At 42.9% G+C, this 71201-nt stretch overlaps 3 protein-coding genes across 16 annotated transcripts in view; 2 read left to right on the forward strand and 1 right to left on the reverse strand.

The window, feature by feature from the left end:
- Nucleotides 1-2075, forward strand: part of LOC120747037 (E3 SUMO-protein ligase ZBED1-like) — a 2252-nt gene extending 177 nt beyond the window's left edge. Inside the window, exons 1-2 of the mRNA XM_040052606.1 lie at nt 1-1386; nt 1585-2075. The exon at nt 1-1386 is cut by the window's left edge and continues 177 nt beyond it. Coding sequence (XP_039908540.1) covers nt 691-1386; nt 1585-2055 — 1167 coding nt within the window. The 5' untranslated portion in view covers nt 1-690 and the 3' untranslated portion in view covers nt 2056-2075. The remainder of the gene's footprint in view (nt 1387-1584) is intronic.
- A 22578-nt stretch (nt 2076-24653) lies between these two features.
- On the reverse strand, nt 24654-28783 carry LOC120747104 (interferon-induced protein 44-like). Of its 4 annotated transcripts, XM_040052761.1 has the most exons (9): nt 28538-28783; nt 27922-27967; nt 27457-27498; nt 27304-27337; nt 26913-27111; nt 26377-26523; nt 25551-25722; nt 25350-25450; nt 24654-25225 (listed from the first exon to the last, which is right to left on the reverse strand). In XM_040052761.1, exons 3-9 carry the CDS (start codon nt 27494-27496, stop codon nt 25064-25066), a joined length of 855 nt encoding a protein of 284 aa, XP_039908695.1. In that variant the 5' UTR covers nt 27497-27498; nt 27922-27967; nt 28538-28783; the 3' UTR covers nt 24654-25063. The 4 variants fall into 4 exon arrangements, with proteins under 4 accessions (XP_039908695.1, XP_039908703.1, XP_039908686.1 ...); XM_040052769.1 differs by lacking the exon at nt 28538-28783 and having other exon boundaries at nt 27922-28528; XM_040052752.1 differs by lacking the exon at nt 28538-28783 and having other exon boundaries at nt 27304-27498; nt 27922-28528.
- Nucleotides 28784-32596: 3813 nt separating this feature from the next.
- Nucleotides 32597-59462, forward strand: spag9a (sperm associated antigen 9a). Of its 11 annotated transcripts, none has more exons than XM_040052458.1 (32): nt 32597-33119; nt 36586-36706; nt 38668-38738; nt 38835-38923; nt 39045-39195; nt 41243-41329; nt 42331-42466; nt 42591-42684; nt 42782-42903; nt 43397-43408; nt 43893-43907; nt 44190-44247; nt 45783-45935; nt 46188-46239; nt 46340-46470; nt 46626-46682; nt 48274-48435; nt 48562-48691; nt 48948-49037; nt 49139-49255; nt 49365-49551; nt 49623-49793; nt 49918-50137; nt 50419-50535; nt 50773-50853; nt 50969-51036; nt 51219-51370; nt 51523-51694; nt 51954-52067; nt 55438-55620; nt 55908-56078; nt 57294-59462. In XM_040052458.1, exons 1-32 carry the CDS (start codon nt 32820-32822, stop codon nt 57410-57412), a joined length of 3903 nt encoding a protein of 1300 aa, XP_039908392.1. In that variant the 5' UTR covers nt 32597-32819; the 3' UTR covers nt 57413-59462. The 11 variants fall into 11 exon arrangements, with proteins under 11 accessions (XP_039908392.1, XP_039908340.1, XP_039908366.1 ...); XM_040052406.1 differs by having other exon boundaries at nt 32598-33119; nt 49623-49838; XM_040052417.1 differs by having other exon boundaries at nt 32599-33119; nt 49623-49838; nt 51222-51370.
- The last annotated feature ends 11739 nt before the right edge of the window (nt 59463-71201 follow it).

A 71201-nucleotide genomic window follows, 5' to 3' on the forward strand; every position in this document is an offset into this window, starting at 1 on the left:
TGTCTGGACGTACTTTGGATTTTTTAACAAGGATGGAACAAATGAGATGGATATGACACACGGGATTTGCAAGGTGTGTCGTATGAAAATAAAGTACTCTGGGAATACTACGAACATGAGGGCCCATCTTACACGGCACCATCCAAATATAGCATTAACCGCGGACGGGAAAGCTAGCTCTGAATCAGCTCCACTGAAAAATCAACCAACGCTGGACACTCTTAGCTTAGCAAAGCTATCTCCCAATTCAGAGCGAGCTAAGAAAATAACACAATCTATCACGTACTTCATCTGCAAAGACCTGCGTCCTTACAACATTGTGGAAAACGAGGGCTTTTCTTACATGATCAAGACGCTGGAACCCAGGTATGTGATACCATCACGACGTTTTTTCGCGGACACAGCCGTACCCAATCTCTACATAGATGTGAAGCGTAAAGTTGAGGAAAGTTTGAGCACAGCAGAAAGGGTTGCATTAAGTTGCGACGCATGGACCTCGCGGGCTGTGGATTCATATGTGACTATAACAGCTCATTATCTCACAGCGGACTGGCAACTGCTGTCTTACGTTCTCCAAACTCGAACATTACATGAAAGTCACACCGGAGCGAACATTGCAAATCTCCTGCAAAATGCAGCACAGGAATTGCCGACAAAAATCTGGTGGTTGTCACCGACAATGCTTCTAATATGACAATTGCCACTCAGCTAGCGGGATACCTGCATGTGAAGTGTTTCGCCCATACGCTCAATCTGGCATCACAACGAGCCTTAAACCTGCCTGCAGTAGCCAGGGTCTTGGGAAGAGTGCGGCGCATAACTGGGTTTTTCAATAGAAGCACAGTGGCAAACCACGCTCTGGAGCAAAAACAGAAAATGTTACAGCTCCCGACTCACAAGCTCAAGACCGACGTCTGCACGAGATGGAACAGTGCTTATGACATGCTCCAGCGTTTCCTTGAACAAAAACCTGCGATTTGTGCAGCGCTGCTGTCTCCCGAAGTCAGAAAGAGTAGCACAGATATCTTTACTCTAAACGAGACGGATATTGGGAACACTGAAGAAATTGTCCGGGCCTTGAAGTCAATGCAAGTCGCGACTACTGTGATGTCTGAGGAAAAGAATCCTACTCTGTCTCTCGTAGCACCGCTGCTAGCACAGCTGTTGCACGACACCCAAGACAACATTGGTGACACAGCGCTGGTCAGAAACATCAAGCAAAGTATCAGTCAAGATCTTAAGAAGAGATATGCCAGCACAGTCGAGAGGAACACCCTCTACACAGCATCAGCTCTCGACCCACGCTTTAAAACCCTGCCGTTCCTGTCACTGGAGGAAAGACAGGAAACCTATGCCAGAGTGGTTGCTGAGGCTATAAGCCTTCAGGTAAGCAAACATTCTGGTGTTATAATTTAAATTACTTACTTGCAATATTAGTAGATCGGTGATATTTTTGTCATATTGGTAATATTCTATTTAACAATTAAATACATTAATTATAATTTGCTAACATATTACTGCATACTAAAAGATATGAAATATTTATTTTCTCCCTCTCTCTGTATGTGTGTGGGTTTTCTACAGGAAGAAAAGAGGCAGCAGCCCATCTGTGAGCCAGAAGCCCATGAACATCATGAGAAACCTGACGAGACTGAACAAAATCCCAGACCCCCTCTCATACCAGCCAAGATGAGGAAGTCTTGTGGGTTAACAGACTTGCTTGGTCAGACTTATGGTGATGTTGGAGCCCCACCAAAATCATTATCTGCCACAGCTGAGGAGGAGGTGAAAAGATACCAGGAGGTCACGTCACTGGCACTCACAGAAGACCCACTAAGCTGGTGGAAATCCCATGAGGAAGTCTATCCTTTCCTGGCCACACTGGCAAAAAGATACCTTTGTATCCCAGGTACTAGTGTCTCGACTGAAAGAGTCTTCTCAACCGCTGGAGACATCGTCACAGCAAAACGGAGCACTCTGACTTCAGAGCATGTTGATCAGCTCCTTTTTCTGAGCAAGAATGCTGACATTGCTTCACTGTCCAAATGTGTTTAACTTTTTAGGGCAGCAACAAACAGGACAGTTTACTTATTTTAATTTAAGAAATGTTTTATTTTATTTAAATTTAAAACTTTTTTATTTAATGTAAAATTATATTTGGTTTTAAGCTATAATTGTACCAGATAGTTACGTTCAGTTAAGTTGGTTACTAGACTGTTATACAAACCGTTCACTTTGTCAGCAATAAAACTGACTGACATGAGAGAAAGACTGAGTGTGAGACTTTATTATTAGATAAAATGAATATTGATAAAGTTTACCTTTATGGACAAAATCTGCAGTAGAAAATATATGTGATAAATCACAAAATATCGTATTGCAATACCCAGAATATTGCAAAAATATATATATTAAAAAAAAAAATTGCAATAATATCGTTTCGTGAGTTAAGTATTGTGATAATATCGTATCGTGGGGTGTATGGTGATTCCCACCTCTAACAGACATGTGAGTGAAGTTGGCCCCCCCACCTTCTTCAAATCCAACAAAAGTGGTATCAAACGTTTGTGCTGGTTTGTGCTGCTAAAATTGTCATTTGTGCTGCTTCTGTTTTAAAGATATTAATGAAAATGTAAAGGTCAAAAAGTCAACCAGCCCCCCCACATTACCCAAATCAAACAAAACTGATGTCAAACGTTTGTGCTATGTTTGTGCTGGTTTGTGCTGCAAATATTTTCGTTTGTGCTGCTATCATTTTAAAGATATTAATAAAAATTTCTAGAAGTCATCAGAGGTCAACCAGCCCCCCCACATTAATGGAATCAAACAAAATTGATGTCAATCAACTGTGCTATGTTTGTGCTGGTTTGTGCTGCTAAAATTGTCATTTGTGCTGCTTCTGTTTTAAAGATATTAATGAAAATGCAAAGGTCAAAAGGTCAACCAGCCCCCCCACATTACCCAAATCAAACAAAATTGATGTTAAACGTTTGTGCTACATTTGTGCTGGTTTGTGCTTCAAAAGTTTTCGTGTGTGCCGCTATCATTTTAAAAATATTAATAAAATAACGTCTGGATGCGTGCTTAATCATCCAGGTAAGTAAATCCCAAAAGGTTGATTCTGTTCATCTGGACATTTTCAGTGGGAGAAACGTTTTGTCACTCATCCAAGTGACTTCTTCAGTCTCAGCTGACTGCAGGTTTCTCCAGCCTTATAAACAGTACATTTGCATAGTGAAGGAAACTAGCGCCCCTGAATGAACAATGTGCTGGGGGGTTAGTTCCATGATTGTTAGTATGCAAATTCTTATGACCATTGATCAATGACAACTAATCAAAGCCTACTGATCAATGGCCATGAGTACCATTCACAGAAAGTGGGGAATGGCTACAATCATAGCACTGTAAGATGGCGAAAGATGTACCCTTGGGCCCCCCTTCTCAATTCAGAGATGGTCAGCATCCTGACAGCCCAATGGACGAAGCTGTCTCTCAGTCTGCGGGTTCTGGCCCGGAGGCTCTTCAGCATCCTTCCTGATGGCAGCAAACTGAAGACGCTGTTGAAGGGATGAGTGGAGTCACCTGTAATAGAGAGGACCTTCCAGATGAGGCAGGTGCAGTAGATCTCCTGGGGAGGGAGGCAAGAGAGGTCCCCACAATACTCTCGGCTGCTCTCACTACCCGTTGTCATTTTTTCCTGCAGAACCCAGTGCAGGAGTCATACCACACAGTGATGCAGCTGGTGAGGAAACTCTTAACTGTGCCTCTGTAGAAGGTGCTCATAATGGGGGTTGAATCTCTTGTGCTTCTCAGTTTGCAGAGGAAGTAGAGTCGCTGTTGGTCTTCTCCACATTCAGGGACAGGTTGTTGTTGCTGTACCACTCTGCCAGATGGTTAACTTCACCCCTGTAGTAGATCTCGTCGTGGGTCAGCAGAGTAATGAGAAGGGGGCTCAACACACATCCTTGGGTAGCCCCCGTATTCAGTGTTCTTGGGCTGGAGGTGTTGCTGTTGACTCGTACTATCTGCTGTCTTCCTGTCAAGAAATCTAGCAGCCAGTTATACAGCAAGGTGCTGATCCCCAGCAGATCCAGTTTGTGAATGAGTTGCTGGGGAATGATAATGCTGAACGCTGAACTGAAGTCTATGAACAGCACTCTGACATATGAGTCTCTAGTGTTGAGATGTGTGAGGGCTGAGTGAGGGGCAGCTGAAATTCCATCATCAAGCAATAATTTGATTTGATGCATGACTAACCGTTCAAAGCACTTCATAATGATGGAGGTGAGTTTGACAGGACGGTAGTCCTTAAAGCAGGAGGTAGATGACTTCTTGGGTACAGTAATGATGGTGGAGGCTTTGAGGCATGTGGGAACGGCGGTTCTGATTTTGGCAAGGGATCTCCACACACTGTCTGGGGATTGTGTCACCACGGTCTGCAGAGTGGGCTTGTAGGCTGTGATGGTTTGTATTCCTTGCCACTGCCTCCAAGTATCTCTGCTGTCGCTGAAGCTTTGCTGTAGCTGATGCCACGTGACAAGTTTGCCCTTGCTGTTCTTTGGCTCACCTAATTCCCGGCTCTGAAGGCTTGCATTTTTCAACCTTAGGAGCATTTAAACCTGACCTGTGAGCCATGGTTTCTCCACTCCTAGCCCTCCTTCTCTTCTCTTTTTCCCTCTCTCTCCCCCATCTCTTCTTCTCTGCCCTGTTTTGCAGGGGCGGAACTCATGGCGGCTTCACGCCCTCAGTCCACACTTTCCTGGATTGGGAACACCTGGGCCTCATCAGACCAGCTGGTATATTAGAAGGAAGAGATCAGCTGTTCAACGCTGGATTGTTGTGAAGGCTCTAGTCAGTACACGTCTAGCTCAAGTTTCCTGTGCCGCCGTCTCAGAGACTTAACGAGTGTTTCTTTGTTCCTAGATTCCCCGTGTTTCCCCGTGTGGAGTGTGGAAGGAGTGACTGGTCGCTATCGGAGAAGAGAGAAGTTGAACTGAGCGCGTGTGTGATTTTCCCTGGAGCCCTGGAGCCCTGCCCCTCACGTCTTGTATATAGCACTAACCCCGCACTGTCTGTACATACACTTGGTGAAGATCTGTAAATAAACCGTCTCTGTTTAAACGCTACTCATGAGTCCTGCGAGTGGATCCTCTAAGCAACCCATGACACCTGGTCTCTGTGACATCATCGATGCATTTTGGGATGTAGGCAGTAACAGTTTCTGTATATTCCTGAAAATCTGTGGTGTTGTCGTGTGTGGCAGCCTGTGGTGGAAAAGCAGTCTTGCAGTGCCTCTGAGGACCCTTCTGGCCACACCTGTACCTGCTTACGAACTGGTTTGGTGACTTTGACCAGGGGCCTGTGGGAACCCATGGCACACCTAGGTTTCTGCCTGTACTGACCCTTATGCAAAATAGGTGGAATTAAGACACAGTTCCAAAAGCAAACACAACTGATCAGTGCTGAGAGTGGTCCTTGTCACGGCGAGTGAGGTGAGCCGTGTGGAGGAAATGAAGGAGGATCCAAGTGCAGGCAGTCGTGAAGGTGTAAAGGTGGTTTATTGAACATGAAAGTAAATACAAACGGCAAATGGAGCTGGAACTAAACTATACTGGGATCAACTAAACTACAGAGCACAAACCTTAACGAGAACGACCAGAAGAGACTAACGGCGGACAGCAGGGAGAACACGCAGATGAGGCAGGGTGGAATACACAGACGGACCAGCAACTACAATGACGGAGGACACGACTTAAATACACACAGAGAAATACGGGAATTACACACAGGTGGTGGACACAGCTGGGAACAATCAGTAAGACGAGACAGAGGTAAAACTGAACACACTCACATGAGACGCAGACCTTCACAATAAAACATCACACGCAGGCTCGACATCAAGAGACAGACAGGAAATAACATATGAAACTAAACCCGCATCTTAAACCCAGATAAACAGAAACATGGAACTCTAATAATAAACATCATAATCATCATCATAAACATTACCATAACACGACAAGAGAACAAGAACACAATCCCTGATGCAAACTTAAATCAAAACACAATAAACTCAAAATACTGGGTCCAACGGACCCAGAACCGTGACAGTACCCCCCCCCCCCCCCCCCCCCCCCCTAAGGGCTGGCTCCCGACAGCCCCAAACAGAAAACAGAACAAAACCGAGCACCAGACCAGGGCGGGCGGAGGTGGTCCAGGAAGGAGGGACAGAGACCAGACAAAAAGCAAGGAGCACAAGAGACCAGAACAAACCAAAAACAGGCCAACACAAAACAAGACTATTCACGAGTCCACAGTAAAGTCCGGGGGTCGACAACACAAGAGCCGAAACAGTTCAGGGGGCCGACCATGCACACAGCAACGGCGGCGACGGGCAAACAGTTCTGGAGGCCGACCGTGCACACGGCAACGGCGGCGACGGGCAAACAGTTCTGGAGGCCGACCGTGCACACGGCAACGGCGGCGACGGGCAAACAGTTCTGGAGGCCGACCGTGCACACGGCAACGGCGGCGACGGGCAAACAGTCCTGGAGGCCGACCGTGCACACGGCAACGGCGGCGACGGGCAAACAGTTCCGGAGGCCGACCGTGCGTGCAGCAACGGCGGCGAGGAAGCAGGTCCAGGGGCCGACCGTGCGGACGGCAACGGCGGCGCGAATGCAGTTCTGGAGGCCGACCGTGCACACGGCAATGGCGGGCAAACAGTTCTGGAGGCCGACCACTTGGAAGGCAGTGGCAGCCACTGAGCAGGTCCGGAGGGCGGCCGCGATGCCAGCGGCGGCGACAAACCCTTTCCGGAGGCCGTCCCCGAAGGCCATGATGCCACCTAATAGGCCCGGAAAACGGCCAGCAGAGGCGAGGCGGAACGGGTCGAGCTGGCTCTGACGGCGGTGTGGCAACCGCAGGACCAGGCGAGGCAGGACCAGACGAAGCTGAAGCTGAAGCTGAAGCTGAAGCGGAGGCTGGACCGGGCGAAGCTGAAGCTGAGGTTGGACCAGACGAGGCTGAAGCTGAAGCGGAGGCTGGACCAGACGAAGACGATGCTGGACCAGGCGACGGCGTGGGCGGAGCTGGACCAGACAAGGCTGAAGACACGGAGGCCGGACCAGACGTGGATGAAGACACGGAGGCCGGACCAGACGTGGATGAAGACACGGAGGCCGGACCAGGCGTGGATGAAGACACGGAGGACCAGGCGTGGATGAAGACACGGAGGCCGGACCAGGCGTGGATGACGGCAGCGGGACGGCTGCGGAACCTGACGGCAGCGACGCTGCAGGCGGTGATGCGAATGGTGATGATGTGAATGCTGTAGGCGGTGGCGTGAATGCTGCAGGCGGTGATGTGGATGCAGGCAACGGTGTAGGAGTCACAGGGGATGATTCAGCAGATGGTAGCTGAACAAACTTCCCCGGACCGCCAGCAGATGTGAGGATATGCTGGCTGGGTCCTCCAGGACCCTCAGCTAACGAGGCGTGGTGCTGAGTGGGCTCCTCGGGCCCTCCAGCAGACGTGGCCTGAGGCTGGACGGGCTCCTCGGGCCCTCCAGCAGACGTGGCTTGAGGCTGGACGGGCTCCTCGGGCCCTCCAGCAGACGTGGCGTGGGGCTGGACGGGCTCCTCGGGCCCTCCAGCAGACGTGGCGTGGGGCTGGACGGGCTCCTCGGGCCCTCCAGCAGACGTGGCGTGGGGCTGGACGGGCTCCTCGGGCCCTCCAGCTGACGAGACGTGGGGCTGGACGGGCTCCTCGGGCCCTCCAGCTGACGAGACGTGGGGCTGGACGGGCTCCTCGGGCCCTCCAGCAGACGAGACTTGAGGCCGGCTGGGTTCTCCAGAACCCCCAGCAGACGAGACTTGAGGCTGGCTGGGTTCTCCAGAACCCCCAGCAGACGAGACTTGAGGCTGGCTGGGTTCTCCAGAACCCCCAGCTGGGATCGACGGCTGAATGGGTCCCTCTGGTCCTCCAGCAGAGGACAGGGGCAGAGGGGCGGACTCACTGGAGCGCTCAGCAGGGGATAACGGCCGAGACTGCTCAGTAAAGTCCTCTAATGAAGCTGCTGGTGCTGGCATCTCGACCTCTAGGGGTCCAGAGTCGGCTGGTGACTGGCACCCAGCCTCTGGGGAGGCCCTAGAGGGAGCAACTGTCTCTGAGATGGCCAGCTTAAATGAACCAGCTACAGTTTGTGTGGAGTGTGTTCCCTGCTTGTAATGAGGCTGTGAGGATAAAGGCTGGGTAAATGAGTGGACAGGCTGCTGAACTGGTGGCCACTGAGCTACAGGTAGCGAAGTAGTAACAGGTGGTGGAGTGGCTGGCTGAACCGATAATAAGGCTGATGAATCTCTTGCCAACTGAGCTATTGACTGGGCTATGGACTGTAACATGGTGTCTACTGGGTCTGACTGTGACTGTAATGGAGGTGATGATTGAGCGGCTGACTGAGTTAGCGACTGCTGGGCAGCTAACCGAGCTACCGGCTGAGCAGCTGACTCAACAAACACAGCCCCGGTATAAACAGTCATATGAACAGGTGAAACAGACGGAACGTCTCTTCCACTCACCACAGCCGGCAGTTCCGAAGTCCTACTCTCCGGCTGTGGGGCAACGCGCCGACGGCGCGATCGTCGCTTCCTCCCGGGCAAAACCTCCGGCGGGCCGGGCAAGACCTCCGGCGGGCCGGGCAAAACCTCCGGCGTCCGGCTGGGTTGGGAAGCGGTAGCGGCTGGTGGGTGTAGGTGAAGTTCGTGAAGGATGAAGTCTTGCACGAGTGGGTGTAGCGAGTCCAATAGCCAGGGATAATCCGTGAGCAGCTGTTGCAGTCTGGCTTCCAGAACGTGGAGGAATGCCTCCCCCTCATGCTCTAGCCACAGGTTGATTAGGTTTGAGGCGGAGTTCGTGATGAGGTCCCGAAGCTCCGTGGGTGGGGTGAATGCCGCTGGATCCATATCTGGCTGGTCCGTACTGTCACGGCGAGTGAGGTGAGCCGTGTGGAGGAAATGAAGGAGGATCTAAGTGCAGGCAGTCGTGAAGGTGTAAAGGTGGTTTATTGAACATGAAAGTAAATACAAACGGCAAATGGAGCTGGAACTAAACTATACTGGGATCAACTAAACTACAGAGCACAAACCTTAACGAGAACGACCAGAAGCGACTAACGGCGGACAGCAGGGAGAACACGCAGATGAGGCAGGGTGGAATACACAGACGGACCAGCAACTACAATGACGGAGGACACGACTTAAATACACACAGAGAAATACGGGAATTACACACAGGTGGTGGACACAGCTGGGAACAATCAGTAAGACGAGACAGAGGTAAAACTGAACACACTCACATGAGACGCAGACCTTCACAATAAAACATCACACGCAGGCTCGACATCGAGAGACAGACAGGAAATAACATATGAAACTAAACCCGCATCTTAAACCCAGATAAACAGAAACATGGAACTCTAATAATAAACATCATAATCATCATCATAAACATTACCATAACACGACAAGAGAACAAGAACACAATCCCTGATGCAAACTTAAATCAAAACACAATAAACTCAAAATACTGGGTCCAACGGACCCAGAACCGTGACAGTCCTGTTGCTGAGGTTGGCGTGATCCTGTAATCTCTTATGAACTACCTCCAACGCTTCTATGACTGGGATGCAAGTGAAGACAGATGTAACATCTCTCTCTCACTGTACATGTACTGTTTATAAAATTAGGGAAACATAACCTGCACAAACAAAATAATTTGCAGGACAAATGTTTGACATCAATTTTGTTGGATTTGAAGAAAGTAGGGGGGCCAACTTCACTCACATGTGTTTATAAGGTTGGAGAAACCTGCAGTCAGCTGAGACTGAAGAAGTCACTTGGATGAGTGACGAAACATTTCTCCAACTGAAAATGTCCAGATAAACAGAATCAACCTTTTGGGATTTACTTACCTGGATGATTAAGCACGCATCAAGACGTTATTTTATTAAAATTTTGAAAATGTCAGCAGCACAAACGAAAATTTTTGCAGCACAAACCAGCACAAACGTAGCACAAACGTTTGATACCACTTTTGTTGGATTTGAAGAAGGTGGGGGGGCCAACTTCACTCACATGCTACAGACCCATGGCAGCCTTAACCAGTCAGCTAGCAGCTATGACCAGCACTACTTGTGCAGTTATTATAAGGACAGGTAATGTTCGTCACGCTGTTGCACACACACTCGTTTGTTTCGTCAGTTGCCACAAGACAACTTACCAACGTGTACATAATAAGCTAATACTCCTGTGTGCTATAGACTACAGTGTACGCTGTACACCTACTTACTGGTTTTGTCGCACCAGTCTGTCCGTCAGTTCATTTGCATTTCTCCTACAGCTCCGGACCGCCCAGGCAGAAACAATGCGCGTGCTCTTTGTGAGCTCGTTCCCGGTGTCTTGCCAAACTAGGTATCCCCGACAGAATTTGTTTCCCCTGCGTCGGGAACACACGCTGGACTGTCCAAATCACGGACAAACAGTATCCCACATTGTTAATTTTTAGTTTACAAACACTTCTTATAATGACTAACTACGCCTGACATTTTTGAGATGTTAGCTCTTTATACAACGAAGTTATAGTGGGATACAAATAATATCAGGCTGATCCTGCCACAATTTGTTCCCCCTGTGTAAATCACGGACAAACAGTATCCCACATTGCTGATTTTTCATTCACAAACACTTCTTATTATGAGGCATTACTCCTGAAACTTTGGAGGATTTAGCTCTTTATATAGTAAAGTTACAGGAGAATAAAAATAGTTATCAGCCAAAATGTTAATGGTTTATTAAAATAATCCCATCTGATACCCTGTGAGCAATAAATATATAATTTTCTGTTGTAACCCTCAAACTGAATGGTAACGTAACGATACTAATTTTTCATTTTTTCACAAAATGAAAACATCAGTACTTCCTGCGTGCTCCCAGCACAGGGGAAACAAATTCTGTCGGGGATACCTACTTTGGCACGACGCCGGCTCGTAATCAGCGCCGTCAAGGGGGATTATTGGTTAATGATCATCATGTGACTGATGCAAGCCAGGTCCTTTTATTTAGTAAAATGTGATTAATAGTAAAATATTATTGTGGAGGGGAACAGACAGGACTCCTCAAACACACACACATTAAAAAACAACATTTAAAAAGAAAAAAAAATTGCCTCAACAAAATGGCACTTTGGGCACCCACCAGGAAAGGGGCGGGTGCTCAAACCCCTTCCGTTTTGAAGAAAGACTGGGTTTGTGCTGCTGGATTATCATCTTTAGGTTGGTGTTTAAGTGGATCAGAAAGTGTGGAACAACCTTTAAGACTTCAGTGAGAGAATTTTGTTTTTAAAGCACAAAAAAACAACAAATGTTCAAGTTACATCAACCCAACAAAACCATTCTCTGGCATTAACATCAGCACAATAACTATTTGCTTCGAGCTTCATGCCTCCAGTAGGTGTAAAGTGCGGGTGGCTCATTTTAGTCCACTAGTAATCTTAGCTGTAAGGGAAAACAGTTTGTGTGGAGAACAAAGGAGTGATATCCTTTGTTCTATTGGTACTATATGAAGTATAAAGTAACCCCTGAATATCACCAGAAGTCCCCAAAATACTGACCATTTCCAGGTTTGCAAATTGCAAATCCAAACAATGCAAAATTGTTCATTATCACAAAATATACAAAGTGTAAAGTACAAAAACTATGCAGTACAAATCTGTGAAGCAGAACTGTCGGCTTGCACACTTTTCCTCAGTTCAAAACCGCTTATATACTGTGTTTAATACTGTAACATTCACAAGAACCAGACGGTTGGGTCTCAGTTTGTCCATTTATTCGGCACATAAGCAAGAGGATTGCTAACTCAGGGGAGAGCGCCCTCGTACTACACCTCTCTTCAGCCTGGCACACACTTACACACAGAACAACCAGGTCCCCCCTCCCCTTCCTGAACACCACCCTCCCTACTTCCTGCAGCACAACCAAACATGAATCTTAAAGGAACAACAACAGTGTGCAGAGATAACCAACATGTCACTGTACAATAACACTTAACCATCGTTACACTGCCCCCCCAGCAATAAGTTCCTCGTCCCCGAGGGAACGACACAGTCTCTGAGGCGGGGTGGTAGCCTACGTTCCCTCCTTGACCTCCTGAGCCCCTGAGGTGGACGCGGAGCTTCGGGGCTTTGGGGTGAAGAGTCCGAGGGAGGGGAACGCAGCGCCGGTCGGGGGCCCCTCTGAGCAGGGTCATGGACGCTCTGTACACGTCCCTCTGGAAAGGAGGGGAGGGACTGCCCTCTGTAGGGGGCCATCCGGTCTCTGTGCAGCGCTACTATCCTCCCCCTAGGAGGCAACTGCACCCTGTAAACAACCTCCCCCACTCGCTCTAGGGCGCTGCAAGGCCCCACCCAGCTGCTATCCAGTTTAGGACACCGTCCCTTCTTCCTCTTTGGGCTGTAGACCCACACCAGCTCCCCAGCACGGAAGTGCCTCCCCTTAGTGGTGATGTCGTAATTCCTCTTTTGGCGCAGGCCTGCCTTCGCCAGCTGCTCTCAGGCGTAGGAATGTGCAGAATCCAGCCGGTCCTGCAGCTTCCTTGCGTAGTCCCGGCCCGGTGGTGTCTCTGGCGCGTCCGGGGGCTTCCCAAAAGTCAACTCTGCAGGAGTTCTCAGCTCCCTCCCTAACATGAGCAGGGCAGGCGTACATTGGGTGGAGTCCTGCACTGCCGACCTGTAGGCCATGAGGGTAAGGGGAAGATGGTAATCCCAGTCCCGTTGGTGTTCTGAGGTAAGGATGGCTAGCTGCTGGGCCAGCGTCCTGTTAAACCTTTCCACCAGCCCATCGCTTTGGGGGTGAAGTGGGGTGGTGCGGGTCTTCTTAATCCCAAGGCGTTCACACATGGCAGCAAATACCTTGGACTCAAAGTTACGCCCCTGGTCACTGTGGAGGGTCTCTGCTGTTCCAAAGCGGCTGAACATCCCCTCCACTAATACATCAGCGACAGTCTCAGCCTCCTGATCTGGGATGGCGTATGCTTCCGGCCACTTGGTAAAATAGTCCATGGCCACAAGAACATAGCGGTTTCCTCTGTCTGTGCGAGGAAATGGGCCCATGACGTCCACAGCTACTCGCTCCATTGGGGCTCCTGCTGGTTGCTGCTGAAGCTGAGCCCGGGACTGGTCCTGTGGCCCTTTGTGTGAGGAACATGCATCACAGCTGCGGCAAAAGTCCTCCACATCCCTCCGCTGTTGACCCCAGTAATAGCCCTGGCGGAAGCGGCGGAGAGTCTTGGAGACCCCAAAGTGGCCGGAGCCAGTGCTCCCATGGCAGGCTTCCAGCACAGCTGGCCTCAGCGACCTTGGCACCACAACCTGCCACCTCTCCTCCCCCGTGGCAGGATCCTTCCAGGCACGCTCCAACACCCCCTCCTTCAGCCTGAGAGCTGCAAACTTGGCCCATAGCCCCCTGGTACAGATGGAAAACCCAGTGACCTCATCCCAAAGGGGTTGCTCCCCCTTCTCCAGCCACTGCAGGACCGGCAGCAGGTCCGTGTCTTGTTCCTGCCGTGCCCTCCACTCCGCTGCATCCACCACCAGAAGAGCCCTGCAGGCGAGCTGTGCTGCTCCGTCTATTGTCGTGAGTTCCCGCTCTATTTCCTCTCGTTTCTCACAGTAACGGCAGCCAGCTGCAGCACATGGGCAGCGAGAGAGGGCGTCTGCGTTAGAATGGTGCGTCCCTGCTCTGTGCTCCACAGTGAAATTGAAGGCTTGGAGCTCCTCCAGCCAGCGAGCCACCTGTCCCTCTGGCTCCCTGAAAGACATCAGCCACTGAAGGGCAGCATGATCAGTAAAGATAACAAATGCTGTGCCGCACAGGTAGTACTTAAAGTGTCTCACCCCCGCCACCACAGCCAACAGCTCTCATCGTGTGACACAGTAGCGCCGCTCACTCCTGTTCAGGACCCGGCTGAAGTACGCCACCACCTTCTCCCCTTCCGGCCCAACCTGCGACAACACCGCTCCCAGCCCCACATTACTTGCGTCAGTGTCCAGGACAAAAGGCAGGGCGGGGTCAGGGGGGGCAAGGACTGGGGACTCTGTCAGCGATCTGCGGAGGGTGTCGAACGCCTGCTGACAGTCCCGGGTCCAGATGAAGTCACGGTCCTTCTGTAGCAGGTGGAAGAGTGGTGCGGCTATGGAGGAAAAGCCCTTCACAAACCTCCTGTAATAAGACGCCAGTCCTAGGAAGCTTTTGAGCTGTTTCTGGTCTGCTGGTGTGGACCACTCGATAATGGTGTGAATTTTTTCCTCCAACGTGCTGATGCCGTCACGACCCAGCTTGTGGCCCAGAAACTCCACCTCCCTCCTCATGAAGTGGCACTTGTCGGGATGCAGCTTCAGGCCTGCAGCCGCCACCCTCTCCAACACTTGTCTCAGGGCATCCAGGGTAGCATCAAAGGAGCTCCCGTGCACTAGAAGATCATCCAGGTAAACCAGACACTGTTGCCGTGGGACGCCAGCCAGCACACTGTCCATAAGCCTCTCGAAGGTCGCGGGAGCGTTGCAAAGACCAAAGCTCAGGACTTTGAACTGCCATAGTCCCCTGTTAGTGCAGAAGGCTGTCTTCGGTCTGGATTCCGGGGACAGTGGCACCTGCCAGTAGCCACTCCGCAGGTCCAGGGTGGAGAACCAGGAGGACCCGGCTACTAAGTCGAGAGCCTCATCAATCCTGGGAAGGGGGTAATAGTCCTTCTTCGTCACTTTGTTGAGTGGTCTGTAGTCCACACAGAAACGCATCCTAGGACTTTTTTTCTTAGGCACCATCACCACCGCGGAGGCCCACGGGCTATCAGATGGCTCTATGATGCCCGCCTTCATCATTTCACACAACTCTCTGTCCGCAGCCTCCTGATGAGCCAGGGGCAGGCGGCGGGGGCGCACTTTAATAGGCTGGGCATCCCCGGTCTCAATGACGTGCTCTACCAAGTGTGTCAAGCCAACATCACTTTCTTTCAGGGCAAAAATGTCACTAAACTCTTTTAGTACCTGCCATAGACTCTCTTGCTGCTGTGGAGTCAGCCCCTCACAGTTCTTTGACCAGATACTCCTCACTGCTGAGAGCCTCTCCTCCTCCTCCTCCGCTCGCTGTTCTGCTGGCGGGTCTGCAGGGGTCTCTGCGGTGGAGGTGGACGCCGCGGCAGATGCTGTGCAAACCGGGGGAGGAATAAGCGGCACCTTCTTCCCATCAGGGAGTACGAGGAAGCCTTTGCCTAAGTCCAGTACACCACCAATGGCTCGTAAAAAATCCAGCCCAAGGATGCAGGCGTCCTGCACGTCAGCCACCCAGGCAGCATAAGACACACCAAGGTCCCCCACCTTGAACTGGAACACTCCTCTCCCTCTCATTGGGGCCAAATCACCGGTCACAGTCTTAAGTTGCACATTAGTCGGTTGCACAGCAGCTCCGGTTGGGACAACATCGGGTCGGACCAGCGTTGCATTGGACCCCGTGTCCAGCAGGGCCGTACAGGACACCCCCGCAATCGTCACTGGAACATGGCAAAAGCCGCCAACCTGGGTCCAGCCCACAGCGATGGCCGCACCGGGTGGAGGTGGCGGTGGTGTGGGGATGTCGTTCTCCCAGGCCCGTGTACTCCCGCCTACACGGGCCCGTGGGCGTTTCCCTGAACCGCTGCGAGCTTGGGGCACTGCCTGATGAGGTGTCCGACTTGTCCACTTCCCCAGCAGCTCTGTGGTCGGCGGTGTGGGCCAGCCCGAGGGGAAGGCGACTGCAGCGAAGCTGCCTGCACCAAACTGCACAGGCCCGCTGGCGTCTCCATCTGTTCCACAGGTGCTGACACAGCCCTCACCACGTGTGTGTCATCAGCGCCCCCAGAGGATCCTGCAAGCATCTCCCTCTCCAACGCTAGCTCCAGGGCTGCACTGAGTGTGGCCGGCCGAGCAAGCTGAGTTTGCATACGGAGCTCTTTAGGGCTCAGGGCCTGCAGGAACTGGTCCCGAGCTAACTCCGCCTGCACTGATGGTGGCATGCTGTCATACGCCCTCCGGCAAAGGCACTCGACTTCATGGGCCAAAATGCGGAGGGGCTCACCTGGCAATCTGCGTCTGTTGTGGAACTCCGACCTCAGCAGCACTGGTTGGTTATACTGCCCGAAGCGCCTCTGAAGTGCTCCGACCAGAGCATTATAATCTCCCCTCTGCTCCTCGGTCAGCAGCAGCAGGCATGCAGCTGCATCCTCACACAGGCACAAAGCCAATTGGAGAGCTTTATGTTCCTCCGACCAGCCAGCTGCAACAGCTAACAGCTCGAACTGTGCGATAAACACTTCCCATGGTGTCTTGCCGCTGAACTTAGGCGTTTTTATATTCGCTGCAGCTTGCTGGGCGCCGCCATGTTTGTTTACATCACGTGACGGCGCGCCAAGCGAGGTCGACTCCTTCCCGCCGGAATCGCGGCCGCTGTGCGAACAGTTCCCGAGCCTAGTCAAACCTGGGGAAAATCCAGCCTCGGCAGACAGCTGCAGCGCCGTTTCCCTCACTCCATGGGCGGGCAAGCGCGAACGAACCTCCCTCTCCTCCGTCTCCTTCTTAATCTTGCCCGGCAACATCCTCGTCTCGTAACGGCAAGCGTCGCTAGCAACAGGGTGTCGGGCGTTCTGGGGTTCTTTTTTCTTTCTTCACTTCTGACACCAATGTAACATTCACAAGAACCAGGCGGTTGGGTCTCAGTTTGTCCGTTTATTCGGCACATAAGCAAGAGGATTGCTAACTCAGGGGAGAGCGCCCTCGTACTACACCTCTCTTCAGCCTGGCACACACTTACACACAGAACAACCAGGTCCCCCCTCCCCTTCCTGAACACCACCCTCCCTACTTCCTGCAGCACAACCAAACATGAATCTTAAAGGAACAACAACAGTGTGCAGAGATAACCAACATGTCACTGTACAATAACACTTAACCATCGTTACAATACTGTATGAACTGGATAACGCTGTTTGATAGTCCCAGCCAGCATGAAAAGCATTAGCATCTCTTTAGGTCTGAACCTGGTGGCTTTCCTGGTGATTGTATTCTCCTACTCCAGTATGTTCTGCTCCATCTTTAAAACCGGCATCAATGCCACCGACTGGAGGAGCAGACTGCACAGAGATGTAGCTGTGGCCAGCAGGTTTTTCTTCATAGTGTTCTCTGATGCCCTCTGCTGGATTCCTATATTTTTGGTGAAAGTCCTCCCGCTGCTGGAGGTGGAGATACCTGGTAAGAAGTGAAACAGCTGCCTTATAGTATCTTAGAGGTTTTACATGGATTTTTAATATAGGTCACTGTGTTACTTTATAGAATAGTTTGCTGAAAAGCATCAGCACAGTTATATTTCTCTAAATGTCAATCGCTTGTGAAATGTTTCCTTCCTCAGGATACCATCTCCAGCTGGGTTGTCATCTTCATCCTCCCCATCAACAGTGCCTTCAACCCCATCCTGTACACCTTGACCACCAGAGAGCAGGTGGAAGTTTTACTCTGTCACTGGCAGAGGAGACATACCGTATTTTCACGACCATAAGGCGCACTGTGCTAAAAGGCGCAGTCTCAGTTATGTGTGCCCTTACTGTATTTAACACACACATAAGGCGCACTGGACCATAGGGCGCATACAAGTACCGTATGCGTATTTAAAAATAAAGCGGGAGCAAACCTGAATTCGGTACCTTACTCACATTTCTATTGCCGGTAATCGTCATCATCAACAACACACAAGCATACAAGTGTGCATATTTAAAAATAAAGCAGGAGCAAAACAAAGTTTGGTACTCACATTTTTATCATCAATCAAACCCATCGAAGTCCTCATCCTCTGTGTCTGAATTGAACAGCTGCGTTAAATCTCCATCAAACATGCCAGGTTCACTGTCTTCACCGTCAGAGTCACTTTCCGTGCCGTGCGGCTCCTCGGAAACGATGCTGGCTTTTGCGAAAGCTCGAACAACAGTGCCAGCAGACATGTTAGCCCAAGCATCTACAATCCATTGGCAAATTGTGGCGTAACTCGCCCGGCGCTGCCTTCCACTCTTAGTGAAACTGTGGTCTCCACCGGTCATCCATCGCTCCCAGGCCGCTCGCAGCCTTACTTTGAACGGGCGGTTCACACCGATGTCCAGCGGTTGGAGTTCCTTTGTCAGGCCTCCCGGAATGACAGCAAGCTCACAGTTCATTTGCTTCACAAGTTTTTTCACATCGGCTGTGAGATGGGCACGCATAGAGTCACAGATCAACAGCAATGGTGATGCGTGGAAAAAACCACCTGGTCTCCTTACATACACCTCCCTCAGCCAGTCTTTAATCATTTCCTCATCCATCCAGCCCTTTTCATTTGCCTTAATGATGATTTCTGCTGGAAACTTCTCTTTAGGCAAAGTCTTTCGCTTAAAAATCACCATAGGCGGCAGTTTCTGTCCATTAGCATGGCAGCCAAGCACAACAGTAAAAGAAGACTTTTCATACCCCGTTGTGCGTATCGCTACCGTGCTGGTCCCCTTCTTCTCCACAGTGTGACTCACCGGGATGTCAAAAGTGAGCGGGACCTCGTCCATGTTTGTGATGTGGCTGGGCTGGATGTTTTTGTCGCCGATGTGTTTGCTGCAGTAGGAGCGGAAGATGGCCAGCTTTTCCTTATAATCCGCTGGAAGTTGCTGCGCTACCGTAGTCCTGGTCCGGATGGAAAAATGGCACCGTTTCATAAAATGAAAGCACCAAGACGGACCTCCTTGGAAATGTTCAATGTTCATCTCTTCAGCTAGTGAAACTGCTTTTAGCCGAATGGTGACCGTCGAAACGCTTCTCCCGCTCGCTCTTTGCTCGATGATCCACCGCTCGAGTCTTTCCTCCAACTCGAGCCACCTCGCCTTATGTCCGCGGAAACTCAGCTGCGTTTTCTTGACCTGCCGGAGCTTGTTTTCCAGCTTCCTCCATTTGCGAACCATCGATTCGTTAATCTTAAATTCTCTCGCCGCTGCTCGATTTCCATGTTCCTCCGCGTAGCTGATGGCCTTCAGTTTAAACTGTGCTTCGTAAGCGTGTCTCTTTGCCATTTTCAGGGTTGTTAAAACAACGATGTCCTGCATAATGCACATACCTGTTCTTTTATACAGGTATGTGCGATTGTCCCGGTATATACGATCAACGCCCACACTTCACCCTTTAACGTTCTCATGGTGTTCTCTACTACGTCCTCCTTACAACACATAGGGCGCACCGCGCTATAGGGCGCGCCGCACTTTTTGAAGAAAATCTAAGACTTTTAAGTGCGCCTTATGGTCGTGAAAATACGGTACATTAAAGAAAGACGGCAAAAGCCTTACCTCGTCCAGATCTTTATGGCGACGTCACAGGGTCTGTGCTACCAGCCACCCGTTTACCTCCAGCAGGTGTCACTTATAAGCACAGAACCTCGCTATGCCTGATGATGTATTTGTAGAGATACAGCATTTTGTAAGCTACTTTTTATTGTTTTACTCCATCTTTAAGAACAAAGTGTGCTTCAACAAGACTTTAACAGACTTTTGCTTGGAAATAATTAGCAGTCACTGTGCCGTCTCATCGCGCTCTGACATTTATAAAATGTGATGACAACCCCAGAAACAAACACCAACCACCCTCAGCAGATGACTGTCTCATCATACCGTTCAAGCTACGTGTTGACTTTATATTTGCAATGAAATTTGAAATGAAACCATTTCCATTTATTCACTTACGTTCCTCCTTCTTCATAAGGTGATACAGGTACATCCTGGAGAGTCACGTAGAGGCAGACATCCACCACTGTTCACATTCACACTCACATCCAGGGTAGAATCACCAAATATCCTAAAATCAATATCTTTGGTCCCAAATAGTGGTTTTACAGCTTTTTTTCTACTGATAAAGACCTGGCTCCCCCCCCCTAATTTCCAGTGAAAACATAACTTTTCCTGGAAATTAACAAAAACCATCTTTTTTAATGTCTGGGCAATGAGCTACCTAAGCTTTTTATGTAATTTTACACATTTATTTCTTACTATCGAAGCCCCAAAAGTCATTCTGTCAGATTTCTTTTATTTATTAGCATTTCTTTATCATGTAGAAAGAGATGCACAATTTAAATTGCACTTCTTAGTAATCTGTTAAGATATAGGAGGGAATAAATGTGCAGTTAACTTCTTTAAACCGATAGAAAAGGGAGTTTCAGTTAAGATGAAAGTGAGCTATATGTGGCCCATGATGTAAAATGTGTTTTCTCATCCCTGCCTTAAAATTCCTTAAGTCAATCAAGAAAAGTGTTTAGATGACTCTTGTAAAATGCACACATAGATCCTAACCCATCACTGTGGTGAACTTTTTATGAAATTTAGAAGCTGTGGGACAAACACAGAGGGACTGGCAAATACCAGTGACACAATATTAATGAATCACATATTTTTATATACAGATAAGCTTTCCAATTAATCTCTCCCCACCTACTGGTTTCTTTGTCTTCTTGCCCTTTAATTCCTCCATCCCCATCACTTTTTGGGTGTTTATCAGCTTGTTTAACTGTCCTCATTATTCTTGCTTTCATGTCATATTCTTCCATTTACATGTACTGTATCTGCTTTGACTAGACTAATGTTGAAACTGAACCAATATGCTGCAGACTCTTTGTGCTATAGTCATGCTGAGAACTGCTCTGAACTCCTCATTTGACTGACTCCAACTGGATGAAAGCATTTTGTACACGCATGTCAGGTTACATGTAATTAACTAACTGACCAATGAGGAGACTGAATTGTGACACTCGAGACGTTGCAGCTGGACTTTTGCAGCTTTCTTTCATGTTTTGATGACTCTGATTTTTTCTATACCAGTCCACCAATGTACCTTTAAACAGCTGCTTTAACTTAGTGACAATCATTAAAGGTGGAGGAGTTTACACACTGAGGACATGAAAAAGGAAAGCTGCACAGATAAATAAAAATGGTTGCTTAATGCTTGCATACATTTCTCATTAATATGCCAAGCAATGGAATCCCAACAAGGCCCTTTTTTCCTGTTATGCTGTTTTGATGTGCATATGTTTACGTTTAGTGTATAAAATTCGGCACGGATCCTCCCGGTGTGAGTTGTGTGCTTTTATCAAGAATCCCTATTACCTGAAGTACTGCAGCAGATGGTTTGCTATAAAACACACACACACACACACACACACACACACACACACACACACACACACACACACACACACACACACACACACACACACACACACACATCAAAAAACAGCTCCTCAAAGCACAAATTATGACTCATATAACTTTTGCAGATCCAGGCTCACGTTAACAGTTTCTAACCGCATTCAGAAGTGTTTCTCTCTATCTGCAGTGACACCAAATTCTATTCCTTAATAGCGCCATATAAAAGACTTCTTATAACTACATTGGTTCTCGCTATGGGTAATACAAATTGTCCTCCTTGCAGATTTTTTTTTGTATTAAAAAATATTAATAAAAAGTATACGTGTTTAATACAAAAAATTATAAAAAATATTTAAAATAAATTGATTAGAAAAAAAAATTGTAATCAATTTAAATGAAGAATGAAGTAATACATTTATTCAATTTAAAAGCATAATAAGTAATGTTTTTTGTGTTGTATGTTGAGGACTTTGTATTTTTTGTATTTCTAGCTTCATTTTTGTTTTAGATGTTTTAGGTTGTATGGTTGATAGTGTAGCAAGATTACTTTTGTAAAAGACACTCTGTTATCAATGGGAGTTCTTGGTAAAAAAAAAAAAGGGTAATAATAATCATGATCCAAAAATGAAGGTGTTTCACCTCCATATTACAGGGAGTGCAGAATTATTAGGCAAATGAGTATTTTGTCCACATCATCCTCTTCATGCATGTTGTCTTACTCCAAGCTGTATAGGCTCGAAAGCCTACTACCAATTAAGCATATTAGGTGATGTGCATCTCTGTAATGAGAAGGGGTGTGGTCTAATGACATCAACACCCTATATCAGGTGTGCATAATTATTAGGCAACGTCCTTTCCTTTGGCAAAATGGGTCAAAAGAAGGACTTTACAGGCTCAGAAAAGTCAAAAATAGTGAGATATCTTGCAGAGGGATGCAGCAGTCTCAAAATTGCAAAGCTTCTGAAGCGTGATCATCAAACAATCAAGCGTTTCATTCAAAATAGTCAACAGGGTCGCAAGAAGCATGTGGAAAAACCAAGGCGCCAAATAACTGCCCATGAACTGAGAAAAGTCAAGCGTGCAGCTGCCAAGATGCCACTTGCCACCAGTTTGGCCATATTTCAGAGCTGCAACATCACTGGAGTGCCCAAAAGCACAAAGTGTGCAATACTCAGAGACATGGCCAAGGTAAGAAAGGCTGAAAGACGACCACCACTGAACAAGACACACAAGCTGAAACGTCAAGACTGGGCCAAGAAATATCTCAAGACTGATTTTTCTAAGGTTTTATGGACTGATGAAATGAGAGTGAGTCTTGATGGGCCAGATGGATGGGCCCGTGGCTGGATTGGTAAAGGGCAGAGAGCTCCAGTCCGACTCAGACGCCAGCAAGGTGGAGGTGGAGTACTGGTTTGGGCTGGTATCATCAAAGATGAGCTTGTGGGGCCTTTTCGGGTTGAGGATGGAGTCAAGCTCGACTCCCAGTCCTACTGCCAGTTTCTGGAAGACACCTTCTTCAAGCAGTGGTACAGGAAGAAGTCTGCATCCTTCAAGAAAAACATGATTTTCATGCAGGACAATGCTCCATCACACGCGTCCAAGTACTCCACAGCGTGGCTGGCAAGAAAGGGTATAAAAGAAGAAAAACTAATGACATGGCCTCCTTGTTCACCTGATCTGAACCCCATTGAGAACCTGTGGTCCATCATCAAATGTGAGATTTACAAGGAGGGAAAACAGTACACCTCTCTGAACAGTGTCTGGGAGGCTGTGGTTGCTGCTGCACGCAATGTTGATGGTGAACAGATCAAAACACTGACAGAATCCATGGACGGCAGGCTTTTGAGTGTCCTTGCAAAGAAAGGTGGCTATATTGGTCGCTGATTTGTTTTTGTTTTGTTTTTGAATGTCAGAAATGTATATTTGTGAATGTGGAGATGTTATATTGGTTTCACTGGTAAAAATAAATGATTGAAATGGGTATATATTTGTTTTTTGTTAAGTTGCCTAATAATTATGCACAGTAATAGTCACCTGCACACACAGATATCCCCCTAAAATAGCTAAAACTAAAAACAAACTAAAAACTACTTCCAAAACATTCAGCTTTGATATTAATGAGTTTTGTGGGTTCATTGAGAACATGGTTGTTGTTCAATAATAAAATTATTCCTCAAAAATACAACTTGCCTAATAATTCTGCACTCCCTGTAAAATCACACTTCGTGCACAGCTCTCTCTCTCTCTGTACTTCAACAACAGTTTCCCGTCTAAAAATCTGTTTTCTTCATTATTCGCTTGCTTGTTACGCACAAGTCTACCGTTGTTTACAGCGCTGTCGGCCGCTGTTTTTTTCCCTTTTACTTACTTCCAAAAAGAAAACCTAATTTCTGCCGTTCAATAGGCTTCTGAACAAATTTAAACTTTTTAAAATTATGCAAAATGCAAAAAGCTTAACTGTGTCTCTAATAAAACCGCTGTAACTTCAGAGGTGATGTTCATATGTTGATTAATGGTTTTCTTTCGTTTTTGATGTACTGCAGAATATTTTTTATAAAATCCCAGGCCAGGAAAACCTTCATGTTTTTCTGTGTTTTATCTTCAGCTACTTTGACACAAAGGCATCTGCTGTGATGCTCACACCTTTGATAAAGTCTTGCGAGTGTCAGCTTCCTTTTTATAGATGCAAAAATATGTTAATGTACTGATCTGAATTATAATATTTCTGACTGTCTGAGGCAAAATTTCCCAGATTCAAATCAAATTGAATCGAATCAAATCAAATTGAATCAAATCAAATCAAATTGAATCGAATCGTGGATCAAATCGATTCGAGACCTTGTGAATCAGAATCAAATCGATTCTAGAAATCAGTGACGATACCCAGCCCTAATTTAAATAACCTTTATCAGATTTGATGGTTTTGTTACAGACTTCTCAAAAAAGTGTTTTGCTTTTCTTTCACAAATGTGGGGATTCAATTGTGTTAAAATGTACAAAACAGTGATGTCATGTTCTGTGACGAGGACCCAGGCACAGAGAGACTTGATGCATTTAAGAATCTTATGATTTAATAAAGAAATTTGCAGACTTGCACATGATGAGATGGTAAAATTATGATGACTGATAACGGAGACGAAGACAACAGACGATGAGGACAGGGAGGAACAGGGGTTTAAATGCACCAAAGTGACAGTCAGAGAGAACTCGGGACAACATTTAAGGATGCAGGGACTGACAGAGACAGGTTTATCTTGCCTGGCTGGGCAGCTCTCTGGGTGCTCAGCACCCCCAAAGCTCTGATCCAAGAATCGCCCCTGAATTTCAGTACCGTCCCGGTGCTGGTAATTTTTCTTATACAGTTGAGGCCTTTTCTCTGTACCATTATTTAATTCCAGAGGTTTTCAAGTTTTTTTTTTTTTGCCCTTTAAGCAAACAGTATTATTAAAGTACTTCATGACTGGGCCAAGTGTCCTCTTTTTGGAAATCAAAATATGGTCATCCTAGTATAATATGAAAGCAGTATAGTTTTCTTACACAATTAGATGTCTGTTCAAAGGTTGATAGATACAAGAGCAAAACACAAAAACTGAAAGCCAAGTCTACAAAGCAAACACAGAAACTTTGTCATTCAAGCAAAAAAAAAAAAAGGCCAGAAGAGTTTCTAGTCTAAGGGTAAATGCTTTAGCCAAGGAAATGAGAATCAGCATGCAAAGAATTACTCTAACATTCTTGTTCAGACCCAAAAGTCATTTTAACACAACAATAAACAAGGTTCAGCAGGTCTACAGTTTGTTGACATAGTCCTCTCCAAAGTCGATCATCTGCTTCAGAGCAGCCAGTATCAGTGTGTCGACGGCATCATCTGTTTGGATCTCAGAGTGGTAGTTCTTGACAGGAAAGATGCAGTACAGTGGAATACCTGATGTCACACTCACTATCTCCATCTAAATTTCAACAGTTTAACATTTGTTAGCATTTATTTTACTTAAAATTTACTTGAATTAAACTGTTGGTAAAAAATAAATAAATATTCCAGCTAAATACTGAAAATTACCGCTAGAAAAGTACCTGTTCCTTCAACCAGGTGCTCTTATACACATTTCGTATATTTTTTTTGACTTCTGGACAGGCTTCATCAATTTTGGTGAGAATTGCCATTTGGGGAATTCCTGTCAATACACAGAATATTAAAGAATATCAGAGTTGGTGATGTTTGTCAGCTTATTTAATTCATTTTGGGTTTATCCTATAACCACGCTTGGCTCTTACCCATGTCCCTGGCTGCAAGTCTGACAGTCCTCATCTGTTTTATTATATCATCACTCATAAGTTTTATTTTGTTGGCATCGATCACAGACACTAAAACATGAACTCTGTCATTTAGAGTGGGCTCCTTGTTGTACTTATGATCATGTTCGGATAATGAAGATTGAGGATTGAACTGGAAAACAATGAAGTTAATTAAACTAAACAAGTATACGCAAATGTTTCACACACACATATACACATATGTATGTATATACATATTTGTATGTATGTATATATATATATACATACATACATACATACATACATCCATCCATCCATTCGCTTCCGCTTATCCTTTTCAGGGTCGCGGGGGGCGCTGGAGCCTATCCCAGCTGTCATAGGGCGAGAGGCAGGGTACATCCTGGACAGGTCACCAGTCTGTCGCAGGGCTAACAAACAGGGACAGACAACCATTCACACTCACATTCACACCTAGTGGCAATTTGGATTATCCAATTAACCTATCCCCACAAGTTGCATGTCTTTGGACGGTGGGAGGAAGCCGGAGTACCCGGAGAGAACCCACGCAAACACAGGGAGAACATGCAAACTCCACACAGAAAGACCCCGGCCTGATGGTGGAATTGAACTCAGGACCTTCTTGCTGTGCGGCAACAGTGCTAACCACCGTGCCACCGTGCTGCCTATATATTCTATATACACACACATGTTTTTGGAAATCTAACTTTTAAATACACCGTATGTGTTATTTAAAGGCATAATTAAATTGTGTCATTGTATACACCATCAAATAGTGTCTGCAAAAATGCCTTAAACTTCATGATACCGTGTAACCATCCTTCACGTGCCCATTCATGGCCAGTATGATGTCTTCCACCATAACTCCTGTGTCCTTCTCAAGGCCCATGATGTCAGTGAAGGCAAAAGGATAAAAAGTTCCTGGTCCTCCTTTGTGGATTTTGAAAGTTTCATACTGTAAAACAGAAGGTTTTAACGATTCAGATAACAGGGTTACCTAATCACTGAAGACTACAAAGCTGGTTTCTGGTTTAGTATAAGGCTGATATCTGTGAGAACAACTACGGAGAAAAGTAAAGTGAAACTAATCTTCAGACAAAGATTCAAGAAGCAAAAAAAAAAAAAAACCCCATCCTTCACGCAAGAGCAGACCACATCCTAAGACCTCTAAGTGCTAATCTTTACTGTGCTCTAGTGGAAAAACAAGAGACCTTGGTTCTACGTGCAGCTTTATAGCCGTTTAGTTTCAGTCCCCTAGTTTTGTTACAAATTGCATGACTTTTGTTTAACAAAATTGCACAAAATACATGAGCTTGACTAAACCATACTAGGAATAAAACATACTTTTTTAGTGAAGCTCTTTCCAGAAGTTCCATCTGCCAAAGCATTTGCGGCCATTCTGCCTTGTAAAAGAGCATCAACTGAGTTGATGAAGCTGGACTTGCCGGCACCAACGGGTCCATGAAGAAGAATTCTGAGGTGCTGGAGCTCAGAGTTATAAGGCTGGTAATTATTTATGCTTCGGAGATCATTGGTTTTGCCACTGTTCAAAGAAGAATATTTATGAAGTTAAAGTCAAGAAAGTGAAAGTGATAGTGGTGCAGATACAGTGGTGAGACTATGCTATGAACACCAATGAGGATGGGAAATTCAGCTGACAGCAACAGATTTTTGCAAGTAGATGATTTAAGACGTTTACGTGGCAACAAAAGCACATTAAGAGTCAAATACTCACGTCCACTCCATTTTCCTCCATTCTTCACTTAAAGCTGAAAACATGCACAGAATTGACAAAAAAAACTGAAAATACATTTTAAAGAAAGCAATGACTGATAATACGTAATTCTTTCTGATCTGTTTGACTTTATTGTGTTATGTTTTATCTTACTCGTTGGAGTGTTTACAGGTCGAGACTTTTGTCCTCCCATTGCTGTAAAACATTATAGCACAATAATACATCCATACATATGCACTGAAACATTTAGAACATAACACTCTTTGCCCAAAATCATTTGTGTTGTATTGTACTGTGTTGTGCTGCTCTACTCCCATGTTCTGGACCTGAAAACAGGGTTTGATCTTTCGTTTCACTTTATAATACTGAAGTTATTGTTGTACGAAGGTTTGAACTTTGAGAGTGTTTAAACAAGAGAGAAATGTGAAAATGTCGATGCCTGTCTGAGAAAAGTGTATAAAGCATGTAGTGAGGGATTTTGCAGCCTTAAAACATCTATAATAATTGTAAAAAATAAAGTTCGCTACTTCACGGATTTCACCTATCGTGGGTTATTATTAGAACGTAACACCCGCGATAAATGAGGGAACACTGTAATTTCATAAAATCATTACTCACCTACAAAGAAAGTCTAATATTGTTTACTTTTGTCTTTAAAATTTCACTGGAAAATAGAAAATAGAAATAAAAGGTTGAGAGAGAAAGAAAGGAAGCAATTTTAGGTAGCACCACCAAATATAACTAAATAACAATAATAAATTACACTGTTGTGAAAAAATTACAAATACGACAGAGGTGCTCATCACTGTTATATGTTCAAGTGCATAGTGTGGAGCATGTCATAAGGCCTTGAGGCAATTAGATGTAAAACACAATATTTATGAATTTTTTAATTTGTAAATTGGTCATATTTGACCCGAATACGACAGAATATTTGGTATACATATTCAGTAATGCGCATACATTCTTACATATATTTATTCTTATAATTCTCATATTCCTATTCTTATATTTTGCCTTGTTCTTGTGTTTCTTGTATTTTGCACACCTCTGTTGCTGTTGAAAAATGAAACATTTTTAGGTAGCACCACCAATTGTAACTGAATAACAATAATCAATTACATTGTTATGAAAAAAAATACAAATGTATAAAAAGGAATAGAAAGACTAGAAAGAAAATGTAACTTCATTGAAATGCAAAGAATAATGTCAAAGTTATTCTGAAAGTCATTACCTTCTCCTGTGTGGCTCTGGACTGTTTGACTGCAGTGGGGGCAGACAGAGCTCATTTATACTGTTCTTGCTACTTTCACCTTTCTTATCATAGTTTTACTTTTACTTTCTTTTTTATTTTTATTGATGTTGACTCAGTTTGCTGTATACCACATTACTTGACTTCACATCACTGGAACTTTCACTACTTTTCACTTAAGATAAGATGAGATAAGATAACATGAGATGAGATAAGATTAGATAAGATATCTCATCTTATCTCATCTCATGTCATCTTTTCTTATCTCATCTTATCTTAAGATAAGATAAGATAACATGAGATGAGATAAGATTAGATAAGATAAGATTAGATTAGATTAGATAAGACTTTATTGATTCCACAACGCTGAAATTGCATTACCCCAGCTCAGGTACAGATGGCAGATGATGAATACAAAAATACAAATAAAATACAAACAAATACAAAATAAGTAAGATAATAAACTATATACAACGGTAGCATACACAGAATGTGATTATTGATAGAGGGTTGTGGAAATATGCAAGACATAAATAAAAGTATTCTACCACTGCTATTACTATGTAAGTAATAGATGTCTACAAATATCTATATATGTATAGACATGTGCATGCACACACACGTCCATACTAAATATACATATGCATACATACACATACACATATATCTATACCTGCACACGTCCATACATATAAAAGGTGCATGTGCATGAAGTATCACCATGGATATGCAAGGGAGCGGTCTCTTCGCTGTAACTTTCTTTTGCACGTTTAGAAACCACAAGTTTCTGCTCTTTTGCACCTATAGAGCAACTTGAGAAGAGGTTGCGCCATGTATGGTGTGACAGGAAATGACACACACACAGACACACTCGCTCACATACGCTTGCCATGTCACGTATTTAGCTGAACTGTGTGTAAGCCAGTGGTTTGGACGTGCTTGAGAGGCTGTCATACGTGGTTTACCAACCCGTTCTCACTCCCGACGCATAAAATACTGACGATTTGTCACGTCCCTTAACTTCTCAACAGAATAGGGTGCTCGCCTGGTACCCTATCAGCCCATCCGGGGAGCCGTCACAGTCCCAGCTCCAAACCCAGGCCCCGACTTGGTCTCGGAGACGGCTGGGGAACCCGTAACACATATTTGACGACAGTGTCGCCTTCTCCAACGCCTCATAGGCTTTGTTATGGACACACAGGTTGCTGAGGACAGCTAACCACTCAGGTGGGGGCTGTGTGGCATGTTGGAAGCAACTAGTTGTCTCCCATCATGCCTCGGGAGCATGTGTTGCCAGTTAAGATGTAAAACTGTGTATCTGCCAGAGGTGGGTCGAGTATCCAAAAATTGTACTCAAGTAAGAGTAGCATTACTGTAAAATATTATTACTCAAGTAAAAGTGAAAAGTAGTCATCAAAAAAGTCACTCAAGTAAGAGTAAAAAAGTAGTTGCTGAAAAGACTACTCAAGTAGTGAGTAACTGGTTGTAATGTCCAATTTATTTTTTTAAATAAATGCTATCAGACAAACAAAAATAAAAAAAAATATACACATTTTAGTATTTTCAAATAGAATATGTGTAAAAACATCAACAAAATAAGGCACAACAATTCTAATTTCAGTTTTTCACAACATAAAGCCTTTTAAACCAATATCTACAGTAAATAATATAAATATAAACAGTGCAAACCATTTCCAGTGACAAGATATGCTGTAAACTTTATATTCATTTTTGCTCCAAATGGCACAACAGCCTCAGAAAAAACATTAGAACAAGGCAATTTCAACATATGTAAATACAAGGCAGCTCAGTTTACCATAAATTGTATGGGTGTGCGTCTATTTCTGCATATTTAGCAAAAATGTGCCATTTCTTCATTCAGTGAAGTGATGGTTAAGCTTCAGCAGCAGTTTGCTCTCAAGGTTCTTTCTGTGAAGCTGTAACTATTTACTGTTTAACTGTTTGTGCAAAACACATTGCTAGTATTAACTGAACTCCCAAAACAGAGCTACCTAGATCACTTAAATTACACAGTTGAGAGCATATGTTTATTGTTTGTGTATTTATACACAACCACTCATATATATTCAAATAATCAAAAAATCAAAAAAGTTAATTTACCTTTTACTACCACACACCAAATCCGGTCCTTGGTACTTCCTGACTTGTTCAGCCACTAGGTAACAAAAGCTCAACATTGCCAATAGCATCCTGGAGCACTTCCGTTGTGTTTTGGAGTTTGTACATGTTTTGGAGGTTTCACGTGCTTCTGAGTTTGTGCGTGTTTTGGAGTTTGTACGTGCTTTGTCTCTAGGGGCCACCGTAAATATACTTTTATTTATTCACTCCACATAAAATGTCATAAATAAATTATATAATACAAAAAACAACGATTCACATTTCAACTTTTAACGATTAAAATTTTAAGCTTTTTCCTTTTAAACAAATTTAAAGTGAAAACAACACAAAACACTGCAAACCACAACAGATTAAATATAAATTAAAATATGAAAACAAAAAGAAGATGCACATTCTCTGTCATATGGGCCTGCATGAATAAACTTTCTGAATCCTTTATCATCTGCAACTGATAATAGTTGTGGATGATTACTATACCTTTCTAATGTCATGTTGTTGTCCCTGGCTCTCTTTCTCTCTGCTCTGTTCCTGTGCTACTGCGAGTGTAACTACCGCCCCTCCCCCCGCTGCTCAGCGCAAGCACAAGGCTCATGTGAGAAGTGAAGCGAAAAAAGTGTCATAGATGAGAGAATGAAAAAAATACATGGCTCCCAATAAGGAGCCGGCTCGCGTCGTTCACTTCAAAGATTCGGCTCTAAGAGCCGATTCGTTCGCGACCGACACATCGCTAGTTGATAACTTTTTCATTAAGTTAAGACCTGATTTGTTTGAAATTCATAGCCAGTGCTCTGACACAGAGCCATCAACCTCCAAATGCAGAAAGAGCAGAGTATCCAGAAAACACATTATATGCTGCGATAAATGCACTGCTCTAGTGTCCCCTCTCAGTGCCTTTCAGCGGTACGCAGCAGCAAACAGGTTGTCAGAGGCCGAGATGATGATTAAGTTTAACATTGTCTACAATATTGCCAAAGAGTGCCACTTTAAGCACTTTAAGCCCACGCACTTTTCCAGTAACTCATCTTTCTTGTAGAACTGTGCTTTAAATACAGAACTTTGTGTTGATAAGATTGTTAGTTAATCGTTTACAAATAATTATTGTCTGTATGGACAGCAATTTAAAAAAAGTGAACATGTAAAACTTTTGTGCTGGTGCAGCTAAGAAAAAAAGCGCACCAGTGTAACCCTGGCAAAAAGTTAGTCTAGAGCCCTGGCATTTGTAACCCTTTTCTGGAAAATTTCTCTCCATAGTACTTTGCATGGTATGTCACTCATCTTTTATGTTTATGTAGAAACGTATATAGGCAGACCTATGTTTTTTATTTTACTAATGCACAGCTGGGGAATTACCCAGAATCTTATAATATATTTATTTACTTTTCACTATCTAAATAGTTGCACACAAATCACTTTGCACATTTTTTTAAACCTCAGTTTTTTTAAAATCATATTATTTAGAAAACTTTCGAGGCGACTTTTTCTCCATAAAACTGCCAACAATTTTACGCCGGTAGCATGATGTGACGTCATCACGTGATATGTCTGGTCAACAACTCAGCTGTTGGATAGTTGCTTCACGTACTATGAGAATTGTTGGAATTACAAGTTGTCTTGGACGAAATAAAATGCCTGGATTTGTTTGTCTCCTTCCATGTTCAAGATAAACGTGTCATTTTCGTGCAGTGTAACAATACGTCTACATTTCTAAATTCAATCAGCTACAGGAAAAAAACATGTTGTTGTTTACATTTAATGTGAAAAAATACAGTGTTGTGTGTCTATATAATATTGTTTGTGCTATATTTTCAAAAGATAAACAGTATCTTTCGCTACTTCTGGGTCTTCAAGGGCTGGAAACTGATCCTTGTGGTTTTGTTCTCATGGTGATTGAGGAATTTGGGAGCTTCGGGGGAGCATTTGAACGCAGCACGGGACAGGCGAGGAAAAAATAGGAAGAAATCCACGTAGCCTGTCTTGCATCGTAATAGTACATTCGTATGCTGTTCTCAATGTGTCCGTTTGATTAAAGAAAAACTGTCTTTATTTAAGGAACACGGGCGTTCATAGTGGCGGGGTAAGGCGGAGAAAAAACTGGTCCTGTTAGTTGAAAGGAAGAGGACTAAAAATGGAGCTGGAAGACGGAGTTGTGCACCAGGACGACCCGGGGACATCAGCGATGATGTCTGAGCGGGTGTCGGGCCTGGCCAACTCAATTTACCGCGAGTTCGAGAGGCTTATCGGTAAATACGATGAGGACGTGGTGAAAGAGCTGATGCCGCTTGTGGTGGCCGTGCTGGAGAACCTGGACTCCGTGTTCGCGGAGAACCAGGAGCACGAAGTGGAGCTGGAGCTGCTGAAGGAGGACAACGAGCAGCTCATCACCCAGTACGAGCGGGAGAAAACGCTGAGGAAACACGCAGAGGAGGTGAGCTGAATGGATCTAAGAGAGGGGGAAGGAAAATATCAACATTCAGCATCCTTTTTTTTTCTTAAAGGAGGGCAATGAAGCCTGCCTCAGGTGCTTTCTCCTCCCAGCATCCCTGAGCGATGAATTAACCTATACACGTGGCCTGGCAGCATCCATGGTGTTCAGTGGGGATGTAAACAAGGCAGAGTCATGCTAACGGCTCACTGAAATGGCCCTGTCTCCTTGTTGGCTCTGTTTTCTAGCGGGATGATCTGTCATATAACTGTGTCTATCTATGAAACAACGCATCAAAGCCACATCCCTGGCAAATGCACATATGATGTCCTATTGCATCAGATAGTGAAGTCAGAAACAGCAGGTGAAGTGACTCAGCGTTTTGGGCCATCACTGTAACTGTAAAATACATATATGACGTTTATAAAACACATCAGTGTGAAGAGGATGGAGCTTGTGGAATAACAGTGAGGCATAAAATGTCACAGAAAATCCCACCACAGCTTTAACCAAACTACTCTTAGTGATGTTTACATCACTAAACAGCATAATTTCCATCATTCATGCATGTGCAAAGCCAAACATCCTGCACAACAGTGTTACTTCTTTAAGCTCTTATCTTCATATGCAGAAAATACTGTGTGCACAGATAGATGACCACAGTTCAGATATCTAACACCTGGAAAATATCAGAAATATACATTTATATTACTTAAAGGAGATTTCCAGTAATTTAGCTATAAACATACTTTTGGGTAAGTTTGGGTAATTTGTAAGAGACAAAAAATAAAGTCTAAATTGACATTACAGTCCTTCCGAACTTAAAAGTTTTTATTTAGAGCTGGAAAACACCTGCAACCTACATTTCCTGTAATACTCTCGGATCTCATTATTTATAACAGACTCTCACAGCTGGGGAATGTTCACATCTTCCACAGCTGTCAGGTTATAACACTGTTGTTGTGCAATAATTACTTACTTTGTAGGCCCATGCCTATGAAGACACAGCTTCTAAAGTTTAGGATGTGATATCTGAGTGGGTGCACATTGGCAGCAAAAGTGGAGCCCTGAATTTCGTGTTTCTGGCAGGGTGTTAGTGTTTGTGTGTGGTCAATCTGCCCTGAGCCCTCAATATGAAGGGTGAAGCGATGTGACTCGGACCTTCTGTCACAGCTGGCCTCTGTGGCTCAGGGGCAGTGGAAAAGCAGCCCGGTATGCTGTGGAACCTCCATCCAGTGGGTGATGCTGCACCTTGGTCACAGCAGCCACAAACACTCGTATACACAGTGACAATACTGCTGTTTCCTGCATTGTTTTGCAGTATAATGTGTTTTAAATAGACACAGAAACAATAAGCCGGTTTCCTGGGTAGGACTCTTTATCTAAAGCCCCGAGGAGGAGTGAGCAGGGGTACGCTGAGCCTCCTGGGAAGGCACAGTGTTACTTCCAGGTCATGTGATCCTTTGTGAGAAGAGGGGAACATCCTTCAGCTTTCATTTCTGCTTTTCTTTTGCTTTTGTCTTGGGTTTCAGTGTCAACACACTGACCTCCTTCCCACCCATTTTATCAGACCGATGAAGGGTGGGACATTTCTGTTTTTGGAAGTCGTTTTTAATGACACCTTTTACCCGCTCCTTCATTGTTTCATAACAGGTAAAAAAGGATAGCAGCACATTCCTGTCTGCTGTGATGTGTTTGCGAGCCTGTTTCCACTAAACTCTGATTTAAATTGAAGATAATCTTGAAAAATGAAGCAGAATGAAGCAGACGGCTGTGAGAATATCTTTAACTTTAATTACATCTAAGGCAGCAGTTCAGCCCGTTAAAACTTATTTGCATCATCTTTAATTTTCTTGGGTGTGTCTGATCTGCACTGTTGATGTTGTTTGCTGCGGGAATACTTTCTATCATATCTTCACAAACAGGAAGCTGGTGTTTTAATTGTCTCACACATAGTTACTGCTTTATCTTAGGTCCAGCGTGACTGATTATTTCTATTATTCCTTATTAGTTACTGGCTAATTTCCTTCTGCCATCCCTGGGCAGTATTAACTAAACAAATTTTATTGGTTGTTTCTGGAGTTCTGGTGTTGATGTAATGTAAAGACTGGACAATAATACAGAGTAAACCCTGACAATGAAATTAATGCCTTTTGAGCAAGCACTTGGCGACAGTGGGAAGGAAAAACTTCCTTTTTACAGGAATAATCCTGGAAGAAACAGGCCTTCTATGGTACTACTGTACTGCTAATATGGAAGACTGAGAATGTCAGCAAATGTTCATGCTTGAAACTTTTCATGATTCCTCATATTTCTACCACTTTCTTTTACTTTTATTTTATTTTAATTTACTAGTAAATTTCCAGTTTAAGATCCATAGTAATTACCTTAAATTTCACTTCTATGTAATTCATACCTTCAAAAACACAGTAGCGACTCCCTTAAAACCACGGCAAGCAGGCTGCTACTGATGAAAAAGAGAGTTATTTGGGTCGATCACTGAGTATAAGCTAAATTATGTCTTTGCAAGGAAGTTTCCTGCATTTGCTTGTACATCAAAGTAGGGTAAGATTCCTGTGCCCACAGGAAGGAAGAGAGCCACGTCAGGGCCTTGGCTTGCTAAGCTGGACAGGATGTGGACGTTGATACACACACATAAACAAAAGTGCATTTTCAGAGGCCGGCCTATAAGGAAACTGGGAGGAAGTGGCACTGCAGATCAGACTCAAGACACATTTGATAATCTGTCACAGTCGTAGGACCATTAATACTTTTAGGGATCCAGAGGTATGTCCTTCATTTTCAGAGGCCACAGTTATATTTGTACGCGTCACATCAGTTTTCGCTAAATGTTAATACTGTAAAACAGCGGTCCCCAACCTTTTTTGCGCCACGGACCGGTTTATGCCCGACAATATTTTCACGGACCGGCCTTTAAGGTGTCGCGGATAAATACAACAAAATAAAACAAGTACCGGTACCGAAAAAAAGAAGATTTATTCATAACACACGTGAAAAGACCCAGGAAAACCGAGTAAACGATAAAAACGATAAAAACGATAACAAAATAACGCTGAAAACCGATAAAAACCCTGAAAACCATACATTTCACACCTGAGCCTCAACTCTCGCGGCCCGGTACCAAACGACTCACGGACCGGTACCGGTCCGAGGCGGTTGGGGACCGCTGCTGTAAAACAACTAAATTGTATTTATAATAGAGTTTTTATTCTAAATACAGTGACCAAATTACTATTTCAAACATGCATTTTGCAGTGGGGCAGAATTCCTCATTTGGTTTCATTACTTTCATGTAAAAATAGAACGCCCAAATTTAGGAACGGTGTCTTTTTTTTTCGTATTGCAAAACAAGCATCAAACAAGATCAGACTGCTGACAAACCAGCTTTGTTATGTTTTGCATTAAGTGTCAGTGAGTCCAACAAAACTGTGTTTGTGTGTGTGTGTAGAAGTTCATCGAATTTGAAGACACTCATGAGCAGGAGAAGAAGGACCTGCAGAGCCATGTGGACCGGATGGAGTCCCACTCCCGCCAACTGGAGCTCAAAATCAAGAACTATGCAGACCAGAGTGAGCAAAAACACACATTCATGCACATGCGCTTATATTATTGTGTACGTGCTTTCAAAAAAAATCTTCCATGTCTGTCAGCATCCATGCGCTGAGATGAAATCTCATCGCTATTATAAATAATTCTGTCTGTTTCAGTTCCTGCAGTTAGTCTATTTTTCACTCCCTTACTATCTCCTTCCTCTCATGGCTTGATATGTATGCACACATTAACTATGCAGACTCTCACGCTCTCTTTCTTCATCTTTGCGGGGGTAACAGTAATGGGATTAAAGGATTTCTGTTATTCCCATCCTCCTAATGCGGCAGTACATTACCCGCCCATTTTATGGGTGGATTAAGAGGTAGAGGGGAAGCGATTGGTTCATATATTCTGTCTTGTCAGAAAAAAAGAGGGGATTCACACAATGACTGGTCCAGTATCTGGTGACTAAGCAGCTGGCTGGTTAAAGCAAATCATTCATTCACACAAAGCTGCGAGCGGGAAGAAAACAGGAATTTCTTTCCGAATCTGACTTACAGCAGAAGCTTTAACAAGGCAAACATAAGTATCCCAGTGGCTGGTGTGATGTGGAAAATCAAAAGTGAATTATTTATCGGTTATTGCTTTGTTGTGATTGCTGTTTGAGAGAATGATTCCTGCTCAGTAGGTTCAGCTAATTTGCTGCCACTCCCAGTAAATGGTAAATCATTCATTCATCAAGGTGCTTTAAATCCGAGTCCACTGAGTTAAACGGCCGCAGTTGCAGCAAGAAGTTAGGCAACAGCAGTATAGCTTAGATAATGTTAGTGCTTTAGTTTACTGGCCTGACACGGAAAAGATCAATAATTAAGAGATTGGAGCTGAGTTTGGGGAATTCAGATTTAATTGATTAATAAAGCATCCAGCAGAGTTACAGCCTGATGAGGAAGTTTTAAACAAGTCATGCTTTATGCTTAAAAAAAGATTTTTAACTTTCAGTCAACATGAAGCAATATTTTGAATAAAAGCAGCTGAAACAAATAAAATCAAAGGTTTACCTATTCAAATAATTCAACATTAATATGGAATCACTAAGAAGAATGTGCTTGGTATAAACTGAATGTTTACCAATCAAGCAAATTTAATCAGACCAGATTTGTTAAATTTAACCTTTTAAATTGTTCATATGTAACAAAATTAAGTTAGTTAAAATGAGCATTTCGGCCAAAACGTTTTTTGAGTGTAGAGCTTCACAGTGGATGATGCTGTTTGCTTTTTGACATGTAAACTGTTCATTTGGTATGCATTTCAGGATTTTAGGCTAAATGACTCATAAATCCAGTCAGGCTTATGGCCTTACATTCAGCTTCTTCTCCACCCAGTGATTACTTTATAAAACAACACACACACACACACACACACACACACACACACACACACACACACACACACTCACACACTCATCAAGGATTGCGAGAAGCTTCAGCTGTCCCCCTGCACAGCTTTTCTTTCTTCATTTTATTACTGGGATCTAGGAATGTGATGACTCATGACTGCAGAATAAAATTGCTCGATAGTGTCAAAGTACACACTGGCAAGGCATCATCGCACAACACACAGAAGCTTTAGCTGTTGTAATTGATAGTATCCGATAGCTTTAAACCCGTCTGTTGCAGCAGCTCGCTGCGTGGCTTAGGCTAAACCTGATGTGCTAATAAGGGATTAGATGTTTTTGTCACTTCGTAAGGCGCCCAGTGCTGAAAACTATTTGGGTGCGATTACCCCCCCACCCCCACCCCCAGCCCCCCTATACTGCATAGCAGAGAAAAACTGCACGCCTTTTTACGTACGACTGTCATACACATGCAAAAACCTAATGATCACAGAGAAGAATTACAGTAATGTGACAGTGAGGTTCTGAAGTATTTAACAAGTGATTTAAAGTCTATAAGCTGGTCGTAAAGTAGCTGAGACTGATGAGGGCCTTCCTTTGTTTCAGTTGGCAGGTTAGAAGAACGAGAGCTGGACCTGAAGAAGGAATATAACTCCCTCCATCAGCGGCACACAGAGGTAGGTTAGAGAGAAAGGGAGGAGCGGAGCGTAACTCTGAATAGTGGTCATGACTAACTAGCTCCCTTTTGGGTGTTTTTGCTTTGAATTCTGCAGATGATCCATAATTACATGGAGCATGTGGAGAGGATCAAAATGCAACAGATCAGCGAGACCTCCGAGTCGAGCGCAGTCGGCCGAGTCAGGTGAGAGCGCATAAGTTTGTTTGCCAAGCCACTTTCATATCACACGTCAGCGACAGGCAGCGTTTGTGGTCTGTTCTCCAATAAAAACGGACATTTTATAATTTTTTTTTAATCTCCCAAGGAGAGAGCGACCTCTTTCTTTGGGAATCTTCCCATCATCTGGCGGAGCGTCTCTGCTCATCCCAGATCCTCAGGCCAGAGCAGAGACACTGGGCACAGAGAGCTGGAGGTTCACTGACTCATCGCAGCCTCGCTCCAACACAAGTCTCAAGGTGGGTGTGTGGGTCGTACCCACCTTGTGATCTATCCTTAGAGAATAAACCTGTGTCTGGTTCAGGCCACGTTATGTCAGCCAGAAAACCGATGTGTAGAAGACACATTCATGCCTCGTCTATGAAGTCTGGATGTAAAAGGCCAACATATCTAATTTCTGCTTCTTAAAGCATCTTTTCCATAAATAAGCTGAAGGCTGTCGTCCAGGTCATGTTAAATAACAGAAAAGCAAGTGAAATGAAAAATCTTAAATAATGACATCACTTGATTCAAATTGAAAATTAATAATTGATTATTTAATTAGTGCTTTTGCTGTATTATTAAAAAACAATGGCATTATGGAGAATGATATGATCGCTCTAATTGGATTTCCTGTTTGTGGTGGTTTTGCCAGAGGTCGAAAATAGAAGATAGAATAGAGTTTTTAAGCTTCGAGTCCATTTATAAATAGAGAGCCTTTGATAAGGCTCGGGTGTGCTTATGTGTTTTTTATGCAGGCATCTAACAAGGCGCCCTCTGTTTCTAGACTCTTCTTTAGCCATTGATGAATATGCAGACTTCCCCTGGTGTAGCAATCAGAGGAGATCATTAAATGTGTCACATGAATATTTATAAACGTTTTCTGCAGGTACAAATAACATATTTTATGTGTTATTTTATTCAGTATTTACAGTTAATTTAATTCGTGTTTTAAGTGGGGAAACAAAAATATTTTTTTTATATATATCCACAATATAATGGTGTTGATGCTCCTTAAAGTCACTTGGGTACTTGATGGGCATGTCAGCGGTGATTGTATCTGTGGCAGTCAGAACCTGCAGGGTGACAATGTTATTACATTGCACTGCTGCGTTTTTGTTAAAACTGGGACACCAGCTCTGCGGCGCAGTGCATTCTGGGAATGATGCCGCTGTATGGCGTGCAGCCAGTCACTGAGAGAGGGAGGAAAAAAGAGGCTGGCTGGATTGTGATGGGGCCTTATGTAATCAGAGCTACAGGGCGGTTATTGTTAAGCCACGGCCTTTTGAACATGGGTGTCTTTGATATGCAAACATGGCGTCAGAGTTCAGCAGCGATGTCATGTTTATTTATGGGAGCGCGAGGTGCTGCAGAGGTGAGCGAAAAGCAAACGACAGGTTAATGACCTGCATGTGCCGGCCATGATCTAGTTTCCACATTAGTCATTTAAGTAAAACCATTTCATCTTAGCTCTGAAACTGGCATAATTATGTTTCTGCGTCATTGCATTTTACTTCATTCAAGGGGAGCGCTTAAATAAACAAAAGAATTAAAATGATTCATATGTAATATTACTGTAATGTAATATGTAAGTGCTGAAATTATAAAATACAAAAATTGAAAAAAATTGAATCAATATAAATATATTTGTGTAATTTTCATGACTAATTAATAGTTTTACTATTACTATTTCTGACTTCCTGCACAAATAGTTTTAGCTTTGCAACATGTCATTAGTCAAAACCTATTTTGATTCTATACAGAAAGTACGGTGGCCCTGAGAGGTCAAATGCACTGCACTTCAAGAACTCTTAACACTGAAAAGGACAAAAGCACACATAACACAACGGAAGAACAAAAGCTCACAAAAGTGACAAGCTAACAGTTAGCGGTTAATAGTGAACATGTATCTGCAGCATTATAAGAATCACGCAATTACGTTATTGTGTCCCCAGAAACACTTCAGTTTTGTTTCATTTAACTTCTGTTGTGTTTTTTGTCCTTCTGCAACATTTTTTCTATTGGACGATATTTAGTGCGTTAAGTGCGTTTGACCTCTCAGGGCCACCGTAGGAAAGAGATTTACAAAACAATAAACGCTGATTTGACTTGACTAAAGACTCATCTGTTGCTTGTTGATGATCTATAAACTATAATCACACATGCACTCACACACACATGCTTACTTGTATGTATGAACTGTCCCATTCACTTCACAGACATGCACACTATGAGGTGTTTGCATTTCTGTTGAACTGCTTCTGCACTTGTGAGCTGCATTCTTACTCTTCCCCCTCCCCCAAGCAGTTGGACTATGGTGACCCCCCAAAGGAAAGGGAGGGTAAGAGTGCGCAGGACTCTACTTGGGGGAATTCACTGGCAGACGACTGCAAGGTAGTTGGATGAGTGGCAGCTGGTACGAGCAGCAGCGCTCCTGCACTGGCCGTGCGCAGCACAGTTTATGTTTGCGTGTGTGTGGGCTTCTGTAGTTTGCTCCACTATGCTGTTTCATCTTTTCAAACACGTCGCTTTGTGCATTTGTAGACTCTCACGTCACAGACCAGCTGTGCTATATGCAACCATGTCTGAAGGCCTCATTGGGATCTTTCAAAATAAAAGTGCACATATGGAGCTGGTTAATTATTAATGTGCAAAAGTCAATAGCAGCTTGGTTGCATCTGGCCTCCAGTTTGTTTTTGATTTTGGGTAAAATGCATGAGTTGTATATATTTGACTTTATTTTTGCTGTATTTATGTAGCTCTTCAAACATTACTAATCACTCATTTTACATTAGCGTACATTTCATCTGTCACTTACTGCTGTAGTTATGTATTATTAGTTTTTGGATTTTCGTGGGATTTGTGTAGTTTACTAGAGTTTAGTAAACTAGCAGTAGCTCCTGTTGTTGTCCTTATTTATGTTCAGTAAATGTTGTTTGAAGCCTTCTGCAGTCTGTGTCGTGTTTTTTGGACGTTGTGTTTGCGTGCCACTTTCTGTGTTGCTCATATTGTCTCTTTGCATCCAGCCAGAAAGCTCTCCTCAGTCCATTCGCAACGTTTAGTGTTTCCAGTATATTTCATTTATATGTGATTATCTGTGTTTTGTTGTGCTCCAATTTCACTAATATAATCTCATATAGGATAGTGTGTCAGATCTTTGTGGTGTAAGTGTGATTTTTTTCTTTCACCTTATAAGAAGTTGGTAAAAAAAGCTCAGTAGTTGAGGATTTTTACTTTGTGAAAAGTGCCCTCTACATAATGTAAGAGCGGAGAGAAATTGGACTCTTGCTGCTTCTGTTTCTGTGTCAGCTTTATCTTTGGTTTATTTTCTATTTTGGTACAGCTTCAGTTAAGGCATCGCTTTGTTGTTGTAAATGAATCACTTTTCATTACAGGATGAGCTATCAGACTTCACCGGCTCCAAGTCGGCCACACCGATGTCAACCACTGCCTCGGACATGGAGAGGGAAGATGGGAACAGTAAGAGCACAGAGGTGCAAGCTGCTCCGGGGACCAGAACCATATCAGTAGGTAGGGTCACATATTCTAATACTCTTATGTTCAGGTTTACAAAACAACACCACAAAAACATTATGATGTTTACTTGCATATCCTTCCTTCTGATCTATATCATCTATGCTTGTGTGCTTTGCAGGTCAGCCTGAAAATGAAGACAGCTCAGATGTGAAGGACATCATTGAGTCCACCCCTGAGCTGGACATGGATCTCATTGGGTACAGACCCTGCAGGTAATACAAAGAGGACCTTTTGGGGGTGTTTTTCTTTTTTAAATGAAAGATCCATCAGGCAAAAAACATGACCTCCTATTGTTCTTTCTTTTGTCAGCACTCCTACTAAAGGCATTGAAAACATGGCATTTGACCGCAATACAGACTCCCTGTTTGAGGAGCTGTCCTCTGCAGGCACCGGGCTCATCGGGGATGTGGACGAAGGAGCTGATCTTTTAGGTGAGTGAAAACTTTACAAAAAAGTGACTGAAAAAACGTGGATTGGTTAGTCCGAGAGTATTATGTAGAAAAGGTCACATAAAAGCTACATTTTTGATGTTTTTCAGATGTTTGACAGATATACTATGCAAAGGTGTACATTTCAGTTTCAGTGTCAGATATGTAAAGAAAAAATACTGAAATCTTAAAAGCCAGAGGTGAAATACATGCTGAATGATTCTGTAAGAAGCCTGAATACTTCTTTATAATCACTGCTTATTTTCTTTCTAAAAGGTCGTAAAGGTGATCTGCTGAATTCCCACTTCGATACTTTACTAGCAGATGTTGTTCTACTTTCTTTAAATTCATTGTAACTTCAACACCAGCTGTTTTCTGCGACGCTACACCGCTTGCTTTGGTCCAGCTGTTGTACAAAGTGTTAGCCATCTACCCATGTTAACATCACCTCTCTCTCTCCCGTGTCTCATTCTCTGGCTTTTGTCCATAATCCAAGTGGAGTACTCTGGTGTGTATGACCTCCAACCTTTCCTTAGCTAAACATTTTTCTGTAAAGTTCCTTTGACCTTTACCCATTACTCATTCTTTCCACATCCACCATTGTTAAAGGTTCTTCTTCATTGCGTCTTATATTAGGGTACATTAATATATTTTCGTCTGCCTACTACTTCAAAAAGATTTTGGTGCATGAATGATGGAGTGTAGTGCTTCCTTTTTTGGCCTAATTGATCTTTATACAGCTTTTATTTTTTTCATTTATTTTTTTGCTCTTGTACTTTTCTTCTCTTGAGTGCCGAAAATGTCAAATGTATGTTATCTTTAGAGATTTTACAGCATCTCTTCCTTTTTGCTTGTGGAGTCAGCAGCTACACATTCAGCTCTGGCTCCTTCATCATTTTGGTCATTTCACTGTCTCAAACTATATCCGCATTTCTCTCTCTCTCTCTTCCCTACTCTTTTTCCGCCTGGCTTGGATTGCATGGTATTCTCAGACCTTAGTTTGATTGGTAAGACCTCACCCACTCTTTCCATTCTTCTCATGTCTGTCATGTGACATGTTGTGCTGTGGGTTTGTGCGTTGCGGTAGTTTCATGTGCTGTGAGACCTACAGTAACAAATATCTCACTAGGAGATATTTCATGTCCAACGTCATGCCTGGTTGGATTTATTCTTAGTGTGAATAGTGTACTTCTTTATATGTAGTGTTAAAGTAGTGACAGATCCAGTTTGTGTTCAATTCAGATTTGTTAAGTGATAAAATTATAATGTTGCTCTTTAATTCTGTTCAGGAATGGGCCGGGAAGTTGAAAATCTAATTATGGAGAATTCACAACTGCTTGAGACTAAGTAAGTAGAATTTAATATCCACTTCTTCATCCTTTGTAGGGCTGTAATGACTCTCTCTAAATTTGGTTTGGTTTAGTTTTTTAAAATGTTTTTGTTTTATTGTTGGAGATTATTAAGAGGAAAAAAGCAATGTTGAAAATATTGCACCCACAAACATCCATTGATTAGTATCTAATAATGTCGTTTAACATATTGATGTATTCTCATAACGTAGAATTAAGCCTTAAAAAATACATAGGAGTGAGTGCCACGTTTTAGTGGTCACCATGTTCCCCCCACCATCTTGAATACAATGGTGGAAATGGACTTCTCTCTTCTGCCTAATCGCTGAGTTGTGTATGTTGCTAGAGACCAGCCACAAACAAAGAAAAAGGTGAAGGAGAACTCTTAGATGTTCGAGTGCCATGGAGTCAGATTTTTAATTCATGTCTGCACATTCACACGAAAGGTACAAAGAGTCATGAACTGAAGTCAGAGCCCTAACACATGAAAATGTGCATGCCTGTTTAATTATTACTGTCAGCAGATTAGACTCTCTCTTCTCTAGAAGAGCAGCAGCTGTTTATAAGCTATCATTATGTCAGATAATATTAGGCTTAATAAACACTTCCTTTGATAAACAGTCTGATGACATTTTCACATTGTATGGGAGTTTACTCGCTAGGTGTCCGAGTTCAACAATGTGAGATCTTGTTTAAGGAATGTTTCACTAACAGCTGCTAACAGATTTTAACAGCTGCTAACATATTTTAACAGCTGCTAACAGAGGCTAACAGCTGCTAACAGATTTTAACAGCTGCTAACAGAGGCTAACAGCTGCTAACAGAGGCTAACAGCAGAGCTTACTGACAGAAAAGTGAAGGAAATTTAGCTAACAAGGTAACAGTGGACAGCCTACCCAAAATAGCAAAAAGGTCCCAGAGTCACTTTGCTATCAGAGTACACTGACGATAGATTAACAGTGGCAAGAGTTTTTGAGGTGACTCAGGCATAACAGCATAGAATACCTAGCATAGAAGTATTTACCAACACATATCCACTTTTGAATTTCCTAATTTATTGGTAAGTGTTGATCAAATTCAAATATATTAAAAGAAATAATGACTATTAAAGAGGATTTTTTTTCTTACACAAACAGTAGTAGAAACACGCTGGCAGGCCACGGCTATTGTGGCATACAGCCTAGATTTAATGTTTTTGATCTCTCTTGGCTGACTAAAACATGTCTGCCCTACAGTATCTGTCCTAGCTAGGATTATGCACTTCAATTGGGATAATTAAAAAAACAGAATTCAGTTGACTGCAACCCACTGACATCTATGGGGTGAAATTTTACACACTGTACCTTTAAGAACTGTTTTTTGGTTTTTGGATCACTGTGTCCTGATTGGACATGCAGCACTATATTACTGACTTTTGAAATTCATGATTTCAGTGTAAGTTTTAGAATCACTGAACTCCTGTTCCTTTGTTTAAGCTGCCTTTTGTCTTGAAAACAGAGATTAAAAAACAAACATACTAAAATGTCCTTCCAGGAACGCCTTGAATGTGGTGAATAAAGACTTGATTCAGAAAGTCGACGAACTGACAAGTGAGAAGGAGATGTTGGAGGGAGATCTGGAGGCTTTGCTGCAGGCAAAATCCAAGCTGGAGGAAAAGAACAAAGAGCTGGAGGAGGAACTCAAAAAGTAAGAGCTATGAGAGGAATCTGTGATGTTTAGTTTCTGTCTTTAGTCACAAGGACGATGAAGCACGCTGCTGCAGGTAATTCACTGTCGGTCGCAAAGTATAAATCCTCGCTGACACACTTTACTACTGTGCTATTGGAGCTAAGTAGCAGGAGTGTCTGCTTGGCGAGTGCCTAATGGTATCTCTCCAAATAGAAACTCTGGCTACGCCCATTTCCTATAGACATTTGTGTAAAAACTTATATTTTCCAGAGTACGCCTGGAGATGGAGGAAGCAAAACATAAAGCTAACGAAGAAGAAGAGGTGAGTCCTGTATCCTGTGTCTGTTGTGTGGCTCATTTATTTGGTAGAATTCATGCATTTCTGTGTGGTCATGTTTGGGTTTAATTGTGTGCCGGTACAGAGTGATTTACCTACGGCTCAGAAGAAGCGTTTCACCAGAGTGGAGATGGCCCGAGTGCTGATGGAGAGGAACCAGTACAAAGAGCGACTTATGGAGCTGCAGGAAGCTGTGCGGTGGACTGAGATGATCAGGTGATGAAGCAATGAGTGGTGGACGGATGGAGCAAAGTGCATTTGATGTTTTGTTAGGGTTATAACTTTGTGTTATACATCTAAAAAAACATATATCAACATATCCAGACACATAAACTAAAGATTGTTAAAGATTGTCGTCTTCTCTTCTTTAGGGCTTCAAGGGAAAATCCAACTATCTCAGAAAAAAAGAAATCCAGCATCTGGCAGTTGTGAGTCTTTTTGGATTTACTGCATTATTTACTGTTTGTCTTTTAGTTTTGATAGGGCTGCCACGTTGCCTTCCAAGTTGAATCCTGACTTTTTTTGTCATTCAAATATTCAAATACATCTTTTTTCTTATCTTTTCCGGGATGTGCCATTGAATTGGCAGCATTAGGTAAAGATGATTTGACAGACCTCCCCACTAAACCTCTCTCCTACCCTACCCCCGTTTAACACAGAAGTGCTCCTCCATTCTGAAAGGATCCAACTTTGATGTGTCTTTATCCATAATCTTTGCTCTCAGTGCAGTGCATCAGTTGTTGTTATCACAAACTGCTCAGATGTTACTCTCCTTTTGCCCCCGGGCTTTCCTGTCTCCTGCCTGCTGTGTGCCTTTTGATGTTTTCCTTACTCTGTCTGCTCATAGCGAGCAAAGGGAAACTACATATACGAGTATATGTACATGTTGTGTTGCTTATGTCTACCACGTCAGACTGCACATGCAAGTCAGTAGATTTGATTTCTATTATTGCGGAATTTTAATATCTAAATTGCCGTCCTTAGCCTTGGTAAGCTCACCTCTGTGGCTTTTGTGTTTTCTGAGTTTTTAATTTTAACATATTCTCAAAAATCAGAAAGAAAAATCAAAAAGCAGTACGATATCGTTCTGCAGTAATAAAACAGGCTTTAAGCATGTATCAAACTTTGTCTTATATATTGTAAAAATTCACACTCACTGGTCACTTTATTAGGTATACCCTACTAGTATCGATTTGGACCACTTTTTGCCTTCAGATCCAACAAGATTGTATCAATGCTTCAGCAGCCTGAAGCATTGACACAAGGCAGGATGGCTTTGTGCTTTCATGGTGTTTAGCCAAATTGTGACCCTACTATCTAAATATAGCAGCACAGCTCGAGACATCAGACCAGGCAACTTTTTTCCAGTATTTCATTGTCCAGTTTTGTTGAGCCTTTCCTGTTTTTCACTGACAGAGGTGGTACCCGATGTGGTTTCTGCTGCTGCTGTTGTTGCCTATCTGCTTCAAGGTTGAACATCTTGTGCATTCACAGATGCTCTTCTGCATACCTCGGTTATAATGAGTTGTTATTTGAGTTCACCATAGAAATGGTTGTTGGGAAAATTTCAGTAGATCAGCAGTTTCTCAAATACTCAGACCAACTTGTGTGACACCAACAACCACAACAGCCACATTCACAGTCACTTGAAATACTTTCTTCTGCATTCTGATGCTCAGTTTGAAGTTCAGCGGGTCATCTTGACCACATCTACATGCCTAAATGCACTGACCTGCTGCGATGTGATTGGCTGATTAGATGGTTTTGTTTACAAGCAGTTGAACAGACATGCCTTATAAAGTAGCTGGTGAGTGTGTATTAGTTAAGTTTTAGTTAGATATAATAGGGGAGTGCTTAGCTCTACTATGACTCCCAGCATGCTTTATGTCACTGTACAGTAAATGTTGGTGGTAGTTCCTTGATTGTCTGGTTTGTTGGTGACACCCCTGCCTTGCTCTTTCCCTGCGCTCCTGTCGGCTCTGTTTCCCTCTTGGCTTTCTGTAACTTCGCCACGTGCAGCTTCAGCAGACTGTTTAGCTCCTCCTCCAGTGCCCCTGCCGTAAAGTTTGAATCCCAGTCCAATACGAAGTACAGCACTCCGGGCAGCACGGTGAAGAGGAGCAGCACTTTCTCCCAGTTCCCCACGGAGAAGTCCAAGACATTTGACTTCCTCAATGAAGAGTAAGTAATGAGGACGTTTGACTTTGAGTTCTGTGGATTTTACCAAGTTGGAAATTCATTAATGCACCTGTCTATAAAATGTATTATCAGCTGATGGCTTTGTGTCTCTCGTGGTTCTCCCTTTAGTAAGGAACAGTGCAGTTCTCCATCACGTAAAGAGCAGAAGAGAAGCCAGTACAGACAGGTCAAGGCTCACGTGCAGAAGGAGGACGGACGAGTCACTGCGCATGGCTGGAGCCTGCCCAGCAAATACAAGGTGGGAAATGAAAAAAATGCTTTGCATTAGGTCAGAGATACGATTGGCACTTTTTATTTTGCTTTGTTCGCTTTAGAAGAAGAAATCGATTATTTTAAATGGCCAGCATATCCTGTGCAGCATAATAAGGTGTATCCTTTGTCTGTTCCAGCCTTGTGTTCATGTTCACCTGAGAAAATTTAAAAGTAGTGGTTTTAAAAGTCTTAAAATAAACTTTATTTACAATATTTAAGTTTTGACTGTTCTACCATCACAGGTAGCAAATGGTGGACAAGTGGAAAACAAAATGAACTTACCTGTGCCGGTTTACTTGAGACCTCTGGACCAGAAAGATGCTTCTATGAAGGTGCTTAAATGAATGAATAGACAACTCTAAGCATACATGCAGGATATTGTTGTTATATTTTAACATTTTGATGTTTCTAACAAGCTCTTTCTGTCCCACAGCTGTGGTGCGCTGCCGGGGTCAACCTGTCCGGGGGTCGGGCATTTTCCTCATCAGAGCTTTCTAAGCAGACAAAGGGTTCTCAGAGCAGCTTGGATCAGCTGGAGCAGGAGAGTAAGGTGAGTAGTTTAAGGAAGGAAGAAGCTCTTTGGAGGCAGTTGTGACTTCTGATAGTTCTTTATGTTTTATGCTTTGAGTCGATTCGCTAATGTGTTATGTTGCTGTAAGGATCGGGAAAAAGGGGAGAAAGAGAAGGAGCTGATTGTTCAGGATGAGATGTCCAGTCGTGTGTGGGTGTGCACTAGCACCCACTCCTCCACCAAGGTTATGGTTCTGGATGCCACTCAGCCCTCTGACCTGCTCGACAGCTTCTACGCCTGCAACACTCACATTGTCTGCATCGCCAGTGTGCCAGGTAGGTCCAGTGGTCACGCTTTGTGTTTGTTGGGGTGAAAATAGTTTTTCTTACTTGTGGTGTTTTGTCAGGTGTGTTGGAAACTGATTATCCAGCGGGTGAAGCTGTACCCCAAGACCTGGAGTCCAGCCAAGGGGATGCGGCGTCACTGGCTGGCAGCGTGGCCAGTGTAGGCTCAGCAGGCAGCGATAGCGCCTCGGCAGCCGAGGGCACCACTGCCATTCCCCAGACAGCTAGTGCAGGTGTTGCCGACCAGCCGGCTGAGCACAGCGCCACCTCAGCCTCTGGTAGTTCTCTACTAAAAAAAATGTTTAGATAGAGTACAGTATGTGTGGTTTGACAGCTGTGCTGTGCTGTGATCCACAGCTCCCACTGTTGAGTTGTCCAGAGAGACCAGTCCAGCAGAAGATGGGGTTCCCACAGCGGAAGAGGCAACAGAAGCAACGGAGGCTAATGCTGGCGTGGGCGAAGAAGGAGAGGAAGATCAGGGGGCTGACCAAAACCAGCCAGGAATCTACACGGAGCACGTGTTCACCGACCCACTCGGGGTGGAACCCACTGACTCCTTAGTTGCTGAATCACAGAGGTGAGAGTGAATATTGGTAGATGCTTTAGTCAATTCTTAAGATTTTTAAGGCATATATGACAATTGCAAATTTAAAAGCTTGAAATGTATGAACCCTAGAAGAATTATGTCCAGACATTAATTTACACACCTTTAAAATAAAACAGCCTAAACTTGCTGTTGCAAAATAAAAGCACTGGTATTTTTAGCTTACAGAGGAAACCATAAGAGCAGCTGTGGAAACTCGGCTGCACGTGTTTACTCCGTGTTTTCTTAATGAAGGACTGTTTTCCATTATCCAGGGGATCCAGACAGGATGGGGTGACTTCTCTGGCAGAAGACTCGGACCCATCAGAGATTGAGGTCCTGAGGATGAGCAGTGCACTTCCCACCATGTGGCTCGGTGCTCAGAATGGGTGGTAAGTGAGGCAGCAGCCACTAGAGGGAGCTATTAGTTCAGGGGAAAAAGGAGGAGAAAATTTGATGAGGTTGTAACTTCATGGAGAAAATTTGCTTTTGGTTATCATGCTGATTTTGGTGTTTACTTATTTATCAGCGGCTGTGTTTTCATAGTGTTTAATCATTCGGATACATTTTCATGTCTTTATTTAGTTGATGATCAGGAGTTTTCCTCTGCTTGACTTTCCTGTCTTTAGTCTGTACGTCCACTCGTCTGTGGCTCGGTGGAGGAAATGTCTTCATGCCATCAAACTGAAAGACTCGATCCTCAGCATAGTGTGAGTAAAAAGTTGGTTGTGTTTTTATTTAAGGACTTGCACACACACAACAAATGAACATTTAAAAATAGACTAATAAACATACTTTTAAAAGTGTCTTCATAACCTGTTGCAGGCATGTTAAAGGGAGGGTCCTGGTAGCACTGGCTGATGGGACATTAGCAATTTTCCACAGAGGCATTGGTAAGTCTGTAACTTAGACTGCTTGCAGTCGGTCTCCGACAGCAAAAAGTCCGGTTCATCAGCAGCCAACCAGTGGTTTTTGCTAGTCACAGGGTGGTTGCCGTCTTATTTTCACTGTAGTGTGACTGAGCCACGACTAATTTTATGCCACAAATTGCCAAAGTCTTCTTGTTTCTTCCAAGCAGACGGACAGTGGGATCTAACCAACTACCATCTGCTGGATCTGGGCCGGCCCCACCACTCTATCCGCTGTATGACCGTAGTCCACGATAAGGTTTGGTGCGGCTACAGAAATAAGATCTACGTCATCCAGCCAAAGGCCATGAGGATAGAGGTACAGCTGTCATTGAAAGTTAATAAACCATATGTTGTGCAAGTTATTTTTCTGTTCCAGTCAACTTCAACCAATTAAACCTTATTGTTGTCATGGGAACATCCCAATTTACTTCTAACATTACGCAATTGCAATCTATCGCGCCCTTGCAGAAATCCTTTGACGCTCATCCTCGGAAGGAGAGCCAGGTACGGCAGCTGGCCTGGGTTGGAGACGGCATCTGGGTGTCCATCCGACTGGATTCAACTCTACGCTTGTTTCACGCCCACACCTACCAGCACCTCCAGGATGTGGACATTGAGCCCTATGTCAGCAAGATGCTGGGTATACAAACTGTTTGTTGCCTAGCAGTTAACCAGCACTTTCGTAAATCATCTCAACAGACTTCTGGTTTTATGCTCACTCATTTATAGGAAATAATCCCTAGATAGAGTTGCTGTATGAACGCTAAGGCAACATACATGTAGAATTCAGCGCTTACTTTCTGTACACACACGTAGTAGAGTGATATTTTGAACAGTTTAGGAGGTCGCAACGTTTCTTCTTCAGATCTTGGATCGAACATCTTCTCTGTGTGTTGCAGGTACAGGTAAATTGGGTTTCTCATTTGTGAGAATCACCGCTCTCGTCGTATCCTGCAACCGACTGTGGGTGGGTACAGGAAATGGCGTAATCATCTCCATCCCGCTCTCTGAAGGTACAGCACAATCTCATCAGCTGCCTGCTTAAATGTCCACTTTTGTTTCATAAAGCAGTGCATCATCAAAATGTTCTTTTAGCAGTGTTTATTCACTGAACTCAACTCATTACTGCATTAGGAATAAATACATACTGTTAGCTTTTATGCTCTATTTGCATTGCAGAACATTAGTTTCATCATTTTAAAGTGTCCAAGTCTTTATGATTTAAATATTCTGTGGGAAAACTGAGATGTTGTGAGGTTAAACTGTTTATTTTTGAGTATTCCTGAGTACAAATATATTCATATTTGGCATATGGTTGAATTGAAGCATGCTATTAGTTACGTAAACGCGCGGTGTGTTCTTAATATCAAATCCCTCACTGCTGCCTCCACCGTCTCCTTTTATTCTTCTTTCATATTTCAACTCATCTCCCAGATGGCCATTCTGATGCCTCAGGGACCGTCATTGTGTAGCATCACCTTCTCTCTTAAAATCCATAAATCCTCAGTCTCTTCTTGCTGCGTATCTGTGCTGTAAAAGACAGTGGCATTGCCATGGATACAAGTCTCACATAGCTCACATAGTGCAGTTTGATGGGTTTATGCTTCAAAGCTGGGCTCTCAGTAGATATTGAGGAGTGCTGCTCTCTTTAAATATTAAAACTTTTCCAAGGGTGTACCTGCGTTTCCTGTCACCATCTTCTTTCTTTTATATCAGTGTCTGTGTGTAGGCTGTACAGTTCTCTGTGTTTTTATAATCAGGGTCTGTACTTATGTCTGCTTTAACCTCTAACTTTAGGTTTTACTTAGAGGTCAGAGAATAAAGCGTTCTTCCAGAATTTAGCAGACAGGCTCCTCTGCGCTCTGACTCACTTGATCTATATACAGTTCGACTGCCTGTGTCACAGACTGGTTTCAGACCAGGCCATAACTGCGATAACTGGTTTTTGCAGATAATCCTAGCTTCTTTCTTTTGGCTCCCTGTATGCTCAGACCTGATTTTATTATTTTGATTATCACCTTTAAAGCACATCTGGGTCTGGCCCCACGCTACATAGCAGAAATATGAGCCCTTTGACCTTGGAATAACTGGTGTGAGGATTTATTTAAATCCCTTCTTAAATACACTTCTGCCGACTTCCTTTCTGTGATATTGTATCTACTAGGGGTGCAACGATATTCGTATCGATATTGAACCGTTCGATACAGTGCTTTCGGTTCGGTACGCATATGTATCGAACAATACAATTTTTAAAAAAAAAAAAATTTAATTTTTTTTTTTTTTTTTTTTTTTTTTTAATGTGTCCCGTTTGGATCTATAGCCATCAGAATTGTTGTCTTGAGGCCAAGAAAGATGCCAAGAGGATTTATTTTACCAAGTGGATCATCATATTGGTCCATTTGATTGACCTTTATTATAATTATGAATTTATTTTATTTTCAGTTGCAAACGGGACAGACATGACTGTGGGATAGGACAGGGGGAAAGAATGAAAGAAAGAGAGGGAGAGAAAGAAAGAAAACCAAAGGGGATAAAAAAAAAAGAACAATACAAAATTTGTAATTTATTTTATCATCTTTCCTTCTGACGATGCTGTCTGTGTTGAGCGCTCAGTGAATCTGCATTTGACTACTCCGCCTAGGCTCGAGAGTGCAGCCTAGGCGGAGTAGTCGAACGCAGATTCACTGAGCACTCAACACAGACAGCATGGTCAGAAGGAAGAGCGCAGGGCAAGCTAGCGAGACAGAAGTGGACCGCCCCCACCCTCATTCAGATCTGGCGTTTGGAATTATTTTGGTTTTCATGTGACGTATGACCCTGAAGGTAAGCGAGTCATGGACTAAAGTAAAACAGTATGTTGGATGTGCCATGCAATGCTCAATTACATGGGTGGGAGCTAGTGTGTTAGCGCAGTTAGCTCGTTAACGTGTTGGCCGTCTAGCCCCATGCACGGGGCGATCGGTGGTAGCTCGTTAACGGAGATTTGCCGTGTTGTGGCGTTAAGGTTATTTCAACGAGATTAACCTGAAAGCACTAGTGGGAACACAACGAATATGACTGCACATTTACGCCGACATCATCCTAGTGCAAAGACAAAAACAACAAGCACGCATGCTACAAACTTTAGCCGAGTCATTTAGACAGCTGTTAGCACAGGATTCTCCTTATGGAGACCTGATATGTTTAATATGCTGCTGAGAATATAGCCCAGAAGAAGCGGATAGTATAGCTTTTATTTTGGAAAGAGACATTTCTCTGTAATAAACTCTCTTTTCCAAAGATGAGTGATTCCTCAATCAGATACAGGGCTCGCAATATTGCTAGCCCGACGTCCCGGGGCTATCTCTGCCCTGCCTGTCGGGCTATTGTAGGAAGGAAAAATATATGTCAATGCTTTTGCATTCTTTCAGAAATGTAGCTGGGTAATTATGTCATTGGGTGAGCCACTGTCAATATGTGACATATTGAAATCGTGTTTGAATTTGCGCTTGTTTTTTTGCTTTCACTTTGCAATCGCGCGAACTGTGTATAGAGAGAGACAGTACTGATCTGTGAGTGATGATAATTTGTGCACCAATTCCTCTGACATCGTCTTATTAATCGTTAGCTTACTATGCAAACATGACAAGTGAAATCTCCCGCAGCTTAAACATGTGAGAGGTTGATCGCGCAGAGAATCGCTGAGCTTATGTGAGTGTGTGTGTAAAAGCAGCAGGATATATATTTTAGTTCTGCTGAGCCAAATAAGACAGGTCAGGGTGAAGAAGTGACAGCCAAAGAAAAGCTTACCACAAAACGGAGAAGTTATGACAAATCAGACTATAAGGCAAAAAGAAAGTGCAGCTTTATGGTTTCATGGACAAAAGAATTTCTGTGGCTGCAATATGACGAGCTAAATAACCAGGGCTGCACATAAGTGGTCCACAGGTGCGTATTCGCTGTCAAAATAAAAAACACGCACAAGGGTTAGGGTTAAATTTAAAAACTGTACTTTTGAGTTAAAATATATATTTATAATTTTAATAAATGACAAATTAAAAAGACATGAACATTTTTTTGTATCGAAAAAATATCGAACCGTGACACCAAAGTATCGAACCGAACCGAACCGTGAATTTTGTGTATCGTTGCACCCCTAGTATCTACATAGTTTTTCTGGTATTAATTGTTGTAACTACTTTTATCTTTTGGTAGTTTGTCTTGCATTTTTGTTTTTTTGATTGGCGTTTTACCTGTTTCCTAACTTCACCTGTTTTTGTTTGACCTCGTTTGTTTTTCGGTTTTCATTTACCTTCTAAATTTCCTGCTTTCGTTTATCCATGAAAGCACTTTTTTCAAAGAAGCACATAAAGTAGGCAGATGACACTTTACTGTATTCTTCAGCTAACAGAACAACAGGAACAGTGCCAAATCGCCCGGGCAGTGCTGTACGGGTCTACGGTGATGACAGCTCTGTGACAGACTGTGCAATGCCAGGCAGCTTTGTGCCATACTGCTCCATGGCTCACGCCCAACTATGTTTCCACGGACACCGGGATGCTGTCAAGTTTTTTGTGACAGTGCCAGGTAAGAGACAAGTGCAGAGAATCTGTGGGAACATGTTAGGTAATGTTAGCCATTATCAAAGGAAAATTAGCAGCCATGTTGAAGTTGATGTGAAGTTTTCTATGATTGTAAAGAGAATATGAGTGTGAGTGTTTGTTGAACTAAAGAGCACAGTTGAATCAGTGATATGAATTGTACGATCTAGTTTGTCATAGATTAAATAAACAAACCATTAAATGAGAACGTAATCGGTAGCTAAAGTAACAAGAGAATGAAAGAGTCCCTAAAACACTATCTTTTGTTCTCAGTTTCTTCGTACTTTAAATTAACTGTCACAGGTCAGGCGATGCCACCTCCAGGTGGTGCAGATTCAGGCTCTGATGACCCTGCATCCGAATCCTCTGCTGACACAGCAACTTCTGAGACCAAAACCTACCTGGTCATGAGTGGAGGGGAAGGCTACATTGACTTCAGGATGGGTGGGTGTAACACACTCCATGTACAAGTGTGTATTTATACACAGCAGAGGTTTTTATTCTGAAAAGAAACAGCTGTTTACTAGACTTTTTGGAGTAAAAGGCTTGAATGTGTCCCTTCTGGTATGATGTTTGCTTTAGGCCTTAATCACACAGGCTTAAAGACTGGTTGGCAAACCTCTGGCAACCTCAAGTCCCCAGGAAAAATGTATAATCTCTGTTAGGCAAGTGGTTGCTGGAGGTTGAAGGCTGTCGCCATGTGAAATTGATCTCAAAGCGGGTGCTGAATAAAAAAATTCTTTATGATTGCGATGGTCGCTAGCAGATTGCAGCAGTTACTTAAAGTGCTAAAGCATTAAAACAAAAAGTTTTACGTTTTGAAAAGACAAGTAAACAATAAATTACACTAATCCAGACATGAAGAAAAAATGGCATGAATAATAATTTTCCAATTTAGAGCGGGGCACTGTGGAACTCAACAATATTTCTGGAGTGATTTAAGAAAGAGTGAACCAGAGATTCAAAATGAGCATGAGCATTTGTGTAAGATTTATATCTTAGAAATAAGTTGTGCTTAAAAAACATATACAGCCAAATGTCATCTGCATAGCAGTAAGAAGAAATGCTCAGGAAGTTCTCAAAATGTGTTAAACACAAAGCAAATATTACAGAAACATTAAGGGCCCCAAAACAGAACCTTGTGGTACACCGTAAGCAAGAGAAGTGGAAGAGAACCTGACAGATATGATGAGAATCACTTCTTTTTACTCTGTAGAAACTGTGATGCAAATTAAGAATGGACAACATTTCCCTTTGAAGTCAAAATTATGCCAGACTGCTTAAACCAACACATTTCAAAAGTTTCAAATGTCTCCGGTTCTGGTTTGTGTTGCACTTTTTACAGTTTCACCTCCACTTGGTGAGTAGTTTGTGGACAACTCAGCTTTTTACATGGAAACTACTGGCAACCATGGTGATCTTTTAGCAATGAAACCAATGACAATGAGATTTTCACTACAGCAGCATACAACTCTTTGTAAACAATTTCACACTAGCAACTTCAAGTAACCTCTAACAGCCAGTCAGCAACTGTTTCTTTCATCCAGCAACCCCCTTTACCCTCGGGTCCCTGACCACTTTCTAGACCTGTACAAGTGTGGCTTTTGCAATTGATTCCACAACTACATCCAACAATCTTACTCATCATCTTTTCCACAGGTGATGAAGTAGGCGAGTTGGATGGTTTATCCGAATCGACAGCCAGCCTGCAGTCGGCGCCTGCCAAGAACGAGCGGAGTCACCTCATCGTCTGGCAGGTCACGACTTCTCACGATTGAAAAACTTCATAGACTCTTGTGTTTATGCCAGGGGTGCCCACCAACCCCTGCATGCCATTCTGGAAGTTTTTAATTTGTTCTTAATACCTGAGTAGTTTACTACTTTGTAAAGAAATCAAAAAGAAAACAAACAAAGAAAAAAAAACAATTATTTTTAGTCCATGTTTTGTAAATTTTATTGTTTATGAATCTGAAATAGGTAAAATGAAGTATATGTTAACTTTAAGAATACGTCCAGGCGTTCCCTTCTGCATGTTGAAGAAGCTGGTGCACACACAGGGGAAAGGCTACCTTTTAGCACATCGTATGGGATGGGCAGTTTGATCAGGTAATTGTCTGTTGCTTTGTATCTCAAACGTTAAAAAGGCTTTCGTTGTAAACAAAAAAAAGGGACTTACCTGAAGTTGAAGTCATCTAAATAAAGAGCAGGCGGTTTTGAGTTAAACTGAAGTATATTTTATAGTAATCAGACTATAGCACTACATGTGTTAACCAGCACCGACGTCTTTCCTGTGTTGAACATTTTAAGACCTGAGCATCAAAAACCTGCAAGTTATAAACGTATAAAAAGGTATCGAATTTCTTGTCACCGGCGATATCAGGCTGATTACTCGACTGTATTGTTTGTTTGGTATTAGAGACATAGCTTGCAGCAAGTGGTGCACATTAAACACACTGTTGCATATTTAAATGTGCTTTTATGCAGGAAAAGCTGTAGGCTACAACATTGTTTGGGAGTTCGAATGTCCCACCAGTTGCAACAGGCTGATGTTTTGTTCTATGAATTATGTCTAAGCACTTTGGGTACTTCAAGGTTTCCTGTGGTTAGAAGAACTAGTTTACTGTAGGTTAGCAGTAGCCTGCATGAAGAAACCCCTCGTGCCGTAGGTGAGGAAAATCTTCCTGTGCCGCCAGCTCAGTGCTTCCTGTTTGCTTCAGCTCGTCGGCACTTTAAATTGTTAGATGTTAGTCGCTTTGGAGGAAAACTGCTGTGTCCTGTTTGTATGAAGGGAACAAAATGTACAAATATTTTTTAGGAAGATGGTCCCAGTAACCAAAGGATGTACGAAGAAGTATCTCAAAACTATTTCATTTGTAACTCAAATATTTGGGAGCGCGTGCGCGCATATATTCAGGATTTAAGCTCGAATGATGCAAATTTAACTAACAGCAACATTTCTGTGTGGCACCTTGAATCGGACGGCACTAAAGAGAGACTCTCCTGATTGCTTCATCATTCCATGTTTCATTGTTACACACACAGATTTCAGGCCTATAAGGCACATTTTCTTTATTTTTTTGTTGTTATTTTGGGCATTGTGTGTGTTTTGTATCCATTTGTGAGACACTTTGATTAAGAGATGAGTATTTTGATGATTTGACTGTAACCTGACAGCAGGATGCCAACATTAAGAAGATGTTGTAATTTGTTTTTATATGTGAAGCCTTGGTCTTCAGTCCATTTCAAAACAGTAACTTTATATTGTGTTTTTGCCATTCCAGTATTTATTTCCTTTGCTATCGAGCCTATCTTGGTTCAGAATGTAACTTTCTACACGGGCAGAGTATCATAGGCGGCTATTGTGAACAGAATAGTCTAACGAGTTTACATGATTGTTAATAATGGTTAAATAAAATGGATTAATGTCATTATGTTGGAAATTTTTCACAAACCATGAGATCAAATTGTGCAGAGAAAAACTTTCATTCATGTACTAAGCTATGCATGTTTTTTTAGAGAACACTGCTATATTATCGGCTAAATCTCAGTTTATTGCCACCGTTTTGGGTGGGGTGGATGTCAGTGTATGTATGTGCGTGTTTTGTGTTTAGAGTACACATGTACACTTAGGAGTGTCTGCCAGTGTGTGTTTGATTTTCCAAGTGTGTGGTGTGTGTGTGTCTGCTTAGTGTATGTTCATCCTTAAAAACAAAACCCAGAGGCTGGTCCCATTTATTTCTCTGGGCACCATAAATGGTGGTCAATGTTTGCTAAAACAGTATCATAGCCTTATTTTTAACAATCTATTAAACTCAGTTTCATGGATAATGTGCTGGTATTGGTGTCTGTGTTTTTCCCCAGTGGGAGGCATGGTGAAGGCATAGACTGTTTATAAAAAAGCAACATGATGTGACCTGTTGGTTACTGAGGTCCACTGTAAAAACCTCAAGCTGAGTAATTTCACTGTTTCTGTGATGAAACCAGATGTGTGAGGAGCACATGTGTCTGACAGAGAAACCAAAGGACACTGTACACTCATGAGAGGAGTGATTTTCAATCACAAAATCAGCCTTCCTTAAAAACCCCCACATTTTTCAGTCTGATGGGAGCTTTGCGCTCATTGGCAACTTCATGGGTCTAATCAACCAATCACGTTGCAGGAACACATTACAGGATGTTCTGACGTTTAAACTCAGCATAAGAATGATGTTACGGCCCGTCTAGGCGCAACCAGACCACAACATAAAGGGTGATCCATCCCCGTCCAACCCCGAGCAGCACGTCACACAATGAATACTTTGTGACAGTGATTTATTTACAATGAGTGAATTTAAACAAAGGAAGGGAGCGAATTATAACTTCGGGGTGAACCCAAGGGCAAAACAACAAACAAAAAGTAGCCTATCTCAGGAGTAAATACAACTTACCTAGTCAAAAGAACTAAACCAAACAACAATTACTTCCCTCCCTACCTAACAAAAACACGAGAAAACTAATCAAACAAAAAGGCGGTCCACGCCTACATGCTCCTACATTAAACCAACATAGTGAAACAGTGAACACACGGTCGGGGTTGGGCCGAGGATGAATTAACTGGCAATCCCTGGAGGTGTCTTCTTATGCGCTGCCTCCCGGTCGTTAGCCAATCGGTAGGATCCATCCACCCTGGATGCACCAATCATGGAGGAGCACCTGCACACTCAAATTTACATATTATAATTACGACAACAGTCGTAACAATGAGGAAGAAAGGTGATTTAATTCATTTTAAACAAAACATAGTTGTTGGTGGCAGACAGGTTGGTCTGATCGTTTCAGAAACTGTTAATCCGCTTGGGCTTGGCCTCACAACCATCTCTAGAGTTTATAGAGAATGTGCAAAATAGAGATTTCTGGCGAGCTGTGGTTCTTTTGACAAAAATGCCTTGTTGATATCAGAGGAGAATGGCCAGAATGCTTCAAATAACAAGAGTAATTCAAATAACCACTCATTACAACCAATGTATGCAGAAGAGCATCTTTGAAAGGAAAAAAAGAAGAACCTTGAAGCAGATGGTCTACAGTAGCAGGAGACCAGACCAGCTGTTGTCAGCAGAGCCGGAAACTGAGGCTACAACTTACAGGGAATCATCAAAAATGGACAACAGAAGATGGAAAAAATGTTGCCTGGTCAGCTGAGTCTCGATTTCTGCTGCATCATTCAGATGGCAATTTCAGAAATCTTTGTAAAGCACATGAAAGCATGGATTAATTTTGTGTCCCCGTGATTCAGGCTGCTGGCGTAATGGTGCGGGCAATATTTTCCTGTTCTCTTTTTTATCAGCTGAGCATCTTTTGAATGTCACTGCCTACCTGACTGTGTCAGACCCTTATGATTTCTGGATGCTTCCGGTTGGATAATGCGTACTCGCAAAGCATTATCCTGAACATAGCAATGAGTTTACTATTCAGTACTCAAATGGTCTCCACAGTCCAATCCAGTAAAGAAACTTTGGGATGTGGTGGCCCATTCCATGATCCTATCATGTCAATATGAACCAGAATCACAGCAATGTTTCCAGCGCCTAGTTGAATCTATTCGACAGACAATGCAGTTCTGAAGGTAAAAAAAAAAGGGGGTCCAACCCAGTACAAGCAAAGTGCCTGATTTGACCTCCTAATAAAGTGAATGTACACAACAAAAAGAAGTTGATTTTGTATTTGGTAAGATTTGATATTAGCAATGAAGCTCATAAAAGTATGAGCAAAGTGACTTTTAGACTTGCTCCAACAGGCAGTTGGCAGTTGGTAAAAGAGAAACTGCTTGTGTGTTTAAGGCACGTCTGAATTTGCTAATGCTTACGGGTAAAGTACCACACCCGCACAGTCCTGATGAAGCATACCAGTTTAACAGAAATAATTAATGAGTATTACCTTTAGGTGTTTTTGTGGTTTGTTTTAGGGTTGGAAAATTTGACAGCAGCATTTAAAAACAAACAAACAGTTTAACACTGTGATTTGAACAGACTTCAGATGTAAATCTTTCACCGTTGTTTTCCCCTTTCTGTCCTTTACTAATATCCTTTTATGCCCTCTGCAGAAATGAAAAAGCAAAAGTCACCCTAAAGACTAAAGAAACACATCATTGAGGTCAACATCTGTGTAGAATGAAAGATAATCAGGTTTTTTCAGTTATATTTGACCTTTTAACACAACTAAAATGTAAATCTTTGAAATCTATGACTTCTGCTGCCACCAGATGGTGCTGTATGTTTAATTCTAAAACGGACTGATGCATCACCTCAGTTTAACATTAATCGTAATGTCATTTGAAAACATGGCACCCTCTTTAAACGGCACCATGGTGCAGCTCCATGATTGTTATGATGGGTGGACTTGTGCGAGCATGCTAACACATCCAGGTTAGGCACACAGGTTAGGTTAACCGGCACACAGGTGTGACTACAAGTCTCTTTGCATCCCTTCACTGACCTTTCCAAAAATGTACTTTGCGTCAGATGAGCACACACCACCTCAATAATAAGCTGAGAAAGACCATGCTCGAACCTTCCACCAGCCTTCCTGTGGTTCATGTAAATGTTGCATGTGATTTTATGGTCATACATATCAACTAGCATAATGAAAAACAAACAAACCGTGAGCTCAATTGTTCTCTTACCCGGCCAGTAGGGGGCCTTGGTGTTCACATCTCATGTAAGATGCAGCATCACCACATAACAACTTCCATGAAATTACATCACAACATAAAGCCCACCTCCCACCTCCGTCTTTCCCATCCTCCCTCCTTTTTTCCACCCCCCTTCTCCTCGTAAGCCATGCGGGGGCTGGCATCGAGGGCCGCGCGTACATACAAAGAGGTTTCTGACGTCAGTGGGTTGCAGCCCAGACAGGGGATTCTGAGGATGTAACACGCCAGGCTGCTGCTGCTGCATTACAGCTGAGATGCTGATAAAAAGGCACTGATCCCAACTTTGTGGTAAAAAAAAGTCAAAATGCCGTGTACACAATTTCAGGATTGCAAAACAGACTCATGATTTAATATCCGAGTAATTTATGCATCAAAACATGAAAATACACAAAGCACTTTCATCATTGTTATCAACAATTGAAATGTTCAGATCGAGCAGCGGTGCAGGAACAGCCTGCAGGTAAAAGCTTTGCTAAAAATGTGAGGCACTTAAGGGATTTCAATCCTGTTTGGGGATTTTCCTTCACTTAGCAGGGATGAAAGTGAGATGTCGGTTGTTGTGCTCTCTCGGCTCATTGTTTATGGTGTAGCTCGGGTAGAACACAGATTACAGTAAAGTGAACCCAGCGCCCCTCGGTATGCTAAAACAGGGACCGACTGATATGTAACATCTCCATCTGCCTGCTCTGCTTCATGAAAATCAATCCTTGAGTTGAGTCAAGGTTGAATCTTTTGAAGTGCTTTGTTTGCAGTTAGTTACAGGGATGAGTAACACTATACAGTGAAGATATCTGCAGGGGTTCACACATGGAAAAGTACTCATCATTTCTTTATAATAACTACAAATTGTACATTGAATAATGAAACAACTATAGCATTTTAATCATGATCCATATGAGTTAATGTTGTTCTTGTCAAGTCTGCAAGTGGGGGCTAAACAACTGAGCAGTGACGGCAGTGAACGTATATGTTGTAAGTGTTGATATTATGATTAAGTAAGAATAATTGCTTCATGATTTCATGCTTTTATCTGCAGTCCTGCAGACCTGACTGAGAAATCATGAATATTATTAACAGCTCATGAATCATGATGACTGAAAAAAAGTCATTTATGTGTGGTGTCTGGCCATATTATTTAAAGGTCTTCTATTCTGAAGAAACTGAATTCTTTTCAAACAGTAATTAAATCCCTAGAATGAAAACATTTCTCTAACCGAGCGCATCAACAGTTATGGCGGCTGGTCTTCCTGTTTAAATCAGAATACAAAAGCTGCATTAATTAGATGAAAACTGAAAACTGTTATGTTATAACACCTGACAAGAGAAACAAAACAAGAATACATAATTTTCATTCATAGGACAGTAAAACATGAAATAACCTGATAAAATTCATTACAAATACAATAAACACGCAAGGAAAACCTGCAGCCATCATCCCCTTATGTCTGCAAGGTCATTCAGCCTTCAGCTACACCGGCCAGCCTAAAAGCTCTGGCTTGCTCGAAATGTCTCAGGTCTAACTGTCTAAATGCCTAAATACCTCTTCCTTGTCCTGACTGAGAGGAACAAAAGGACTTCCTGTTTCCTGTCCAGGCATTTGTAGTTTTTGTCCCCCTTCAGCTGTTGTCTACTACAACCAGGCAAGATGCTCAAAACATGTCACGTCATTAATTCTTAAAAAAACAACTAATTTTCTACCAGTAAATTTTCCATTTGTTTTGTTTGTTTGTTTGTTGGTTTGTTTTTTAAAATGCATTTCCCTAAATGGTATATGGCAAAAAACCAAACCAATCTGTGGTTTAACAGTACAGGGAAAAATATGCAAAAAACATAAAAACAAGCAAAAGTTGTTGTTTTTTTAAATGTATGGCCAAGTTTCCAGAAATAGAAAAAGTCAACGTGTGTTTAAAAATATTTTCACTAAAGGGTTAAAGGTCCTTTTTTCTGTTCCTTTTTATGGAATCAGTGCATGTGCTTCATTATAAGAAAAAGCCAATGTCACTGCTATGAAATGCATTTTCTTTTGTTGTACCCTCACAACAGCTTTGATGAGTTGGTGTTTGTGTAAAGGCTGCAGCATGTCAGCGTGATGATGGAGCTGTGTGTCGGTTCATTTAGGAGACATGTAAAAATCAGAGCAATTCTCTGCTAGTGTTGGTGGGGGAGGCTGGATGAAAACAAAGTCAGGAAATGAGAAGTCAAGAAAACAGAGGAGCCAAAAGGATGGGGAGGGCGTCAACAAAGAGAGGCGAGTGGAGAGGCTCGGCTGCATCTGCTACTACTAGTTTGTAAACAAGGAGGGAAGTGTGTATCTCGTGCATGAGCATGCGCAGCATCCATCTTGAATCTCTCTGTGAATACTATTTTTTATCATAAAACCAATTTCCGGGGGCATCCACATTAGTGTTTTTTTTCTTTTGTAGTCTCCTAATTTACCATGAATCACTTCTGGTCTTTTTCAACAGATGCCCGAAATGCAAAAGCCTTCATTTGTTTTGTGTCACAGAATTTCTCTTAGTAACACCAACCCGATACACGTGCCTCTAACACATACTGCTGCAGACCTGCAAGCGTGTTTTTCTCTGAGCTTCAGGTTCACAGGCGATGCTCTGCTGCTTGTGCTGGGCATCACAAATTCATATTACCATGCCGTCGGGAAAAGCTTTTTAATCGAGGCCTCAACAATAAAAAAACGTTAACATAAAGAGGGAGCATGACCTTGAATAAAACTCCTCAGAAATGAGTGAAGAAAAAAAGAAATCTAGTCTTAAAAGATTTAAATGTTTTATGTACTGTATATTTTGTGGATGCCGCTAAGGTCGCGGTGCTCTAAACTATTCACCCGACTGATGTGTTGTGGACATAAAGCACAGGAGCGTGGTGTGCTCCTACGTCTGTGATTTAAAAGCCTCCTTTGGTTGCAGTGAGAATGCCCTTGGCCTCCCGTTGAAGTGTGCAGTATTTTTACTGTGATGGGCTAAGCATTTTCTAATCCAATACTGCACAGCATGACTGCTTTCTGAGAGTGTTCACGGCATGAAGGAGCCTGCAGGTGAGACTTCATCACAGCTGAAGCTGTTTAGCTTAAAAATAAAAGCAGACAGTCGATATGGTGGCTGTGGTGTGTGTTGCTGCATGTATGCCTATTTATAGCAAATGACTACAGTGCTTAGGGGACTGAACCGGGGTTGAAAGCTGTGGCAGGGCTTAGTGTGATACTAAAAATGAGACAGAGGTTATATATGGGTGCAAATAGGATCCTCGTCCCAGTTTTTCTTTTTTTCCCCTCCTCCTTTCATTTTATATTTAGGAAGTGTATGCAAGTGTGAAGTTTAGCCCTGTGAAATTCTTCCAGAATCTACCAACTCTTTCGCCTCATTCCTCCATTCATGAATATTCTGAACAGCTGGAATTAGACAATCCACTGATCATGCGCAAGAATGTTGTTGTAATTTGGGCTTTTTACTGAGTTCTTTTTCTGGAGTGGAATGATTGTGTCTAATAAATCATTAAAGACTTTTAAAAACACAATAATTTTCAGCCCAGTTCATGGCAGGCTTGAGCCTTGGTGGTTCCTGGGTTGTTCTTGAACATCCTAACTAATTTCTTCAAATCTGAGGGGAACAGTTTAGGTCTTCTTCCAGACCTTAGAAAAGTTGTGCTACATGACAATATCTTGCACTTAGGTACAGTTGTTTTAAGTGATGATCTTGGGCTCTGCAGTTGTTATGAAACGGCTCAAAGAGACCCTCCCAACTCGTGTAAATCTACAATTCTCCTTCTTAGATCCTGAGTTTCCTGGACTTCCCCGTTGTACTGAGTATTGCTTATTCCAGGCAGTGCTGTCAAATAAATTCCCTTTTATGCTGGTCGAAACCAGTCATACCAGTCATGATCACTAACGGGAAGTTAATACGTCTTGGCTTTGTCAAGTTAAAAGACAATGTAAAATTTTCGGCACCACTGTTTTTGTTAAACTATTAAGCATTAAACACCACTTATTAACAGACTTAAGTGAGTGTATCGCTACATTTGAGTCTGTATGTATATTTTTTAAACCCTGCGTTGATTAGAGAAAATCGATGCCCATAAGAGTGGATGGTGGTGAAGTTAAGATGGATGAAAAGAAGAAAACTAGCAGAGAATAAGAATCGCCTGTCCAGTGTTTGTGAAAGGCAGTCACTGCACCGAAAGAGAACTTTAAATTATTGACCACTTTTGACAATGTTGAATCATGTGTTGTGTGTGTATGAATATATATATATGCTGCCTGTTTAATCATTAAAACTCTGCAGTGTGTGTGCAGATGCGTGTGCTTTTTAAAATGTGTTTGTGTGGGTCCGTGAGGGGCAGCACCAGCAAGCCTCCCTGCAGCCTGAGTGACATCACTGCCCAGCAGAGCATGACAGGCGCCAAAGCCACAAGCAAGCAGGGATATGTGGAGAATATTATCCACCTTCCTGCTCCTTTATTTATCCTCTCCACCCAGAGGGTCTGGTTACTCTTTCATAAGTGACGTAGACATACTGCTGTTATCACTTCCCATTGTTCACCCCATCCTTTTTGCACTGTTTGGCTTTTGCATGCAGGCAGCGACTGGAAGAGTTTGTTATCATGAGTCACTCTTTTTTTAGTTTTGAATTGTGTGATTCATGAGGCCAGTAGTGGGTTTCTCTCTCGAGAGGCACTTAAGGCTTTAAGGCAACTGTACACTTTCTGACATCCACTTCTGTGCGTCAGCGTTTTATCTCCTGTAATCATGCATGTAAAAGAGACCAGAGTGACTGCAGCCAGTGAGAAAAGGTCTTAGCAGGTAAGGCTGCCTGCACCACGCTTTACAAATGTTATATATCTTGAAACACAATAATTAAAGATGATTAGCATACATTTCTTTTCCGACAAGAAGAAGTTGAGTAGAAATTGGGATCAATCAGTCGATGGAAACTAGGCCCATTTTATGCACTTCAGTCAACTAAAAGCAACCAGCCTTCAACCATGTTACACACCTGTATAAAATTCAGACAGACAAGAGAGAAAGTGTGTTTATGCTTCAGTGAATGACAAACACAATTTGCCCACAATGCATCTGTATACACCAATAAGGAATAATGTTATCTCCATTTTGCTGCCAAACCAGCCCCAATCACCAAAGCCCTGAAGTTGAGCTGTGGTATCTGGCACCGAGAAGACAGCAACAGATCCTCTGAGGTGTGAGGTGAGGCCTCCATGAATCAGCCACATCCCACAGATGCTCAGTTAAATTGAGATCTGGGGGGTTTTGAGGCCAAGTCAGCAGCTCAAAGTCGTTGTTCTGCTCCTCAAACCATTCCTGAACCATTTTTGCTTTGTGGCAGAGCACATCATCCTGCTGAAAGAGTCCACAGCCATGAGGGAGTACTGTTTCAATAAAAGAGTGTACATGGTCTGCAGCAATGCTTAGGTAGGTGCTACATGTCAACAACCACATGAATGTCAGGACCCAAGGTCTCACAGTAGAACTTTGCCCGAAGCATCACACTGCCTCCTGCATCCTGGTGCCAGGTGTTCCCCAGGCAAGTGATGCAGATGCACTCGGCCAGCCACGTGATGTAAAAGAAAACATGGTTCAGCAGACCGGGCCAACTTCTTCCATTGCTCCATGATCCAGTTCTGATGCTTAATGCCCATGTTTGGAGCTTTTAGAAGTAGACAGGAGGCAGCATGAGCCCCCTGACCATGTGGATATGGATACACAACAAACTGTGGTGCACTGTGTATTCTGACATCTTTCCATCAGAACCAGCAGGAAAATCTGCAACAATTTGAGTTGTGGTAGCTCATCTGTCGGAGTGGACCACTCCTCCCTGTTACATCCCACCCACTAACAGGTGCTGCAATGAAGAGATAATCAGTATTATTCAGTCCATCTGTCAGTGGTCATAATGTTATTCCTGATTGGTGTTTAAAAGAGGGAATTTGCCACGGTGATGTCACCAATTTGAATGTGTGGTCCCGTCGTGAAGACTCATAGTCATCATTTTGTCTGTCGCTATCTTGATGTTTTGAAACTGGAGATGAAAAATGATGAACCTGACTATCTAATAAAGGAAATCATGAACACATCAGGAAAGTGTTTACTCAAAAGGGTTAGGAGTATGTTATATATTATTTTAGGTAATAGTTAACACTTTTCTGCGCACATTTGTTATTTATTTATTATCTGGGGATATTTAGTTAGCACTGCACTTTGGTAAAAAAAAAAATTGCAAAAGTTTGCAAATGAGAAACCTCTTATGTCATGTTTCGTGTCATTTTCCTCTTTCTCTCCAGGGTGTTCGGACAAAAGTGTTTAACTTTTTTAGGGCTATATTATTTTAATGCTTTGTATGGTAGTTGGGTGGAATGGATGGATGGATCAACATAGACAAATAACTGCATGTTGGAAAATATAGAATACATCTGTTATATTACACTGAAAAAAAGGCCATGTTGGATTTACTTGATTCAATAGTGGACATTGGTTGCACACAAATGTTTTGCTTTGGCAGAAACTTAAACAACTGAGTTAAATCAACACAACTTTTTCATATTCAGTAAACCTGTGCATTTTGTGTTCATAAAACGCGATTGAAACATGTTCAGATGAAGTAAGTTGAGCTCTTGGAATATTTTAATCCTTCACAATTTTGTCATTTTATTTCAACACTATTCAATAACTTTTACCCCAATACTACTTGGTCACTTAAATACTACATGCTGTCTTCATATTACATAATGTTCAACAAAGTCTAGATCCTGGTTACCATAAAAATTGAATGGGTCTTCAACAACTACCATCCTTCTGTCTTTATCCTGGTTGCAGGAGGGCTGGGAAATAACCCTGAAGTGATAGGTTACAAGGCAGGGTACACCCTGGACAGCTGACCAGTCTATCACATAGAAACAAACAACCATTTACACTTACATTCACAGGTAATTTAGAATCACCAGTTAACCCTAACTCTAATAACTGCATGACTTTTAACTGCAGGAGGAAACCAGAATACCCAGAGAGAAACCTGCAAACTAGCCAGAATGTGGATTTGAACACAGGACCTTCTTACTGTGAAGCAACAGCACTAACCACCATGCCAACAATCTAGGAAACATAGGAAAGCTAAGATTTCCTGTATTTGATGCAGAATTTTTTTGTTTTTGTAATAATACACAATAAATAGCAATAGCATGCACGTGGTGTGTGTAGTTGTCTGCCTCTTATAACTCCAGTGATTTTCCTGCAGTTTGAAATCTTGTGCGATCTTGTGAATTTCATGAGTTCAGCAACTAACCACTCTTACTAGATTGTATCATGTCGTCTCAACAAGAACAAATTAAGTTGTTGAATTTCGTAAGGATTCTTCATGATTTAATTATGTTCATAGAAACATGAAATTATTGTGTTCAAATTACAAGTTAGACTTTTTTAATGTAACAACCACCCAACTTACTTTTTTTTGTATACTAAAAAAAGTAGAGGCGGCTGCTCGACTTGACTGAGATGGATGCCTTCCTGAAACCATGATCTAAAGAGCGCGAGTCTGAAACCCGTGCAGTGTCGCGGGATTTAACATTGATATATTATTGACTTACTTCACTTGAACATGATATGAACAATTTAATCTAGCCTCTCTGCATATCATGTAGTTTCTACACTATGTAGTTACACTTAACTTTAAAGCATGAGGCACTTATGTTAAATACACGCAAGATGCTTATGTAAATCCAAGAGCTGGCCAATCCCTTTTTTTCAGTGTAATAAGCAAGGTGTGGCTCATCGGCAGCATGGTATAAAGGGCTGCCTCAGCTCAGTTACTGAGTTGCTGTTGGTCAAGGTTAATAGTGCTACATGCTGCTCTATAAATGAAGCTTTATAAAAGAAGTGCATGATTCATATGAATAGCAAAATGTGGTCTGCATTAAATCCTGCCTCTGCCTGTTGCCCTACAATCTGATATCGGCAACCAGGGATGCTCTCGCAGTCTAGTTAGAAAGAATGCACCGGCGTAATCGTCTACATACATCAAAATATGTAAAAAAAACAGTATTTGGCACCAGGATGACCAATGGACCAGACTGTAGTTCACCTATAAGTGCATAATCTGAAGCTTTGTTTTTGTATCTTGTGAGAATTCAGCTGATTTCACAAGATTTACCTTTTGCCTTCAGTTTATTTTGGTCAGTTCATCTCTCTTCTCATCTCTGAATTGTCTTTCCTCCTTTCAATCTCCTTTGCCTCTCCATGTGCAGTCCTCCTTGACACCCCATAGAGCAGTCCCACTGGTGCGCTTCATCCTAGTTTATGATTTCATCTGTGCTGTTTCTGATGTGGCCCCACAGGGTTTGAGCTGTTCTGATTTCCTGCAGGGTCTGGCTATGTCAAACTCATATGAAGACCCCCAGAGAGAGGCATTAAGTGGCCTGCTGAGCTTACAGGTCTTGTTCGAAGTCATACAGGCAGATGATTGATACTGATTAGTCTAAATCTCACTGAGGTGCTATGCACTACATTTCTGCTTAATGCACTTGATTTGATATTCATTTGATATTCTCCTAAAGAGGATGCCAGTGACTATTGTAGACAAAATTATTGTAGAAATTTGTGGCAGGGTTAGTCAATTTTGCTTTTATGTAGAGACAGAACAACATAAAGAAGGCGGGATGGTGCATGGATCCATCCATCCATCCATCCGTCCGTCCATCCATCCATCCACACATTTTCTTCTGCCTATCTGAGGCCAGGTGCAGGGCCAACCACCACAGTTGGTATATATGTTATTGTTACTTGACTCTAGATATCGTTTGTAATTTTGAAGGACCATGTCTTCACCATGTCTTTGGACTGTGGACTGTGATCCAGAGAG

Source organism: Simochromis diagramma, unplaced genomic scaffold, assembly GCF_900408965.1.
Source record: "Simochromis diagramma unplaced genomic scaffold, fSimDia1.1 OVJJ01000321.1, whole genome shotgun sequence".
In the NCBI taxonomy this organism is placed as follows: Eukaryota; Metazoa; Chordata; class Actinopteri; order Cichliformes; family Cichlidae; genus Simochromis; species Simochromis diagramma.

What these genes read in the sequence shown, in the direction of transcription:
- LOC120747104 (XM_040052752.1), bottom strand. Translation starts at nt 27,380, where the DNA reads ATGTATTTTCAGTTTTTTTTGTCAATTCTGTGCATGTTTTCAGCTTTA. An exon ending in GAAAGAGCTTCACTAAAAAA is followed by an intron (nt 26,524 to 26,912) that starts GTATGTTTTATT and finishes TCTGTTTTACAG; the next exon opens with TATGAAACTTTCAAAATCCA. An exon ending in GCACCTGGTTGAAGGAACAG is followed by an intron (nt 25,226 to 25,349) that starts GTACTTTTCTAG and finishes GTTGAAATTTAG; the next exon opens with ATGGAGATAGTGAGTGTGAC.
- spag9a (XM_040052406.1), top strand. Translation starts at nt 32,820, where the DNA reads ATGGAGCTGGAAGACGGAGTTGTGCACCAGGACGACCCGGGGACATCA. An exon ending in CGGTGGACTGAGATGATCAG is followed by an intron (nt 46,471 to 46,625) that starts GTGATGAAGCAA and finishes TCTCTTCTTTAG; the next exon opens with GGCTTCAAGGGAAAATCCAA. An exon ending in AAATCCAGCATCTGGCAGTT is followed by an intron (nt 46,683 to 48,273) that starts GTGAGTCTTTTT and finishes CGCCACGTGCAG; the next exon opens with CTTCAGCAGACTGTTTAGCT.